Raw genomic sequence first — 72,089 nt, 5'->3', positions numbered from 1 at the left:
TTTTCCTGGTTTGCTCTGTGCTAGTGAGCTTGCTGTTAACCCTTTAGTTACAGGCTAACATTAAATTGGGATTTCTTTGGCTTTTCACTGTGTTCTGTTTGCTGCCCTTTCAGCACAGCGTCCACATTCACTACTTTGACTTTTAACACTGTAACTGTTGACTTTAACGCCATTAACTTACAACAATCAGCCATAACATTATGACCACCTCCTTGTTTCTACGCTCATTGTCCATTTTATCATCTCCACTTACTATATAGGTGCACTTTGTAGTTCTACAGTTACAGACTGTAGTCCATCTGTTTCTCTGCATACTTTGTTAGCCCCCTTTTACCCTGTTCTTCAGTGGTCAGGACCCCCATGGACCCTCACAGAGCAGGTACTATTTGGGTGGTGGATCATTCTCAGCACTGCAGTAACACTGACGTGGTGGTGGTGTGTTAGTGTGTGTTGTGCTGGTGCGAGTGGATCAGACACAGCAGTGTGCACCCGCTCTCTTCATTAGAGATGACCATCAGACGCATCACTGAATCAAAAAGAACTTTCAGTAAATCAGTCAGTTGTGACATCACAGACTGACGTGACGTCAACAGTCACTTCAAACCAACATTCCGGACAATTTACAGAAGTTTTCCAATTTTCAGGAGCGAGTATGAACCCCGGGAGAGAAACGTTTCCGTCTGCTCTCAGTCAGGACTGTCCAGGTAGGCCTGTACTTTCAGTTTAGAGACAAATTAAAGTTAATATTATGTGAATGTTATAATAACTCCTGAATATGTTGTGGTAATTCATAGCAGATACTCAGTAATTAGCAACAGGAGTTGAATAATTCATAATTCACATCAGGTACTCAATCGTTTACAGTGCGGCCTAAAAATGAACTGATTTTGCCCAACAAAATAAATCTTAGTGCCAGTTTTCAGCAGCTTTTTCTCATTTACTCTCACCGGATGAGTTAAGTCAGCTCGAATGGTTTGAGGAGACTGATGGCCTTAAAAGGTTTAAGTTAAATAACTCAAATTATATGGCCATAAATAATTCACTGAACTCAATATGAACAAAACATGCGTTTATTGTTGTAGACACTTGAGTAAGTTGAGTAAATTCTACTAACTCTGTTCGTTTTGTCGATAAAATGATTGAGTATTTTGGATTTATGTTATAATTGTACTAATTCAGTACAATTAAGTGATAGTAAAGCAAACTAGAAAAGGGAAAGTTCATAAACCAACTTTAAGTTGGTTTAAAAAAAGCCAGCCAATCGTGTTAAAACGTTAAAATAGTGGAAGACGGTGGTGGTTGCCACCGTATCCAAGGTGGATGGTAATGTGTTGCTAGGTTTTACCTTAAACTGCTGCCTTAAATCCACTCCTACCTTAAATTCACTACCACCTTAAAGTCACTGCAACCTTAAATCCATTGCCACCTTTAATTCAGTGGTTCCTTAAATGCAGTAGTTCCACCTTGCATTCACTGATACCTTAAGTTCACTGCCAACTTAAATGCAGTTCCACCTTAAACTGAGTGCCACCTTAAATGCAGTTCCACCTTCATTTCACTGCCACATAAAATTTACTGATACCTAAAATCCACCGCCGCCTTAAATTCACTGTTACCTCAAATGTAGTTCCACCTTAAATTCAGTGATACCCTAAGTTCACCGCCACCCTAAATTCAGTGCTACCTTAAATGCAATTCCACCTTAAATTCAGTGCCGCCTTAATTCAGCGCTACCCTAAATGCAGTCCCACTTTAAATTCAGTTCCACCTTAAACGCTGTGCCACCTTTAATTGAGTGCTACCTTAAATGCAGTGCCACCTTAAATTCACTGCTACCTTAAATTTACTGATACCTTAAATTTGCTGTTCCCTTAAATGCAAATACACCTTTAATTCAGTGCCACCCTAAATGTTGTTCCACCTTAAATTCACTGCCACCTTAAATTTACTGATACCTTAAATTGAATGCATAAATGTAAATTAAATTCACAATGAGCGCGGATCCAGAGTCAACATAAAAGCAGTTTTTAGAGAGCAGAGTCTGTTTTCCCAGCTTCTGGATGGGAAGACCAGAGAGAGAAAGAAGCTTTGGGAGAAGCAGCACTGCTGAAAATCCCCTTGAGTAGTAGAGTCTGTTTCTGGAGCTGCAGGTGTTTAATGGGAGTGGTCCCCTAGGGGTGGGCTCCAAAAGTGGATTTAACGTTTAGCTAACTTGTTTTGAGTTGAGTAACTCTGAGCTGAACTAAGATGCAAAAAAGGCAAATCTACTGTAAATTTGCCACGTCACTCATCGGAGAACAAGCCCTATACAAGCCTGATGATACAGAAGTATGAAAAACGTTCATTGAGACCAGAAAGTTTGTTGGGCCTCGCTGGGCTCAGGTCAAATAGCAGACCTCTAACAATGCTTATCAGGACACTCACAGATGGGATGGTTTGTTTTATGTTGAAAACATTGTTTCAATGCTCTTAAAAAAGATGGTTCTTCAAGGGTAGTAAAGACAGTGGTTCTTTAGAGAGCCATGAACACTAAATTTAGTCAACATCTCTCTCTATATATATATGTCTATATAATCTAGTCAATATATATCTTGGTACTTCTTTTCTTGAGTGCCTTGTGATCCCTTTGCTGCTGTAGCACTGTGAATTTCCCTGTTGTGGGACTGATATTAACTGATGGTTGTGCACTGATTAAAAGATTATCTAGCTTGTTTATAGACATTATTTACTTGTTTTAGGTCATTTTATCAAGTAAAATTTTCTCACTTTATCAGTCAATAATTTTGCTGGTTTCAAGCAAAATCTCAAATTAGTCTTACAACAATCTCAACAGGAGAAATCTTAGATTTATTGACTACATTTAAGATCATTTTACTTGTATATGTAGCACCAAGAAGAGTTTATTTTTGTTTACGATGTCAAGCTTGCAACAATAGAAAAATCGCTTTTGGTGCTATGTAGAACCGTATACAACACGTTCTCCATCAATCTAGAGAAACTTTACACTATGCAAAGAACCCTTTAAGCATGCTGTTCTATTTAGAACCATTGTTTTCACTAAAGACTCTTGAGGAACCATCTTTTTTTGAGAGTTTGGTTTGGTTTTCAGCATTTACTCATGACTATTGCCAAAGATGGATGATGTGGAGAGAGGATGTTTGTGGATGGCCTCACTAGGGGGGCTCCTGAGTGACGCAACCGTCCAAGCGTTGGCCCTGTCATCAGGAGATCGCAAGTTTGATCCCTGGTGATGTTACAGCCACCTGTATGGCCTTACTGAGGAAACATTTCTGTTTTTTGGGGAAACGTCTTCCCATCAGTGTAGTTACACAGCTTTAGGGAAGCAAAAGTTGTTTTTCTATGACAGAGGTCAAAGAACCTTTTGTGGCACCATTATTTTAAGAGTGAAAAGGTCCAGCACAGCACTGTGATGCTCATGGATTAATAGTTAGATCATAACATTTCCTTTTGACAAATTGTTTTCTTTCCTTTTTGCAGCGTGCGGTGCCGACAGTGGTCGGTCAGTCTCTGCCACCAGCTCTCTGTGCACTTGCATCAGAGACCACACACTTATTGACCACACAGTGAGGGTCAGCAATGATACTGGATCCATCACTGCATTGCCCTGGAATACGTACTCCACGTCAAGTGGCCAGGACGAGGCAAGCACTTCAAGATCTGTGCCACAGCTGTTAGATGAGCAGGATGGTGCAACTCAGTCCACGTCCACATCATCTGTTATTTCTTCCACCGAAGGCATCTCAACATCTCCTTCCTCTACCTCATCACTTACTTCATGTGGCTGGGAAAGTAAACCCGACAGCTTGCCAGGTTCCCCACTTCCTCGTGAAGATTTGAGGACCATTGGTGACTCATTAACTTATGCAGCTGAGAAATTAGTTCAGGTGGAATCTCACCCACTGCAAGATACCAATTCTGGATCAAATCAGGAGACTGTAACGCTGAATTCCAGCCTTGCCAACAAATCATCTTGGCCTACTTTGGGGCCTGATGTCACTGGCCTTGCTTTTTCAAATTTCCTGCCTCTCCAAGAGCAGAACAAGCCTTTTAAAATGACTTTTCCTAAAGATATCCTGGTTGTTGACGTGTCATTTGAGCAAGGACTGGAGTCTGAGCTAGATTTCCCATCAACGCATTCTTGCGGACCACAGCAGGGCAGTAGTATTAATGCTGTACGTGAGAGGTCAACTGCTTCTGTCAATCCAGCAAGCAGTCCTGCAGTCTTCCAGCCACCGATGTCCGGTGGCGATGTTGCCCTCCATGTGATTATGGAGCAAGATGACCTGTGTGAATCAAGGCACACTGTGTACTCTTCCATTTCAACCAGTAACTCACTGGCATCTGCCCTTGATGGCACTAGCATTAACTTCTCAAAGCCTGTCTTTCAAGCTCCCTTGCTTCTCGAGAAGAATTTCTTGTTGACTTTCGAGGACAAAGAAGGCAAGGATGTGCTAGGTAATCAGCCAGCATTTGAGAAAGAAACAAGACCAAATATGTCTTCTCTACAGGAGGGACAGCAGGCAGAGGGAATACATGGATCAGATGTGAACATACAACATGTACCCGCTGCTCCAAATAGCTGGTCGCCCCAGGAGCATCATGAGGCTTCTAATGAGGAGGCACTTAACTCTACGTGTCTCCCAGAGGCAATTAGGAATGTTGGCAGGATTGCAACAAATGGATTTCTACAAGAATCTCTTGCTTCTTATTGTGAGCCTGAGACTGCAATGGCCATGCCACTGAGCGTAAGCCTTCAAGACGAAGAGCATGCACAGTTTCCTCAAGGTGCTAGTCAGTTTAAAGGTCAATCTCCAGGCCTTTTCGATCCTGCAGGGTCCCCCATTGAGAAGAGTATCCTGTCTTCAATCTATATGACCAATAGACCCAGTGACCAAGGATGTGAAGAGCACTTTAGGGTCAACTTCTATTGCCAAAGGGTTAACCCAGACATAATTAGCTCATGCGATCCTTTGCCAGAAGCTTTATTACTCTGTGTCTCATGAAGCCCTCACAGACTATGAAGATGAAGAACCATGTTGTGCCAATTTGCAGGCTGCTCTACAATGTAGCCCAGTCCAGTCCAGATCCAGTCCTCTACTACCTCATGAACCTTCACCCAGATATGGCCAGGACAAGGAAATTACTGATGAACCAATGACCCTTGGTGCCTCAGTGGAAGTCTTTTGTGATACTGCCAAGGTTGAGATCTCAGGAGAAGATGAACTATACGTCTTCCTTGATTTCGCCAATAATAAACTGCTCGAGAACATTAGTGTGGATGAGGTTGTCAAGACAGCTGCTTGTTCATCAAGTCAGGATGAAGACAGTCCAGAGCCTTCAACAAGTGTCCTCCTACTGTCAGAGCAAGACGAAACAGGGGGTGAGCTAATATTACCACCAATTGTTCAACCAGACAGAGAGAGCTTCTCGGTTCTTGACAATGTTCCTAGCCATGACTGCGCAAACGCCTCAGCTATGTCAGTCAAAAGACAATTAGACACTTCAGAGGAAGAAAACGAGAGTGCAGATAACACTGTTAGTTGTCCAAAGAGACAGAAACTCTCATCCAGCCTCAAGAGACGACTACACAAGAGAACGAGGGATGAAAGTGACACCGAGGCTCCTCCGAGTTCTCATGATGCCGATAGGGATGTACCTTCTAGAAAGAGGAGGAGGAAATAAAATGATCAGGACTGCTATGATGACCTTTCAGTACTGATACCTCAGTTTTCTATTGTTTCTCTTCACACCTAAATGAGAATTCCCCAATATTTCTGTAGGACACAGCTGTTGAATAAACTTATTCAGACTAGTTCGATGTGAAATGATTGACTGAAGAGAATTTACGGACTCAGATTTCTTTACAGTAGTTGTTTTATGAACCAGGGGTCGCCATGACTACAACACAAATATGGCCATTTAATGTAATATCCAAAACCACCAGTGAAACAAAAAATCACTCATACGGTTTAAAATCATCAATGAAATTGTATTTACATTATATATATATATATATCTGCAGTGTTACTGCAGTGCTGAGAATGATCCACCCCCCAAATAGTACCTGCTCTGTGAGGGTCCATAGGGGTCCTGCCCACTGAAGAAAAGGGTAAAAGGGGGCTAACAAAGTATCAGAGAAACAGATGGACTACAGTCTGTAACTGTAGAACTACAAAGTGCACCTATATAGTAAGTGGAGCTGATAAAATGGACAATGAGCGTAGTATATATATATATATATATATATATATATATATATATATATGTTAGAACTAGCATTACATCAACATACAATATAGTGTTTGGGTTTTCTAATGGAGTGAATGATCAAACATCCCTCAAATAAGAAGAATTAAAAAAGACTTACATAGATGTTTCATAACTTCTGTATAATTCAGTAGTTGAGATGTAAACATACCAGAGTGATTCAGAGTGGTTTGGTGTGAAATGGTTCAGATGTCTTTCCAGTGGTGGTGATAGGAACCAGGGGTCGCCATGACTACAACACAGATATAGACATTTTATTTACTATCAAAACCACCAGTGAACCTACACGAGCCTTCTGAGTTTATATGGAATGTTGATGATGGTAAAGTAGTGGTGAATCTATATGTTCTCTTTTGGGACTATTTTACCTTATACTGCCCTTCATGTATCCCTCCACCATGAACGCCTCTGATAAACTACATTATACTCTCAGAAGTATCTAAAAACCATGTCTCTGGTAACAAATTCACAACCATTCCCTTTAAAAACGTTGTGAAGGACTCTTCAGAGGTGGACGGCTGGCTCTGGACTGACTAGCGGCTACTTCATTTAGCACATGATTTTGATGTGGTGGACTTTTAAAAAACGGCAGTCATGTAGCAGAATGTGTTGAATTGGTTTACACACAGCAATGTGTGACTCCAGGCGAACCCTTGTCATCCAGCTAAAACAAACAGCTGTGATTAAAAATGCTGCTTCGGGACTGTTTAGGCTTCGGGCGACACATCCAGTTCAATTATGGATTAAATAATAAAGAAAGCTCCTGGTTTCAGTAAAATCCCACAGAGGGCTCTCCAGGCTTAGTGCTCCTTTATGTTATGACATAGAAATGTCACATGTGTGGAAAGTATTTTCCTGGAATATAAAACTACTATTAAGTATATTAGAGAGAAAAAATTCACTCATACAGTTTAAAAATATATCAGTTAAAATGTATTTGCATTTGATGTATTTTATTAAGAGAACTAATATTGCATGAACATACAACATGGTGTTTGGGTTTTCTAATAGAGTTAGGCACAAAATTTTACTGCACTGAATTATCAAACATCCCTCACATAAGAAGAAATTGCATAGATGCTTCAAAATTTCTGCATAATTCAGTGTGTGAGATGCAAACAGAGAGATTCAGAGTGGTTTGGTGTGAAATGGTTCAGATGTCTTTACAGTGGTGGTGATAGGAACCAGGGGTCGCCATGACTACAACACAAATATAGACATTTTATTTATCATCCAAAACCACCAGTGAACCTACACGAGTCTTCTGAGTTTATATGGAATGTTGATGATGGAAAATAGTGGAAAACCTGAAATAGTATGTTTTCTTTTGGAACTATTTTGCCTCACAATGCGCTGCATGTGTCCCTCCACTATGGATGGCTCTTAAAAAAACTACATTAAAGGCCAAAATTTTCTCTCAAAAGTAGTGAAAAACAATGTTTCAGGCAGTGTGTTCATAATCACTTCAACCTACTCTTCTGAGTTTTCATATGGAAAAATGACGGTAAAATAGTGATAAATCTGAAGAAATACGTTTCCTTTGGAGACTGTTTTGCCTCTCTGATGTGAATAGATTGAATGGATTGAACGAAACTATTGTCAGACAGTGTTTCAGACATCAGGCAGTGAATTCACAGCCATTTCATGTAGTAACTTTCCGTGAGGAGCTTTTAGAGGTGGACGTTTGGTTCCTATCACCACCACTGTGAACAGTTCTTCAATTCTAGCCTTCACTAAATGAGCTCATCTTTACAAATCAATCTGTCTATCTATGCATTTGTTTTAACTGTTTTTTTTATGGCAGTGAACAGATCAATTTGCTGAAATAAGCTTCACTGAGCAGACAGAAAGCCCCCCGAAGCTCGAGACCCTTCCAGCCTCTCTCACCTGCGGAATAAACAAAGCAATAAAAATTGACGTTCTGGGCACTCTGGGGAGATCCGTCCGGCGTCTGTTCGTGATGAGCTCCCTCGGTGTGTTCTCCACCCCCACGAGGCTACAAGCATAATGCGCACCTTAAGCTCAGGCTATTTTAGTAGCTCACAGTTACAGAGAATCCACATATAAACAAGCTCTACGCTGTCGGACAAAAGGGTGAAGTACAGGCAGTAGTGGGTGGACCAGTCTGCTGGTTAAAAATCATATCCGTTACAGTGGTTCACCACAAGAAAGCGCAGATAACGCCACGTACAAACAGTGCAAGCCATGCTAACGTTATCCCGTTCAGCTGGCTGGCAGAGTCAGAGATGTTTCAGTCACATCTGAGTTAAAAACAAAATGTAGAACTCTCAGAAAAAACAGCTTTATGTAGAACCATGAGCAGTCAAAGAAACGCTTGCATGCTTAAACGGTTCTTTATATGGTGAAAGCGTTCTTCAGATTGGTGGAGAATGTCTTTTACATGGTTCTATATAGCACCTTTTTGAAAAAGGTTCTATATAGCACCAGAAAGGATTCTGCTATTGTTTACGATGTCAAGCTTGCAACAATAGTGCTGTAGAACCACATAGAACATGTTCCCCATCAGTCTGAAGAACCATTTCACCATGCAAAGAACCCTTTAAGCATACAATTCTATTTAAAACCATTGTCTTCACTAAAGACCCTTAAGGAACCATTTTTTTTTAAGAGTGTAGTTTTGTTTTTTTAGCTTGGTTTTGATGTGGAGAGAGAATATTTGTGGATAGGTCTTTAAGAATGGCCTTACTGAGGAAACATCTCTGTTTTGGGGAAACATATATATATATATATATATATATATATATATATATATATATATATATATATATATATATATATATATATATATATATATATGTATGCAGTGATAGGAACCAGGGGTCGCCATGACTATAACACAAGTATAGACATTTTATTTACTATCCAGAACCACCAGAGAAGCTACACGAGTCTTCTGAGCTTTGTCTGCATGGAACTGCTTTAGGGAACCAAAAGTAGTGGTTCTATGGCAGTGCACGAAGAACCCTTTGTAGCACCATTCTTTAAAACCTGCTGTTGTTTACGATGTCAAGCATGTAACAATAGAAAACCCCTTTGCGGTGCTTTATAGAACGAATGCCATAGATGTGCAGCTGTGAAGAAGTAAAGAAGCCTTTATAAGAAAAGAAAATAGACAAATCAGACAAAGATGCTGCTGTTGTTCTCAGAACAATGGACTGACCGTCCCGGGGTCCAGACTCGTGTGACTTCTAAGACTGAACTTTGGAGGTGTGTCTGCAGATTTCTTAGAGAAACTGAAAGTGAGTCTCCTGAAAAGAAGAAATATATTATATACACACAGTGTATATACATATGTGTGTGTGTGTATATATACATATATATATATATATATATATATATATATATATATATATATATATATATATATATACACACCGATCAGGCATAACACCTCACCACCTCCTTGTTTTTGCACTCATTGTCCATTTTATCAGCTCCACTTATTATAAAGGTGCACTTTGTAGTTCTACAGTTACAGACTGTAGTCCATCTGTTTCTCTGCATACTTTGTTAGCCCCCCTTTACCCTGTTCTTCAGTGGTCAGGACCCCATGGACCCTCACAGAGCAGGTACTATTTGGGGGGGTGGATCATTCTCAGCACTGCAGTAACACTGCAGATGTATATATATATATATATATCAAATGTAAATACAATTTCATTGATGATTTTAAACCGTATGAGTGATTTTTTGTTTCACTGGTGGTTTTGGATAGTAAATTAAATGGCCATATTTGTGTTGTAGTCATGGCGACCCCTGGTTCATAAAACAACTACTGTAAAGAAATCTGAGTTAGTAAATTCTCTGCAGTCAATCATTTCACATCGAACTAGTCTGAATAAGTTTATTCAACAGCTGTGTCCTACAGAAATATTGGGGAATTCTCATTTAGGTGTGAAGAGAAACAATAGAAAACTGAGGTATCATCATTGCAGTCCTGTTCATTTGGACGTGGTGGTGGTGTGTTAGTGTGTGTTGTGCTGGTACGAGTGGATCAGACACAGCAGTGCTGCTGGAGTTTTTAAACACTGTGTCCACTCACTGTCCACTCTATTAGACACTCCTACCTTGTCGGTCCACCTTGTAGATGTAAAGTCAGAGACGATAGCTCATCTGCTGCTGCACAGTTTGTGTTGGTCATCCTCTAGTCCTTCATCAGTGGTCACAGGACGCTGCCCACAGGACACCTTGTAGATGTAAAGTCATAAATATATATATATATATATTTAGAATTAGCTATATTTAGCAGTCCACCTTGTAGTTTTCTGTTGAATGTGTGTTTTTCCTGACACTTATTTCCAGTGCAGTGTCAGTACATGTGTATGTTTATATTTCATATTTAATGCTACTTCGGTCACTGCATGACTTCATATGTGTATCATTTCAGAGTTTTGATGTCTTCGTTGTTATTCTCTAAAGTGGAAACCAGCAAAAATACGGAAGCCCTTTGTGAATAGGTGTGTCCCAACCTCTAACTGGTCCTGTGTGTTGGTTATATCCACAGGCTAAATAATGAGCGTATGTGTGCTGGAGTGAAGAACAGTCTCTCCATTCTTCTCATGCTCTCCTCCCTGCGAGACGAGCGAGAAGGTTGCGTGTTTTGGCTGGAGTTTAAACTCAAACCATATGAAGTCTACAGGAATAACAGCTGTGCTGAAGGCCTGCGAGCTTATGATCCATCGCTGTGGTCTGCTCTGGGTCAAATCTAGCGTTCTGCCAATTAATCTTGAATAAACAGTCAATCCTGGGACACGCCCCAGAGTGACGTCCAACCGCTCGTGAATCTGAAGCAACCGCTCCATCAGACTAATCCTGTGCCATGTTTTACACACATAGCTCTGTTGATATGTGATGAAATTCATCAATTTAAATGACCATCACTCACGATATTACTCATAGCAGCACGGACTTCTGGAGCAAACAACTACAAACATGCCCTACAGTTTACTTTGTATTACAGTTTCACAGTTCAGCCAACACCACATGTGTAATATAAATGTGTGGGGGGTGAACAGAGTGAAGACACTGAAAATGGGTTATTTTATATGTTCTTCACAGAAAATGAGCAAAGACCGAGAATCTGAGGGTGAAATAATAATAAATCACATCATTTTTGTCTTTTGGTAAACATTGAAAACGGGTCCCACAGACCTGAACACCCCACAAGGGTTAAACAAGGATGAGGCCAGAGTTGTTTTCTTTTTGAAGGTAGATCACGATGACCTGTCTACTGGGAAAAGTAGATCTCAAACCACAGAAGTACGGGCACCCCTGATCTAGTTTTTCAAAACTGTGATTTTTTAAACTGAGTATATTCACAAACTGTACATTTAGAAATTGTGAATATTTAGTCAAAATAACAATTCCATGCTGGAAAAGGCAAAAATAACAAAAAAATCCATCCACAGCCACAAAGCATGTGCGAAATAAATCCCAGAACAGAGAAATTCCTGGGCGCACCGTCTCAGGAAAAGTGTAAAAAGCCTTTATTGAAACATGGCAGTATGTTTAAAAATGTGCCGACACGTTGCGGCCTATTCAGTCCTTCATCAGGACACAGAACGACTGTTCACGGAATTGTTATTTTTGAGTTCGAGTTCGGTATCTCAGAGTTAAATAACCCTCTGGATTAGTACAAAATCCACCCAGCAGTGAGTTCTTTGCTGCTGTGACTTTGTCCTTTATGTTGATGTGATTTGTACAGCTCTGTGGAGTCGTGTGTCCCACGCTTCGGAGTTTCAGTGTTTGTTTCCACTGCTTTGTTGTGATCTGTGAGGGTTTGTGTTCTGTTGGAGTTTAGAACAGCAGCTACTGACTCTTGATGTGTTTTACGTTCATTCTGTCCTCAGACTGCAGCCATCAGATAAGATAATTGTTAAGTGACAGCCATTTGTTTTATCGCCGTTCTTGATAAATATCACTGTCAGTCTTTCGCTGCTAACCTTTTCTCCAGCGTATCCCAACACATCAAACGATGTGTCAGACGCGGCGTCGTCTCCAGCGTGATCGGCCATCAGCGGGAGATTGCAGCCGCTGTTAAGCAGGCCTACGCGGCAAATATCACAGGCTCTCTGTGTGATCTTACAGCGAAAATCCAGTCTGCCCGTTTTCCTCCTCACGTCAAACACAATCAACCGGCCAAGACTTGTTTGGTTTCCAAAGTTTGCAGGCTACGATAATGCAAAGTGGACAAATAAAGGACAGAATAGCTGAAAAAAGTAGTAGTGGCCAACTTGAAGCCTGAGTTTTGTCCATACTTAACCACATAATCAAGTCTATTAGAGATTATTTAAAGGCAAATTCCACCAATTAAACAAAAGAGACTCAGATGTCGTCACAGTGGTGGTGATAGGAACCACTTTACTTACTATCCAAAACCACTAGTGAACCTACATGAGTCTTCTGAGCTTTATATGGAAGGTTGATGATGGGAAAATCTGAAAAAAATGAGTTTTCTCTGGGGACTATTTTGCCTTCGCCCTGCATGTATCCCTCCACCACAAATGGATTGTTTAATGTATGTTTTAAACCCAAACTATTGGAATACAATGTCTCAGACTCAATGTGGGCTCCCACAAGTCTGGTATTGCTCCTATAGATCAAGGTGTACCCCAAGGATCTGTCCTTGGGCCTCTCCTCGTTATCATTTGCATCTCCCCACTCGGTCAGATCATCCACAACCATGGTTTTAACTTTCACTGCTATGCTGATGACATTCAAATGTATGTCAGCACTACTTCCCTCTGCCTCTGCCCAGGCTTTCAGTTCTTGTGTCAGAGGTTTGAAAATTTGGTTGCAAAATAATTACCTGAAACTAAACGCTGATCAAACCGAGGTTCTGTTAGTCGGAGCTAAAACCTCACTTTCCCAGGTATTGAACTGTTCAGTCAACATTGATGGTGTCGATATGAAGCCAGCCCGATTTGCTAAGAACCTTGGCTGTCTTCTCTTTTGAGTCTCATATTAAGCTCGTCGCCAAAACTGCATTTTATCATCTGCGTAACGTTGCACGCTTACGCCCTATGCTGAGTGACACTGATGCTAAAATGTTGATCAATGCCTTCATCTTCTCTCGCATCGATTACTGTAACTCACTTCTCTATGGCCTTCCAGCTAAACTAATTAATCATCTTCAGTACATCCAAAACTCAGCAGTCAGGGTTCTCACCTCCACCAAACGCACAGATCATATCACTCCTGTTCTTCGACAGCTGCATTGGTTCCTATTAGTTCTAGCATTAAGTACAAAATCCTTCTTCTTACCTTCAAGGCTTTACGTGCTCTGGCTCCGACACACCTTTCTGCTCTCATTTCATTATACTGTCCCTCTCGTCGCTCTCCGATCTTCTAATTCTGGACTCCTCACAGTTCCCTCAACTAGACTTTCTACTATGGGTGGCAGATCTTTCAGTGCTGCTGCCCCCAAACTCTGGAATTCTCCACCTTCCACTCTTCATAACTGCTCTTCTTTGTGTTCCTTCAAATCTCTGCTAAAAACCTTCCTTTTTTCTTCTCTGTAGTCTTATATTATATATATATATATATATATATATTATATATATATATATATATATATATATAAAATCGCACAAATGGTGTAAGTGGACAGTGGTCCAGTGATTTTTGACAATTTCTGCGTAATTAAATGGTTAAGATGAACAAGGTAAACAAAGCCAGTCAGGTTTGGACTGAAATACTATGTTCTAGAGAAACGTATTATTATTATTATTATTATTATTATTAAGTTCAATTTATATAGCGCCTTTCACAAACCCAAGGATGCTTTACATAGTATCAAATATATATATATATATATATATATATTTGATACTATGTAAAGCGTCCTTGGGTCTCTAGAACGGAGTATTTCACTCCAAACCTGACTGGCTTTGTTTACCTTGTTCATCTTAACCATTTAATCACTGGACCACTGTCCACTTACACCATTTGTGCGATTTTATGTACCAAAAACATAAACCTGTAATGTTTTATTTCAAACTTTCTGGGTGAAAAAAGTTGCCTTGGGGGACTATTTTGCCTCACAACACCCTGCATACACCCCTCCACCATGACTGGTGTGAGGGGTTTGTATGGATCGGACAGGTGCAGAGTTGGCTGTTGTGTAAAAGATTTAATAAAGGAACAAACCAGAGGCGGAATCCAAAAACAGGCTAAGCTCATACACAGGCAAATGGATATATGCAGACGAGACACAGACAGGGCCGAAAAGGCAGACAGAGGGTCTGAACACGAACAAAAAACAAAGGGGTCAGGCAAAAAGACGTAAACGAGAAACCAAAACAAAGTCACAAACCAGGAGACTGATACAGACAGAAGGCTCGATAATGAACAACAGGCTTATACAAAACTTCACAGGGATCCAAACTAAAAGCCTGGGCTTTATACTCACTCTAAGGGGTCACATGACAAGGAATACAGGTGTCAACAATCAATGATCAGGACAGGCTGAACGTGGATAGGACGGTCGTGAAGAGTCCAGAGTCATGTGACCTCCCAGAGGATTCTGGGAGCTGCAGTCCGGGTGATTATCTAGGCATATCCAGGATTAGCTACATTAGCCTCATAGCTCCAGTGCTAAAACTAAAGGAGCAAACTTCAGACACCAAACATGTCTTGGTTGATTAACTACATTTGGGGTAATTCAATTTTTGGTCTCTCTCAGAAACTGATGGAGGTCAACCTGCTCTGTCTGGCCTCAGTGTGCTTCCTTCTGCCAAGCAGGCCTTCACCTCCAGCCTCCTCTCAGGAACTATAATCACGAAGGCTATGCTGGCTGCTGCTGAGTAAGCTCTTAGCTGTCGTTCTGTGCGTAAGCTGTGGTCAGGGAAGCTGCTGCCTGGAGCTCCACTGACCAGAGGGAAACCCCTGGAGCCCTCCTGGTTTGGCAGGGCTCCCAATGAAGCACTTAAAGCAATGGTCTGAAATGTAATGGAGGCCCATACAAAGTGTTTTCTACTTTAGTTTAGCACTTGAGGCTAATGTAGCTAACAAGTAGAGCTTATACTCCACCAATTCTGAATCTAATCTGAATTACACTCTTGCCTCCAACTGTGTGAAGTTATTAAGTTATTAAGATCAAAAACAGACTTAATTATGTAATTTCTGACACTGTATGACATAATATTATCTATAAACATGGACTCAAGTCTGTTAGCATAGCTAAACGCAGTAGTGGTCATCTTCAAGGCTGAATTTTGTCCATGTTTGTGGATAACAGTATGTCATAGTGTCAGAAATCACAATCAGGACTGTTTGTTTTAATTTTTAATAACATTTTATGCACTAAATTGTTAGAAGATGAGTCAAAATCTGTTATTTTACTGTGTAACACCACAGAGCTAAAATCAAGGCTGTTTAATGTTACTTGCAAACATGTCCAGCGTGGCCCAGAGGAGGATGGGTTCCTCTTCTAAAGAGCCTTTGAGAAGAACCAAGACTCACAAGTAGAACCTCCTTAAGAACATGAGGGAGAACTACTTAGAGGAAACAAGACTCAGTAGGATAACCTTGAGCATGGAGAGCAACCAGTGAGAGGAATCAAGTTTCTAAAAAAGAACCTCTCTAAGACCACGATGAAGAACCACACCCTTTTAGCGAGGTTCCCCTTCTGAGTCTTGGTACTCTCAGTGGTTCTTTCTCATGCTCTTTGGGAGGTTCTCCTTTTGAGTCTTGGTTCCTGTCAGTGGTTCTCCATTATGCTCTTAGAGAGGATATCCATTTTAGTCTTAGTTCCTCTGAGTGGTTCTTTCTTATGCTCTTAGGGAGGCTCTCTTTTTGAGTCTTGGTTCTCCTCAGTGGCTCTTCCTCATATTCTTAGGGAGGTTCTCCTTTTGAGCCTTGGCTCCTCTCAGTGGTTCCTCTTCATGATTTTTATGGGGTTCTCCTTCTAAGTATTGGTTCCTCTCAATGGTTCTTCCTCATGCACTCATGGAGGTTCTTCTTATGAGTCATGGTTCAACTCAGTGGTTGTTCCTCATGCTCTTAAGGAGGTAACCCTTTTGAGTCTTGGTTCCTCTCCATGGTTCCTCATCATGGTTTTAGAGAATTTCATTTTGAGTATTGGTTCTTTTAGTGGTTCTTCTTCGTGCTCTCCTTCTGAGTCTTGGTTTCTCTCAGTGGTTCTTCCTCATGCTCTTAAGGAGGTTCTTCTTTTTAGTGTTTGTTCTTCTTAGTGGTTCTTCTTCATGCTCCTGGGGAAGTTCTCCTTCTGAGTCTTGCTTCCTCTCAGGGGTTCTATATCATGCTTTTGGAGAATTTCATTTTGAGTACTGGTTTCTTTAGTGGTTCTTCCTCATGCTCTAATGAAGGTTCTTCTTTTGAGTCTTTGTTGCTCTCAGTGGTCCTTCATCATGCTTTTAGAGAGTTTCATTTGAGCCTTCGCTTCTCTTGGTGGTTCTTCCTCATGCTCCTAGAGATGTTCTCCTTTTGAATCCTGGGTCCTCTCAGTGGTTCTTCATCATGCTCTTATGGAGGTTCTCCTTTTGAGTCTTGGTTCCTTTCGGTGGTTCTTCCTCGTGCTTTTAGAGAATTTCATTTTGAGTCTTGGTTCTTCTAATGGTTCTTCTTAATGCTCTTCTTTTGAGTCTTGGTTCCTCTCGGTGGATCTTCATCATGCTTTTAGAGAATTTCATTTTGAGTCTTGGTTCTTCTAATGGTTCTTCTTAATGCTCTTCTTTTGAGTCTTGGTTCCTCTCAGTGTTTTTTCATGCTCTTAGGGAGATGTTATGAGGCCGAGGGCTTCACCCGTATTTTTGGAAAGCTGTTTTGGGACAATAACTGTTCTAGAAAGTGCTACACAGACACAACTGAACTGAACAGAATTCAAATGTTCAGAATGTCTCAGCACAGACAAATGCTGGTTCTCCTGCATATGGATGATTAGAGAAGGACTTGACCTCCAGTTTACGGTTCATTGGATCCACTCGGCAGACGGATGCTTTGCGTTGTATGAGCTCTCTGGACCTGCGAAGATGAAACTGAACGGACCACAGGTGGCTGGTTCTGTCAGTTTCGATCAGATGGAGGCGAGGTTACGCCAGCGGGCCGGAGAATGGAAGATTAGGGCCGAGGGAGGACAGCTGTGCTCGTAAGGTGAAAGGATTAGAAAACAATGATTTGGTCTGGACTACCTACTTGAAAGAAAAGCTTAAATTATCCCAAACTTCATTAGACTACAATGTAGAACTATTCAGATTCTATTTACTCTGAAAAAAGTGATGCATTGATTTAAATGTGTTTATCATGTTTACATGAAATGAAATATGTTGCATCAACACAATTGGCATCAACTGCAAGACAAATTGATATATTGATGTACAATATTTTATTCTATTTTGTGTTTTTTTTGGAAAAAATTGCCCAATATGTGTTTTTCTGGGCTGATACTGATACTGAGATTATTAGTAGACAAGAAGACAGATGACCAAAATATGGGCTGAAATTCATTTACTGTAAATTTGTTTATAAAGTGAAAATTTACAGGAACACCTATAATAATAAACTATAATAATACATTTAAAATAAACATATAAATAAACACGTAAACAGCCTTTAAAACACCACAAATGAAAAACATGCTTAAGCAACAGAGCATTAAAGGCTGTGATTTGGAAATGCAAACCACTGACGCTTTAGTCATTAAGGGACCGTCTACATAGTGCATAACATATTTCCCATCCCAGCACTCTTTGGGCGGAAGGCAGGAAACACCCTGGATTAAAGGGTTCTTTGCATCATTAAATGGTTCCTCAGATTGATGGAGAATGTGCTGTAGATGGTTCTATATAGAACCTTTTTGAAAAGGATTCTATATAGCACCAAAAAGGGGTTCTTCTATTGTTACGATGTTTAGCCTGTAACAATAGAAAAACCCTTTTTGGTGCTAAATAGAATCTTTTTCAAATATACCACATTCTCTATCAATCTGAAGAACCATTTCATGATGCCTTAATACGCAAAGGGTTCTCTGAGTGTTCATGGTTCCATATAGAACCATTTTCTTTACAAAAGGACCCTTGAAGAACCATCTTTTTGAAGGGTGTACTTGCAAAAACACATCCATATAGTCAATGTTTAAAGGGTCCCTTAATGACTAAAGCATAAGTGATCTGCATTTCCAAACCATTACTCTCCCCTTAAACTACATTGTACTACAACGACAATAAATCCATTATATTATATTATATTGTATTGTATTCTTTAACAACAGGCGTTTTTGAAGTATATTATTATATACTTCATATTACATTATTATATATTATATAGAGAAGGCTATTATTTCTGCTTATAAATACTCTTTTTATTGACCAAGCCAGAAAAGGCCACCGAAATACAGCTAGAATATGAGAAAGGTCACTTACAGCCTGGCAGCTTCACTCCATGGTAGACACTTAAGCCACCATAACTAAACCCACTCCCAAATGCAATAACACTGAATAAACACATACACACACTTTAACCCAACCTACAACAACAACAACAGCAATAACAGGTGGGTCAGAGCGTGCGGCACAGATTTGCATACCACACCTCTAAAGCCCCTTCTGATTTACATTATTGCAGCTGCCACATAGCCCCCCCTTAAGGGTCAGCCGTCCCGGTGACCCACACAGTCTGAACAAAGTCCTTGAGATGTGCGCCCCACATCGCAGTCTCTCCACAGCATGGGTTTCAGAATGTCCACTGTCCTGGTTACTGTAAGTATGTGGGGCGCCTGCTCCTTGGCCACAGGCACCCCCGGTTCTTTGCTCAGGCTGAGAACCTGAGCCGGAGGGGAAACTAAAGCCAGCCAGAAAGATCCAGGAATGTGGCATCATGCAGAAGAAGAACCAGAGAAGGCCATTATTTCTGCTCTTTTTATTGAACAAGTCAGAAAAGGCCACTGAAGTACAGCCAGAATAGCGTGGAAGGTCATTCTAAGCATGTAGCTTTACCCCATGGTAGACACTTAACTCACCCACTAAACCCCCTCCAAAACACAGTAACACAGAATAAACACATCCACACACCTTAACCCAACCAACAATAACAGCAGCAGCAGAGTTTGCGGCACAGCTTTGCTTGCCACGCCTCTAAAGCCCCCTCTACAACATGGAGCAAGTGGGGGCCGCCACAATATTTAGTTGTAGCTTGTTCTCCGTCGTCTCAGGAGTGAGGAAATGTAGGTTTAATCATTTTTTGACATTTATTTTATGAGAAATCGAGGAGAGAAAGTCAAATATCTGATGAATGTCCAATATAAAAACCCACTTTACTGCCATTTTTCAGATTGAGCCATAAAACTGTTACAATCTCAAGCTGAGCTCAGCTTTTTCAATACCTGCCAGATGAACCTGAGTATGGTTTTGGTCCAGCTGGCCTGAAAAGCATTTCACAGCCCGTCTTTGTTTGCTGAATTGAATTCTGTTCTAATTCCACTTTGTTTAGTTGTTTGCCGTCACAGTTGCCAACTGAAAATGTCGGGTTTGGAATCTGATGTAGTCCTGCTCTCAAACTCGTCTTCAAAATCTGACCAAAACGAACTGCAGGTCAAATATCATCCAATGGAAGTTATGGGTCATTCTACAGAAACGTCCGTTTTTGTGTCCCTAGCGTTTACAGATATATTACACTTAAAAAAAACATGTTAGGGTTACAATTTATTTATATTTTAAAATAATCAATCATATAGAATTCCAAGCACCACAGAAGTGCTGGTCCTCACAGTCATGTGTGAAGGGTGAGGCCATATGTTTCTCTTCAATTTTAGCTGCAATAATCTATACATGAGTATAAAATATACGATTTAAATTACATTAAGAAAACAAATGTCAAATAAATATTATAAAATATATAATGTAAGTTCCCCAGAAGTCGTGTCACTGGTGAGACTTATCCTTCTGTGTCGCAGGGGGAGCTGGAGCCTATCCCAGCAGTCATTGGGTGGAAGGCACGATACACCCTGGACAGGTCACCAGTCCATCACAGGACAGACAGACGTATACATTCACACACACACTCACACCTAGGGGCAACTTAGCATACGAACTCCACACAGAAAGGACCCTCATCGCCCGGCCGGGGAATCGAACCCAGGCCCTTCTTGCTGTGAGGCGACAGCGCTATCAGAGAAAATCTCTGATAACTGAAAGACACAGTGGACTCATGATTTCATATGAAGCTTTTAGCTGAAGTCACTGGTGTGACCGACTTTATTCTGAGGTAATTGTGAAAAAATAGAATACAAATGGATTAAATGACATATTTTAGTGGATTTTCCATGACTGACAACATGTGGTTTGATGTTCTGTAGCAGACATTTAGTAAAATGCATTGTCCATTAAAAATGTCTCTGGTGTTCCTTTATTATGTGTAACACCAATGATGATTGGTAACACCACTGACTCCTATGCAGAGATCGAAAAGTGGACGTTTCTGTAGAATGACCCTTATTTAATGTATTAATTTCCTTTTTTTTAAATATGCTAAAGTAGAAAGATACCAGTGGGTGCAGTCATTAGGAACCAGTGCTCAGGGGAAAGATTGAGTTATAGAATCACAAACAACAGCACCTCTGGAAAGCTTCTCAACCAATCAGATTGCGCCATCGGAACTAACTGTTGCATTAATAGCGCCACAAAATCAAGCACCTAAATTTACGATCACACAAGACAAGCTTTGAAGGGCATTCAGAAGGCCTCAAGCTAGCAAAAGCAAGCTAGCATCAGATCTAATGTTTATTGTCTTATTATTCAACATTTTTGCAGAGGGTTTTTTTGTCTCTTACCATAAAGGCCACTTCATTAAGTCTTCAGTTGACCGATAGGTCAGAATGACGGTTGAGCTAGTCCATATTAAACCTACAGCACAAATGCCTGACATCTGTCATCGGCCCTTGTTTTTTCCCTGTAACACCAGCCGTACAGAAATCTACCTTCATAAATCCAGCCATGTCCCCTTCTCATGGTGCACTTAATCTCCACACGCTGCCCTCCACATCTCAGCCATTGGTTATTCAAACAGATCAGGACGGCAAACAGCAATAACCAAACTGGCCCGGCTGCCTTTAGCGATGACGCTAAAGAATGGGTGTCAGCACAGAGCTAATATTAGCCGTGTTTCTCGCTCTCTCCCTCTCCATGCTAAAGCCCAGCGGAGGGCTTACGATGGGACTGATATCACACTCATTCCTCAGGGGGTCCGGGCTGGGTGATTATTCTCTCAGAAACACATTAGCGCTAGCGAGCACCAGCGCTGTTTGTTTGAGCAGAGAGGTGAAGTGCTGGAGTCAAACATGCTCAACTCTGCTGATGGACGCCGTTTGCTTAGCCATGCTGACTCAATCAGACTCAATCAGACGTGATTAGATAACCTTTTCCTTTTTTTTTAAATACTCCTGCTGTTTATGAAGGAAATCGCTGCCCCTGTGAAAGAATTCCTTTAGGATTCCTGTCAGAATCAATCAAATTCGGCCTCTTTTACTCTGATCGTCTTCCTGGTCTTGTTAGTAATGGTGTGTCTTGATGATTCTGGAAATTGGACTCCTCGCCAATGACTCTAAATAATATTAGTCAAAATAATAATAAGACCTATAAGCTTTATTTGTATTCATGGTTTTCTTCTATTCTCAACGGCAGTTGCCATGACGTCACAAGAGTTCCTCTAGAATGGGCTAAACGTCCGTGTAACCCTTTTCACCGAGAGTAATTACGATGCTATCGAACTGTCTGAAAAGCACAGGAACGTTATGTGCTGTCCGCTGGTGTCACAACAGCTCTCGAAAGCTTAAAACGATGTTGGAAAATAAATGCTACGAACACAAAGGCAAGCACAGGTCAGAACGTCAGTGTCCGAGGAAGACGAGGCCAAAAGAGCACGGCTAGCAGCACTGAATTAAAAAAAACAACAAAATATTCATGTTTGCTCCTTCCATTTTGTGATAAAACATAATAAATGCATAAGAGATACATTCTGATGAACAAAGCAAATGAAGAACGCACACCTGATGGTATTTTAGTCTAAATACTTTGCTACTGCAGTGCTAAACTAATAAACCATTACGGCTGCTGTGGCAGCATAACCAACTATAATGGTTCTCAGAGTAAATGCATCTTAGCCAGCTATGTATTCTAGTTTCATTTAAAGTCCGTAACCTACCTTCCACAAAACAGCAGCGAGGTGGCTACAAGATCTGCCTGGACCAGTGATGCAAGGCCATCCTGCTGGCTCTACTACACCGTTGTTTTGAACCATAACCCAAGCTGAGTAGTTGGGTTTCCCTGACCGACTGGCCTGGCTGCACCTCAGCTTTCAGAAAGGTGAACTGATCGCAATTGTAACCCAGAACCCTTCCAATTTTATTGCTGTGTAGATAAATATAAGCTTCTGTGCCTTTAGAATTTCTCAGCTCCTCATCGTCAACACCTTCAGAAAAAACAAGGTAGTTGATAATGTCAGTATACGTGACGTCTGGCCAGAGTTTCATGTCATCAACCCAGACTTGAATATATGGCGCTTTACAGAGAAACCGGGTCCCCCAGTGAGCAAGGCTTGGCAACAGTGGCAAGGAAAAACTCCCTCAACAGGAGGAAGAAACCTCGAGAGGAAACAGACTCAAAAGGGGAACCCATCCCCCTCTGGTCGACACCGGATAACAGCACAGACACAAAACAGTATAAGTGGACACAGTTTAACACCACTGTGCAGTGCGCCGGCCGCATCAGTCACGTCAGACCCTCTTAGGACGGGCAGCTGCTCAGCTCAGGGAAAAGGGGATAAGGGGGACATAGTTAGGAAAACAAATTATCTTAGCCTTGAAGATAATCCGTATGCTATCGTTTGTCAACAACAAACGCATACGGGAAGTCGTGCCCATTCTTGTTCCAAAGACACACAAAGTGTAATGGTAAATGTTGTTATCTAGGAAAACCGTGGATATCCTGCTGAAAAAGAACAGCTTAGATCAGCATGAATTCCATGGTTTAAGATGGTCTAGTGCTGGTTTGATTTACCTGGTTTACCTGGTCACCCATCAAAGTCATGCTGGTTGACCAGCATACCAGCAAACAGTGGAGAGTAAGACACGGAGGAGGCCATGAGTTACACCATGAAAAGGACTCTTTGTTGAACACTAGGGCAGAAAGGCATATAACACACAGCCAACCCCACGAGGGAGGTCAGCACCATCTACAAGCTTGACCCCCCCCTCCCACACACACACTTAAACAACACACACCCCAGAAAAAACACAAGCAACACATAACCCCAACTTAAAGTAACAACAACCATAAACAGTGCTCTTCAGGAGGGTGTGCGCCTACCATGAGCCGCCGCTCGTGGTCAGAGACAGTGTCACAATACAATACGCCTGTTTTGTTGGTGACCAGCCATGCTGGTTTTTCTAGCAAGGAGCACCTTTTATGCATATAATGCAGCTCATGCAGTGCTTCACAGACAAAAAGAGAATTTTAAAATGATGTAAAAATAAAATCATACAAAAGCAGAAGGAAAATAAAAGTGTAAGTCTTGATCTAAAGGTGCAGCCACAAGAACATATGTTACCCCGATACAGTGATACAGAACAATACAATATGATACATCGTTACATCCCTAATCAAAGTGTATTGACTTTTCCCCACGTCTAAAACATCTTTACCTAAATAATATCTGGAAAACAGAGGTCCTGTGTGCAGCAACTGACCAATGATGAGTGGGCTGATAAATTAAAATTGTAAATGTACACCTACATAGTAGAGCTATAAGGTAGGTGTTTCTAATAAAGTGTCCAGTGAGTGTAAGAACAAGGTGTTTAGAATCTGCACTTTCCACACAAATTGTCTGCTATGTTAGACACTGTAGCCCACCTAGCCAAGGTAGGTGTTTCTAATAAAGTGGCCAGTGGGTGGAAGCACAAGGTATGTGTTTCTAATAAAGTGGCCAGCCAGTGGAAGCACAAGGTAAGTGTTTCTAATAAAGTGGCCAGTGAGTGGAAGCACAAGGTACGTGTTTCTAATGAAGTGGCCAGTGAGTGGAAGCACAAGGTAGGTGTTTCTAATAAAGTGGCCAGTGAGTGGAAGCACAAGATAGGTGTTTCTAATAAAGTGGCCAGTGAGTGGAAGCACAAGGTAGGTGTTTCTAATAAAGTGGCCAGTGAGTGGAAGCACAAGGTAGGTGTTTCTAATAAAGTGGCCAGTGAGTGGAAGCACAAGATAGGTGTTTCTAATAAAGTGGCCAGTGAGTGGAAGCACAAGGTAGGTGTTTCTAATAAAGTGGCCAGTGAATGGATGTACAAGGTAGGTGTTTCTAATGAAGTGGCCAGTGAGTGGAAGAACAATGTAGGTGTTTCTAATAAAGTGGCCAGTGGGTGGAAGCACAAGGTACGTGTTTCTAATAAAGTGTCCAGCCAGTGGAAGCACAAGGAAGGTGTTTCTAATAAAGTGGCCAGTGAGTGGAAGCACAAGGTAGGTGTTTCTAATAAAGTGGCCAGCCAGTGGAAGCACAAGGTAAGTGTTTCTAATAAAGTGGCCAGTGAGTGGATGTACAAGGTAGGTGTTTCTAATGAAGTGGCCAGTGAGTGGAAGCACAAGGTGGGTGTATCTAATAAAGTGGCCAGTGGGTGGAAGCACAAGGTACGTGTTTCTAATAAAGTGTCCAGCCAGTGGAAGCACAAGGAAGGTGTTTCTAATAAAGTGGCCAGTGAGTGGAAGCACAAGGTAGGTGTTTCTAATAAAGTGGCCAGTGAGTGGAAGCACAAGGTAGGTGTTTCTAATAAAGTGGCCAGTGAGTGGAAGCACAAGGTGGGTGTTTCTAATAAAGTGGCCAGTGAGTGGAAGCACAAGGTGGGTGGGCAGTACTTGAATATCTATTTCTAATCCAACAAGTGTTCATGCCAGGACGTGTTTCTCTAATGCGTTCTGAGGATTTCCCTCTGGTGTTCACTGGAGCCTGAAGTGTCTGGAGTTGATGTAGTTTCTCTCCTGATCAGGAGGGTCACGGTGGTCAGGAGCACGGAAGAATGATTGACAGCTTGCGTAGATGGAGAGAGCTATGACGCAGGACGCCCAAATCCCCCACACCTGTTCTCACACTCCTCCGGCCACAGGATTGCGCAGCCCTGAATACAAATCACAGCATTGTTCTGCGCTCTTTTACAAACATGCACAGTTGAACCCCCTTGAACTCTAAACGTCTGTATGAGGGTCCGCACTCCATTTCCTTACACTCAGAACTACAGAACCTACACATTAGTTTCATAGTAGATACTGAATAATTAATAACTGATTCTAAATTAGTCACAGTAGATACTAAATTCATATTAGTATATTCATATTAGTTACATAACAATTATAACTATAACTATTGTACACAGTGTTCATTCTCTAAAGGTTCTTTAGTAAAGGCAATGACTTTTTAGAACCATGAGTTCAGTATAGAACCATTTGCATGATTAAATGGTTCTGTGAATCTTCAGATTGATTGAGAATGTGCTGTATATGGTTCTATATAGCAACAAAACGTTGCTTCGACTGTTGCGATGCCAAGCTTGTAATAATAGAAGAACCCTTTTCGGTGCTGTAGAACCATTTACAGAAAGGTTCTATATAAATATAGACCATTTACAACACATTGTCCGTCAGTTTGAAGGCGCAAAGAACCATTTAACCATGAAAATGGTTCCATATTGAACTCATGGCTCTTGTCTTTACTAAAGAACCCTCGAAGAACCATCATTTTTAAGTGTGTTGTAGTAGTACTGAAAATTATATGACTTCTTTTGTAAGAACACTTCACAAACAGTACATTTATAACATATATATATAGGGTATATCTCACTAAACTATGTTAATGTAATAAAAAACTTAAAAGGTTTGCTTTTGAACCTTTTTACTGGTTCATCATGAAATGGTCTATGTAAAGCGTAGCTGGTGTAAAAAATTAGTGTGAAAAAAAATGACAAAACTGGGAAAAATTAATTTTAGAAACAGAATAAAATAGATTTTCTTCTATGACCATAGAATGCTATAGTAGCTGTCATAGCATCTTAAAGGGAAACCCCACTGATTTTGCAAAGTTACTTAATCATTTAATGGTTTTTAATGTAAACAAAATCATTCAGAGTGGTTTGGTGTGAAATGCGCCTTTCTAGAGAAACTTACCGAGTCAGAACTGTCCACCATTATAGCACTGGGAACCAGACGTCCGCATGTCTACACTACAAATATCACCATTTTATCTGCTATCCAGAATGACCAGTGAGCTATGTGTCTTATATGGTTTTATATGTGGCACTGATGGTGGTAAAATAGTGCTAAATTCAAAAAATACATTTTATTTGGGGACTATTTTTTCCTTACAACGCCCTGCATGTACCCCTCCGCCCTGCATGCCTTTTGTGTTGTTTGGGGTGGCAGCGCAGCGTCGCACGGTCAGCAAAACTCAGAGCTGATGTGAGTAACTTACTAATCAGAGGAGCTGTGACAGATCACAGCTGCACCTCAGTAGATCATTGTTCAGAATGGTGGTGTTTTCAGTACCAGAAATCCTGAAGTTGTGGATAATTGAATGTGAAGCTACACACAAATACCAAAGTCGATCAATTTCACAGATGAAGACTAACTTACTAAAGACCAGTGAAACAATGCAAAGAGGATTTCTGCTGCTAAACTAAAGAAAACCGCTGATCCCTCTGTTGTATTTTCCATATAGCACTGTTAGCCGTTAGCTTACAGACTGTCTGAAGTGGGCCATGTAAATCTGCTTCACTATCCTGCCTTATAAACTGGTAAGCAGAGTAGGAAGTGGTTTGTTGTTGACACCATAAATTTCCATTCACCCTGGGTTGCTCTGCATCGGCGCCGGTGGGTTCAGTCTCTCTCTCCATTTCGGCTCCCTCTTTTTCAAGCCGCTGCAGCTCATCTGCGTGTTCTGCTTCAAATTGATATGGATCTACGACCTTTTGGACACAGACCTCCTCGAAATCCTCCGCAAACGCTGCCATCTTCCAAAATATATAAGAAAACTGTAAAAATACACTGTAAACATCAGCTGCTGCCGGTGTTGCATCTGATTTAGTGTCGCCTCAATTTCACGTTCCCCTTCATGAATGAATGTCCTCAGGAGTGCACTGAGCAGAAATCAGCACCGAGCAACACTGCAACTACGGAAAGCAAAAAGGTTTAAGAAGGGTGTAAATGTATGCTTTGGCTATGATCACACAGCAGGTGAAAGCGGCCCAAATCTGATTTTCTCACCAAATCTTTTTTTTGTTTGTTTGGCTGTTCACATTATCCTTTAAATGTGATCTGTATGGGACATCAGTCTGAACAGATCAGCTCCTAAACTGACCGCATGTTCAAAAGAACAACATGTCATGTGGCTCATCCAGAGGTAAACAATCACGACCGCCAACGAACGCCAGTCACTCCCGGAGGATCAGCTTCATCTTCACCAGCATCACAGGAGCCATCATGAAGCTTCACTGACTGACAGCTGGGCTCATCACCCTGAATGTGTCCGAGCTGTAAAAAGGGCGCGGTCACTTCTTTGGTTCGCGTCCTCGGATTCTTCAAACTTCGCTTTCAGACTTTTAACTGTTCTTTGACGCTGCAGCCTCGTTCTCCTGCGGCCGCGTTCGGACATTTCTTTCAAAATCTCTTCAAACACGGAGGGTTTTGATGAGTCTATTCTAGTTTTTGTACAGAAACATCAGCCTAAATGTTGATGAGTCTCAGCAGCGCGAAATTATGACGAATGATGAGTTGGATTGATCTAAAAGTCGCATGAATTCCGATCTGGCTGTTCAGACTGAGTCGCATTGCCGCAGATTGGATACTGGATTTCAGTACCACGTATGAAAGCGTCTCAAATTGATTTTTTGATGCCAGTTTAATTATTATTTTGAGGTATACGACTTTTTGACCGATTTCACTTTCCATTGTTTGAGATCTGTGTGAATGCGCGCCCGCAACCATGATCTATCAGGCGGTACGTAAACTTGAGGGGGAACTGAATCGGCTGCAGCACTGGCGTTAACCATGTTAAATGGTTGTAGCTACAGGTGAGTAACAGCTAAAGCATGTTAGCTTGTGTGCGTTGATCTCAGTAAAGAAACACAGAAGTGATCCTGCAGTAATAGTTTACACTAAAAATATGTTTAAGACCCAAACTATGACAAAACAGTCTCTTAGGTATCGAGCAAGACATTCATAAACACTTTATGTAATAACTTAATGAGATGTAGCTTTTAGAGCCATTAAATGCTTCTGACGTTTGGTTCTTAGTACTATAATGGTGAACAATTCTGACTAAATTCCTCTAGAAAGGCGCATTTCACACCAAACCACTCTGAATGATTTTGTTTACATCTAAACTACTGAATGATTAAGTAAATTTGCAAAATTGGTGGAGTTCCCCTTTGAAATTGTTAACTGAGCAATAAACCTGTAGTTTAAGTGGTTGTTAATACAGTAGATGAAAATAATAGGAGGATACACTGAATTTCACTCATGCCGTCTCAATAAGAGGACATGCAGGTCCGTGTCTAAACCGAGTGACTGAATCCTTCAGATGATTCATCAGTAAATCAGGAGGACGTTGGGATTTGTGAGGATAGTGGACAGACAGATAACACATTGTTTTTACTGAGATAATAAAAGCCCAGTCGATGATGTGACAACACAGTGAGTGAGTGATGTTCAGCTCCTGAACCAAACTCAGAAACAGAACTAGACACTATACGGCCAAAAGTATGTGGACGCCTGACCATCACACCTGTATGAACGTGCTGGACGTTCCATTCAAAATCCATAGGCGTTAATATGGAGTTGGTCCCCATTTGCAGCCATAACAGCCTCCACTCTTCTGGGAAGCTTCTACAAGATGTTGGAGAGAGTCTGTGGGAATTTGTGCCCATTTAGTTTAAAGAGCGTTTGTGAGATCAGACACTGATGTTGGACGAGAGGGTCTGGCTCACAATCTCTGTTCTAGTTCATCCCTAAGGTGTTTGATGGGGTTGAGGTCAGGGCTCTGTGCAGGCCACTGGAGTTCCTCCACACCAAACTCACCCAGCCAGGCCTTTATGGAGCTGCTTTGTGCACTGGGGCTCAGTCATGCTGGAACAGAAAAGTTCCCACAAAGCTGGAAGCGCATAACTGTCTAAAACGTATTTGTGTGCTGCAGCATTAACATCACCCTTTACTGGAACTAAGAGGCTCAAGCCCTGAAAAACAGCCCCAGCCCATTATACCCCCTCCACCAAACTTTACTGTTGGCACTGTGTCCAGTAGGTAACGTTCTCCTGGCATCCACCAAACCCAGATTCATCCATCAGACTGGCAGATAGAGAAGCTGATTTATCACTCCAGAGAACACGTTTCCACTGCTCCAGAGTCCAGTGGCGGCGCTTTACACCACTCCAGCCGACACTTGGCATTGCACATAGTGATCTTAGGCTTCTGTGCAGCTGCTCAGCCAAGGAAACCCATTTTTTGGAGCTCCTGACGTGCAGATCTATTGCTGATGTTGCTTCTAGAGGCAGCTTGGAACTCTTTAGTAGTGATTCAACAGAGGATAGACACTGTGCTTCAGCACTTGGCAGCCCTACTGTGAGTTTGCGTGGTCTACCACTTCATGGCTGAGCTGTTTTTGCTCCTAGATGCTTCCCTTTGACAATAATAGCACTTACAGTTGTCTGGGGCAGATCTAGCAGGACAGCAATCTCACAAACTGACTTGAGGCAGAGGTGGCATCCTATAACAGTGCCATGTTTAGAGTCACTGAGCTCATCAGTGCGACCCTCTACTGCCAGTGTTTGTCTATGGAGACTGCAAGGCTGTGTGCTTAATTGTATGCACCTGTTAGCAATGAGCAGTGGCTGAAACACCTGAACTCAAAACTTAGCAGTGTCCACATACTTTTGGCTACTTAATATAGATAGATATCATTTTGATCATCTTTAAGGTCTGTCATCTATTAGTTTTACTACTACACTGCTAATGTTTATAAGCCTACATTGTTCAATTTTGATCTGATAGTGAATAAAAAAGTTAACCCCTTAAAATCCAAAGCTTATTACATACTAACGCTTATTTTCAGTAACTACAGGGACTTTAATGCAAACTGCTTGAGCTACACACTTAAAAACATGACGGTTCTTCAAGGGTTCTTTTGCAAAGAATATGGTTCTATATAGAAGTATGAACACTCAGAGAACCATTTGCTTGATTAAATGGGTCTCCGCATGGTGAAATGGCTCTTCAGATTGATGGAGAATGTGTTGTATATGGTTCTAAAAAAGGCAGGTTCTTCTTTTATTACAAGCTTGATATTCTAACAATAGCAGAACCCTTTGTGGTGCTATATAGAACCCTTTTCAAAGACCATCTACAGCACATTCTCCATTAAGCAGAAGAGCCATTTCACCAGAGACCCATTTAATCATACAAACGGTTCTTTCAGTGTTCATAGTTCTATATAGAACCATTTTCTTTGCTAAAGAACCCTTGAAGACCTAGGCGTTTTAAGTCTGTATTCGCAGGTTATAGAAGTGTGTAATAAATATTAGGCCCACTGGTGGGCCCTGGTCATTTAAGGGGTTCATACATACATACATACATACATACATCATCTAAACCGCTTATCCTTCTGGATCACGGTGGGGTGCTGGAGCCTATCCCAGCTGTCATTGAGCGGAAGGCAGGATACACCCTGGACAGGTCGCCAGTCCATCGCAGGGCACACAGACAGTCACACACACTCACACCTAGGGGCAATTCAGCATGTCCAATCAGCCTGACTGCATGTTTTTGGACTGTGGGAGGAAACCAGAGTACCTGGAGTGGTACTCTGGGGTGGTCAGTCCATTGTTCAGCTTCTTTGTTTGATGTGTCCGTCTCCTTTTCTCAGTGAGGTTCCTTTGGATGTTTTCAGATCTGAAGCAGCTTGATTTTCTCCTCTCTCTCAGAGATGAAAGATTTCAGTGCTGTTTATCTGATGGGGGCAGTTTTGGGGTCGACCAGCTCTTCCAGGTGGTTATTAGGAGCCACATTTTCTCTGTAGCTTTGAATCAGTTTTGGAATCTCCTGTTTTTTTCACCTTCCCTTTGACTTATGCAAGTGGGTTATCTTACAATGGTCTCTTTCGTACAGAATTATGTGTAAATCCAATTTTCAGCGATAAGAAATGAATTTTCATTTCCTATTGAAATAAATTTGGTTAAGTCATGAATTTTTAGTAGTGAAAAGGCCAGTTTTATTACACACTTCTTTAACCCAAGAATAGCTCAGCCGGTTTACACTGAAGTCCCTGTAGTTACTGAATAATAGCCTTAGTATGTCATAAGCTGGAATTTTAAGGGGTTAAAATGTATGTTAAACTACAGTTTTGGCACGTTTGAATCAGATTTATGATTTATAAATGTATACATGATGAGTTTTCCTTGATCAGATGAAATTTCTGATTCTAAATTTGTGGATCGAAAGCCAAAAAAAAGGCCCAGTGAGGATTACAACAGAGCCAAAGCCTCGCTCCACAAAGGGTCAACACATCCGAGCAGGTGCAGAGCTGTTTTCTTTGCTTCTACCTCTGCTGCTGTGTGGTGAGATTGATGGGCTGTGGGTTTATCCTGATATTCCTCCACGCGGCGGTTATCTTCAGCTCACCGTTCACGCGTCAGGAGGATTTACGAGCCGGTGCTTTGAATAGATCTGACAGGCGTGTGCCAACAAGCCCTCAGCGCAGTATTTATTAAGGCAGTACTCATATTTGTTATGTGTTTTTATCGCTTTTTCGGGAAGTGTGTTTATGGATAAGCATAAAATCACGGCTCATGAGGCTCAGCGTGAGGCATGAGAGGAAAAAAAAAATCTTTCTCTCCGCAGGAGGATGCCATTAATTCAGCAGAAAGTGTTTTAGTTGTGTTCCAGTTCATCACCACCGAACAGAAGTGTTTCTTCTGTTAATTGGAGTTGTTGAAGTTCACGCCACTGTTTGAGTTTATCATTCTATTGTTGGGAATAAATCCCATAATGAACAAAGGTTGGTGTTATAAAGGCAATATAAGGATATATAAGTGTTTTCTAATGACCAGGTAGATTGATAGGGACTGTAATATGGAGTGAATGTGAATTTAGGCCTATTTACATATTTACAGCGAAGATGGTAAACATTGTGGCTCCCAAAGTGGTGTGATTTTTGTTGAAAGGACAAAAAGGCTCTTCTTTACATTTGGGTTGCGACCCCTGAACTCGTAGGATTTGGCCAAGAGGGGGCATGTAAAAATTAAATAAGAGCAGCTCAAGAATTGAACCCTGGGGCACACCACAGGTCACTGGCACTCTTTTTATGAACATTATTTTCTTTTTCAACAAAGTAGCAGGTATGAACTGAACCATTTTAGGTCCAATTCAGTTTGCAAGTCTATATAAGAATTTTATAGCGAATGGTATCAGTAGCGCTGAGATTGAGGAGTAGTAGAACAGGTATTTTTCCAGAGTCTGGATGTAGAGGAATGACATTAATAACCTTAATCAGAGACGTCTCAGTACTATGATTAGGCTGAAATCCTGAAAATTGACTGATCTGACTGAATTGACAGGATGAGTGAAATTTGTCTAGACAGCTATTTAAGAACCGAAAGCCAGTAAGATGCTTGTAGAATTTTCTCACTGATTTTTCCAATGAAAGGAGACTAGTCCTTAATCAGCAGTCAGTGTCTTACATGTTAGTTTCATAACATTACTGAATAATTGTAGATACTGAACATTTCAGAGCACTTGCTTAACAAGCTATAGCAGTTACTGAGTCATAAGTGTTAGTATTATTGGCTGAATGATAAGCCTGCAGTTGAAAAGTTAAAATGAGTAAATAACTTCCTGTATGAACAGTCATCCCTCCTTTCTCAGGGTGGGCAGTGGAGGTTTGTGTGTCCGCTGTGTGTTTGTGTGGTTCAGTCAGTGTGGAGCTGTTTTATCGGGCGTGACTAGCTCACAGCTTGAGGGGGCCGAACAGGACGCTGAGACATCACTGATATTACACTGAGAAAACTCTCATCTTATTACAGACGACCGTCAGCAGTGACCAAACCCTCTGACGTCTCCTTCACAGTTATAGGACAATTCAGAGCTTCTGGGTGATGAAGCTTTTAACCCGAACAAGCTTTTAACGCCTACCTTGTGCTTCCACTCACTGGCCATTTTATTGGAAACACCTACCTTGTGCTTCCACTCACTGGCCATTTTATTGGAAACACCTACCTTGTGCTTCCACTCACTGACCACTTTATTAGAAACACCTGTCTTATGCTTTCACTCACTGGCCACTTTATTAGAAACACCTACCTTGTGCTTCCACTCACTGGCCACTTTATTAGAAACACCTACCTTATGCTTTCACTCACTGGCCACTTTATTAGAAACACCTACCTTGTGCTTCCACTCCCTGACCACTTTATTAGAAACACCTATCTTATGCTTTCACTCACTCGCCACTTTATTAGAAACACCTACCTTGTGCTTCCACTCACTGGCCACTTTATTAGAAACACCTACCTTATGCTTTCACTCACTGGCCACTTTATTAGAAACACCTACCTTGTGCTTCCACTCACTGGCCACTTTATTAGAAACACCTACCTTATGCTTTCACTCACTGGCCACTTTATTAGAAAAATGTACCTTGTGCTTCCACTCACTGGCCACTTTATTAGAAACACATACCTTGTACATCCACTGGCTGGACACTTTATTAGAAACACCTATCTTGTGCGTCCACTCACTGGTCACTTTATTAGAAACACCTACCTTGTGCTTCCACTCACTGGCCACTTTATTAGAAACACGTACCTTGGCCCGGTGGGCTAAAGGTCTAACAGAGCAGACAGTTTGTGTGGAAAGTGCAGATTCTAAACTTTCAGCCCACATTTATAATATTTTATGATGATGTTATTATGATCTGATTTGATGAAAAGTTAATGTTGTGTATACAGTCTTGTTTTGCAGAAAGAAAATCCATCTTTTACAGTTTTTGACATCAAAACAAGCAGAAAAAGTCAGAAAAGCAGATTGGAATCTGTCGATACAGAGTGTACATGAAAAGTGAACATAATTGATTAAATAAATAATTTTAAATTTGCATTTGAAAGGTAATAACTCCAGCGCTGTAAGGGTTAACTGGCCCGGTGTGCGTCAGCTCCCTCAGGGCTTTATCTGGTCTCCTGACGTGGCAGACGTGAGTTAACGGGAGAAAAAAGTCCCCAACCCGTCGCCAGCGCACATCCTCGTTCGTCACGAACGTTTCACTGCGATTATGAGCAGAAACTGTTTTCCAGCTTTGATACATGTAGGTAATTAGCCGAGTCTTACTGACCGTATTAAAGTGATAGTTTGGTGATGAAGGTGATTTACACTTTTTCCTCCTTTTCCCCAAATATAATCAATTAGCTTAGACATGTTTGGAGCATAAATCACAATTACACTGGCCTCAAACTGTGTGGAGTTGTTAAGTATCTCTAGTAGACTAAATAATTCATAGTATATGCTGAATAATTCACAGTAGATTTATAGTAGATGCATAATAATACATAGTAGTTACTGAATCATTCATATAAGATAATGAATATTTCATAGTAGATGCAGGAATAATTCATAGTAGATACTGAATAATTTATAGTAGATGCTGAATAATTTATAGTAGATACTGAATAATTTATAGTAGATGCTGAATAATTTATAGTAGATACTGAATAATTCATAGTAGATATTGAATAATTTATAGTAGGTACTGAATAATTCATAGTAGATACTGACTAATTCATAGTAGATCCTGAATAATTCATAGTAGATACTGAATAATTCATAGTAGATACTGAATAATTCATAGTAGTTACTGAATAATTCAGAATAGTTACTGAATAATTCATAGTAGATACTCAATAATTCATAGTAGATACTCAATAATTCATAGTAGATACTGAATAATTCAGAATAGTTACTGAATAATTCATAGTAGATGCTGAATAATTCATAGTAGATATTGAATAATTTATAGTAGATACTGAATAATTCATAGTAGTTACTGAATAATTCATAGTAGATATTGAATAATTCATAGTAGATACTGACTAATTCATAGTAGATACTGAATAATTCATAGTAGATGCTGAATAATTCATAGTAGATACTGAATAATTCATAGTAGTTACTGAATAATTCATAGTAGATACTGAATAATTCATAGTAGTTACTGAATAATTCATAGTAGATGCTGAATAATTCATAGTAGATGCTGAATAATTCATAGTAGATACTGAATAATTCATAGTAGTTACTGAATAATTCATAGTAGATACTGAATAATTCATAGTAGTTACTGAATAATTCATAGTAGATGCTGAATAATTCATAGTAGTTACTGAATAATTCATAGTAGATACTGAATAATTCATAGTAGTTACTGAATAATTCATAGTAGATGCTGAATAATTCATAGTAGTTACTGAATAATTCATAGTAGATACTGAATAATTCATAGTAGTACTGAATAATTCATAGTAGATGCTGAATAATTCATAGTAGATGCTGAATAATCATAGTAGATACTGAATAATTCATAGTAGTTACTGAATAATTCATAGTAGATACTGAATAATTCATAGTAGTTACTGAATATTCATAGTAGATGCTGAATAATTCATAGTAGTTACTGAATAATTCATAGTAGATACTGAATAATTCATAGTAGTTACTGAATAATTCATAGTAGATGCTGAATAATTCATAGTAGTTACTGAATAATTCATAGTAGATACTGAATAATTCATAGTAGTTACTGAATAATTCATAGTAGATACTGAATAATTCATAGTAGTTACTGAATAATTCATAGTAGATATTGAATAATTCATAGTAGATACTGAATAATTCATAGTAGATACTGAATAATTCATAGTAGTTACTGAATAATTCATAGTAGATACTGAATAATTCATAGTAGTTACTGAATAATTCATAGTAGATATTGAATAATTCATAGTAGATACTGAATAATTCATAGTAGTTACTGAATAATTCATAGTAGATACTGAATAATTCATAGTAGTTACTTAATAATTCATAGTAGATTCTGAATAATTCATAGTAGATACTGAATAATTCATAGTAGTTACTGAATAATTCATAGTAGATGCTGAATAATTCAGGTTTCTTTGAGGAACTGAAAATGAGTCTCCTGAAAAGAATGGAAGCTGTAATAAAGGTAAAGAGTGACACACTGACCACTAACACAGCTGAGATTAGATGTAGTTGCTGAGGCTTCCTAATGGCCGTTTTGACTGGAGGTTAACTGAACGCCGGCCGCTCTCTGACTTCAGCGCGGTGCTGTATGTAAGACTGAGCTGTTGTGTTTGAAATGTAAATGCCCTGCTGGTCTGAATGAGTGTGGGAGTGAGTCTCATTTGCAAGTATGAAGTGCGAGTGAGCAAACTTGGTGTGTTTAAACGATGACTGGCCGTTCCCCATGCACTCCTCAGCGACCAGCCTCACTCTCCGCAGCTCCATTCATTATCTGCCCACTCCAGTGGACATGACGCAGTGACCACAACATTCACCCAGCTATGGAAATTCTCACCCAATGCTGACTACAGCATCGCTGATACTGCCCGGCTCACCGGTCATTTCACACTGACACTGCATATCCGTCCTCATTAAAGGCATTTCGGTCAATAAATAAACACACATACTTTTACGTACATGATGGTCAGACAGCTCAATATTCATACACATTTGCCCAAACGGGTTTTTTGATGCAGTATTAAGTTCTTAAAGTCCTTTAATGTTAAGACTGTACATCATAAAAATCATAAAAGATCAAAAATTAAATGAAGTCAAAATCACACAAAAACACAAAGTATGGCTCATAGCTGTTATTTTATTATTTAAAGTAGATACTTAATCATTTAAAGTGGTTACCGAATAATTTACTGGATGTACTGTGTAATTTACAGTAATTACTTAATAATTCATAGTATTTCATTAATAATTCATAATGGATGTTGAATAAATCACAGCAGTTTCTGAATAATTCATAGTGGTCACCAAATAATGTATAGTACATACTGAATAATAGTTACTAAATAATTCATAATAAATGCTGAATAATTTATAGCAGATACTGAATAATTCATAGTAGTTACGGAATAATTAATAGTAGATATTGAATAATTTATAGTAGATAATTAATAATTCATAGTAGATACTGAATAATTTGTAATAGATCCTGAATAATTCATAGTAGTTACAGAATAATTAATAGTAGATATTGAATAATTTATAGTAGATAATTAATAATTCATAGTAGATGCTGAATAATTCATAGTAGATGCTGAATAATTCATAGTAGATATTGAATAATTCATAGTAGATAATTAATAATTCATAGTAGATGCTGAATAATTCATAGTAGATGCTGAATAATTCATAGTATACACTAAATAATTCATAGTAGATACTGAATCATTCATAGTAGATATTGAATAATTTATAGTAGTTACTGAATAATTCATAGTAGATACTGAATAATTTATAGTAGATACTGAATAATTTGTAATAGATACTGAATAATTCATAGTAGATATTGAATAATTTATAGTAGATACTGAATAATTTGTAATAGATACTGAATAATTCTTAGTAGATGTTAAATAATTTATAGTAGATATTGAATAATTCATAGTAGATCCTGACTGATTCACAGCAGACAGTGACTGATAACGCTCGTTAATGAATCCTGCCCGTGTTTAAGGGGTTAATGTACACAGTGATCGTGTGTGCTGTGTTTGCTCCGCTGCAGTGTCTGTAATTGTTTTCTGAGTACATTGGGCTCTGATTAGTTTGGCCTCGTTCACAGTCCATTTACATCATTGCTCCATTAGTGCTGTGGAGTTGTCTGGTGTTCAGAATCAAACTGATGCTGATTGCAGCTGGAACTGCCTCTGCGCTGTTTGTCTGCAGCGCCCTCTGCTGCTCCGTACTCGCTCCTGCAGCTCAGCGAGGCTGCTGAGACTCAGTTTAGCCCATTTTAACGTTTCAGCGCAACCAAAGTCCCGCTGTCATTCACATTAACACACTGCAGCCTTCAGAATAACCAGGTCTGAGTCAGTGCAGCGTCTGAAATGAGCTAGTGAGGAATAAAGATGCTGATGTTTGTGATAAATCGATTTATATCAAATTAAAACACGCGCGTGAAGGCTGGACGTGTTTGCGCGGAGAAAGTCGTCAAGGAGCGTCAGGAGTGGGCTGATAGTGATAATAATGATTTGGTGACGAACTGGAGGGTCTGGAACCCCCTCCCATTCTCTCCCTCTCTCTCCCTCTCTCTTTCCCTCTCTCTCTGTTCTCTGTTATTTCTCTCTCTCTCAGTCTCTCTCCTCTCTCTCTCTCTCTCTCTCTCTCTCTCTCTCTCTCTCTCTCTCTCTGTTCTGTTATCTGTCTCTCTATTTCCTTTATCTCCTCGCTGTCTCTCTCTCTCTCTCTCTCTCTCTCTTTCCCTCTCTCTCTGTTCTCTGTTATTTCTCTCTCTCTCAGTCTCTCTCCCTCTCTCTGTCTCTCTCTCTCTCTCTCACTCTCTCTCTCTCTCTCTCTCTCTCTCTGTTCTGTTATCTCTCTCTCTCTCTCTCTCTCTCTCTCTCTCTCTCTCTCTCTCTGTTCTGTTATCTCTCTCTCTCTCTCTCTCTCTCTCTCTCTCTCTGTTATCTCTCTCTCTCTCTCTCTCTCTCTCTCTCTCTCTCTGATCGTATATAAGCGGATGGGGTTGCAGGCTGAAGTCAGTCGACTCTGCATTTAGAAGAAAAAGCAGCTGCAAAAACTCCAAACTCCTCAGCCTACAGGCTTTATCTCTGCACGCGACTCACAGTAAGTCTCCTTTACGAGTTTTCATCTCTTCTTTCATTTGTTCTTTTCTCTGTTTCTGAGTTCGGTGACTAAAACTCTCTTTTACCAAGATTTGGCAACCCAAATGCTTCTCGTTTTGCTTGCATTTTGTGTTTTGTTGTTGTTGTAGTTGTAGTTTTTGTTGTTTCTTTGTTTTCTGTGTGAATGAACTGGCTGAACTTTCTTCTTACATCTATCATCTGGTTAGTTCAGAGTTTGGTCATTTTACCTTGAGACCTTCATTCTTTTCTAAGTTATTTGACACAAAAGTCATTTTTGCCAACTTTTGGCAACCCGGTGTGGTTTCAGGATCAGCTTCCCTCTTTTTTGTGTGAAGGACTCTTTCTTCTTCTCCATATCTCCACTGTTTATTTGGTGAAGATCAGCTTAAAAATCTTGATCCGGTTCTAAATTCTTTAACTACAAGCCACAAAATTTGCCAGCTTAGATTGGAAACTGCCAGCTGCGGTTCTTCAAAGGTTCTTTAGTGCAGGCAGCAATTATATACAGAACCTTGATATTTTAAAGAACCACTTGATTGTTTAAATCTTAAAAGTTTTTGTACAAAAAATTATGGTTCTTTAAGGGTTCTTTAGTGAAGACACTCAAAGAACCATTTGCATCATTAAAGTTCTTTGCGTTGTTAAACTGTTCTTCAGATTGATGGAGAATGTGTTGTAGATGGTTCTATATAACCTATATGAAAATAGTTCTATACGGCACCAAAAAGGGTTCTTCTATTGCTACGATGTCAAGCTTGTAGCCATAGAAGAACCCTTGTTTTGGTGCTGTATAGAACCATTTTCTTTACTAAAGATCCCTTGAAGAATGTACCCTTTAAATGTGTATATAAAGTAACATAACATTAAAAAAATATTAATTCAGTCACAGTTATTAATTTGAATGATCAATTTATGATATCAGCCACTATATGATATTGATTATTGGTTCTCGTATCAGTATTTGTTTGTGTGTTTGTTCTGCGTATCATATCCTGCCCAAACTCAACATCTTCACATTTTTATGGAAACAAACTGGCGGAACGTTGTGCATAAATAAGTGAACCCTGCAAGAAATCTAACACACTCGATCCAGATAAACTGAGAACCTCTGAAGCCACGCAGAGCTGGATCAGGTGTGGTAGATGTCGGTCAGTGCTGAGACTCTGCAGGGTGGATCTCCAGCTTCAGGGTGGTTCTCAGGTCTGTTAGTCCGTTCAGCACCACGGACAGCAGCTCCACCAGTCAGCCCTGCAGAGCAAACTCGTCCAGACCATAGTAATGAAAGGGGTTCTTCGGTTCCAGCCCACTCTGTCTACATATTTCAGTGTTCTTCCTGTTCTAGCTCGCCTGATTCAACTCATCAGCTCATTACCAAGCACTTACTCAAAGGGGAATTCCAAGAAAATTTTCAAAATTTCTGTATAATTCAGTGTTTAAGATGTAATCAGAGAGATTCAGAGTGGTTTGGTGTGAAATGGTTCAGATGTCTTTACAGTGGTGGTGATAGGAACCAGGGGTCGCCATGACTACAACACAGATATAGACATTTTATTTACTATCAAAACCACCAGTGAACCTACACGAGTCTTCTGAGTTTATATGGAATGTTGATGATGGAAAATAGTGGAAAATTGGACAAAAAAGCCATTTTCTTTGGAAACTATTTTTCCTTACGCCAAATTCCCTTAAATGAGGGTAAAATTGGTGAGTTCTAGCAGGAAAACACTAAAATGAGCACCACAAAGGGCTCTAATAGCGTATCAGTGCCTATTAAAAACATATATTTCGAATAGTAACTTTATAAATGAACAAAAAATGAAATGTCACATTGTACGTTTTGTTCATTTTGATTGGTCCATTCATCATGAATTGATCACATAATGTAAAGGACAGCTGGTGTTTTCAGTGGTTCACTCTTGAAGAAAGATTCCCAAAAGAGTTCTTTGAGTTATATTACAGAAGAACCACATATTTCTATAGTATACTATAGTTATATTGTAGAAGAACCACATTTGAAGAACCTCTTCAAGGTTTAGAAAACCTTCACATAATGTAAAGGTCAATTTAAGGGCTCTTCCTAGAACCTTTGCTTTAAAATAGTTCACACACCTTAATTGCGATACTCGTTTTTTAAAGAACCATCCTCCGAAAGAGCCTCCAGGGAACCAAAAGTGGTTCTTCTACACTCTTAAAAAGCATGGCTCTCTAAAAAGCTTTAACTCTTAGAAAGCAAGGTTCTCTAGTAAAGACCATGGTTCTATATAGAACCATGAACACTCAAATTTGTGCATGGTGAAATTGTTCTTCAGACTGATGAAAATGGGTTCTATTTAGCACCAAAAAGGGTTATGCTATATATTTTACGATGTCAAGCTTGTAGAACAATAGAAGAACGCTTTTTGGTGCTCTATAGAACCATTTTCATCAATCTGAGGAACCGTTTATCCAAGCAACGAACTTTTGAAGCATGCAAATTGTTCTTTCAGCATTCTTGGTTCTAAGTAGAGCCATTATATTACTAAAGAACCCTTGAAGGATCTTTTGTAAGAGTGTATGGCATCACACAGAGAGCAGGTGAAGGAGTTTCATTATGACGTTCATCTCTAAACCAGTGAGTTTATCAGAGAACAGAGAGACGTTCTCGCCTTTAACGCCACATGATTTTACTCCGAGTCATTTTGGAGCGTTTTTGTTTTCGTTCGTCACAAAATCATCACACAGTATAAAGCACAGATCATGTTTTTCGAATGGTGTTTGGAGCTTTTGGTCTGAAAATACACTTATTTTATATCTGACCGACTACAGGATGACCAGTTACTCTGCAGACTGGGGTGTTCAGACTTATTCACAGAGGTCCTGCAGGTCTTCATTCCAAACACACAGGATCAGACCGGACTCCACTCGTTTAATCAGTAGCTCTCAGTCTTAAACAGTTGACCAGATGTGGTCCTGCTTTGCTGGAATGAAACCCTGCAGCCACACCGGCCCTTTGTGGACAAGATCGGACACTCCTGATATAGACGATGACCGCAGAGATGAACGGACGCACGTTTCTTGCTCCTCTACTGGCTGCACACTTTCTGCTTTCTGCTTACTGAGTTTCAGTATTTAGCTGGACCGTTTTCCTCTTATTCAGTCGTCCTTTATCCAGATTGAAGATCTCTAACAGATTTTTTTTTTCAGAATTTCTTATTTTTTTTTAATTCTTTGCCTCATTTTACCTGAACAGACCACACTGGGCTGCTTCAGACCTCAATAAACAAATTTTCATTTTATTTTTTAAATGAGATTCAACTTTATTGCGCAGAGTAAGGGTACAAAGCCAATCAAATGCAGTTAGCATCCAACCAGAAACGCAAAATACAGTATTATTTACAGATGAGTGCAGGAAAAAGTACCATAGAAAGATGCTGTATGTTACAGTATGTACACTTGTGGACAGCTGAGAGTTACAGTACACAAACATTAAATTTCAGTGCTGTCGGAACAAAACCTGGTATCTCCATTTTTGTCATTTTTCAGTTTTTGACATAATTTGAAAATACCTGTTGTCCTTTACATTCTGTGTAAATTTCATGATGAATGGACCAAAAGAAATGACCCAAAATGAATTTAAAAAAAGTCTGGTTCCATTGACTTACATTAAAAGTAGAGTATGTTTTTTCCTTCTCCTGTAAAGTTACCATTTTGGAGATACGAGGTTTTCTTCCAACAGTGATATGTAACTTATATTGAATATTCTAATATGTTATATATTCTATCATATTGAAATGCATATACACAGAGGGAAAGTGGACAGAGAGTGCAAATGTAAGGTTGTATGTACAATCAAAACATCTGCCGTAGTGCCTTTGGATGGTTCTTTGAACAAGCATTATTGTGAATGAGATGTGTGATTTGGAAGAACCTCTTTAAAGAACCTCAGCACAATGTAAAGATTCTACGTATGTGAAAAGCTTTCCTAGAACTTGAACTAGAACTAGAAACGTGCATTTAATTACTTTACGATTGTCATTAAGAAATGTGTGAAAATGGTCTAAACCATTTGCTGGAGCTGGAAATGCTGATCCAAATATCTTAAAATCTAATTTTGTTAAATTATTTTACAAGTTTAACCCTTTAAATCTGTCTCTAATTCTGCACTCTCATCATTACAGGACCTCCACATTGGCTTCATAGTAGTTACTCAATAATTCATAGTGGAGTCATTTAGAGCGGATGTAGAATAATTTACTGAAGGTACTGAATAATTCATAGTAGACCGAACACTCGAATGAACACTCAAAGAACCCTTTGCATGATTAAAGGGTTCTCTGCATGGTGAAAGAATGTAGATATGGAATAATTTACAGAGGATATTGAACTATTAATAGTAGATACTGAATAATGAGAAGGATGTGCTGAATAATTCATAGTAGATACTGAATAATTCATAGTACATACAGAATCATTCATAATACATAATGAATAATTCATAGTAGATACTGAATCATTTATAGTATTTACTGAATAATTCATAGTAGATACAGAATAATTCATAGTGGATACTGAATAATTCATAGTGGATACTGAATAATTCATGGTGGATACTGAATAATTCATAGTGGATACTGAATAATTCATGGTGGATACTGAATAATTCATGGTGGATACTGAATCATTCATAGTAGCTACTGAATAATTCATAGTGGATACTGAATCATTCATAGTACATAATGAATCATTCATAGTAGATACTGAATCATTTATAGTATTTCCGGAATAATTCTTAGTATTTACTGAATAATTCATAGTACATACTGAATCATTCATAGTACATAATGAATCATTTATAGTAGTGAATCATTTATAGTATTTACTGAATAAATCATAGTGGATACTGAATAAATCATAGTAGATACTGAGTTAATCACAATGGTCACAGATATTAAAGTTGGGAGATGAGCTCTTGTGATTAATTCTGACCAAAATGTATCTGGTTTGTGATTCTCCTGAACAGATGACTGTCATGTTGAAGTCGTGGACGGTCGTGGCCGCCCTGCTGCTCTGCGTCCTCCTATATCTCGGCACCTTCGTGGACGCGTATCCTCCGAAACCAGAGAACCCTGGAGATGACGCACCTCCTGAAGAACTGGCCAAATACTACACGGCCCTGAGACACTACATCAACCTCATCACGAGACAAAGGTGAGCAACCACACCCACCCACCCCCCCCCAACACACAGTGAGTCACGCTCACACCACAATGGGACATTTTCATACTGTCTCATACGGTGAGGAAAGGCCGGCTGCAGATCATCGACGCCCGCGGCTCTCTCATGCATCACTGATGGTCATTTCCTGCTCGTCCTGCAGCCGTTTATACTCCCTCTCTCGCTCTGTGGCAGTGATATCACTCAGGACTGTAGCTGGAGCCCAAAATATCATTACAGGTCACTCTCACAGCACTGATGGCTCTCCTTCTCGCTATGAAAGCCCAGCAGATGCGCCCTGAGTGGTCCGGAATCCAATCCGAAACAAATTTTCTCCACCGGAGATCCATTTACGTGGCCCCCCAGGAGGGCTGACTTTATGTACACGTTTATGATTTCCGAATAGGTTCTTGACATTTAAAACAGAGACCAAGGCGCCTCTGTGTGCAGTAGGATTAGATTTATGAGTTCCGTTTACATGAGTTCTAGCTTCAAATGTGCAAATAATGGCACTCTGGCTTCTAATAACCGGCTTTAATATCAGAGCAAGCAGAAGAACGAGGAGATGGTTCCTCTACACAGGACGCCGGATGCACAGCCTGTCCATTCTGAATAAGATCTACAGTAAATTCTTCAAAAAAGGGTTCAGCTTTGTTAAAAGCTTGACAATTTTCTGTGTTATATAGAACAGTTTTCAAAAAGGTTCTGTATGGAACCTTATACAACACATTCTGTTTCAATCTAAAGATTCATTTCACCATCCAAGGAACTATTGAAGTACACAAATGGTTCTTTAAGTGTTTATGGTTTTATATAGAACCACTGTTTTTACTAAAGAACCGTTTTTTTTGAGAGTGTAGAAGAACCACTTTCGGTTCCCTGGAGGGCCTTTGAGTAGATGGTTCTTTAGAGAACCAGTATCCTAAATAAGATGTATGAACTATTTGAAAGGTTCTAGGAAGACCTTTTCATTACGTTACGAAAAGGGTTCTTTGACTGTTCATGGTTCTATATAGAACCATTGTCTTTACTAAAGAACCCTTGAAGAGCCATCTTTTTCAAGAGTGTATAAGAACCATTTTTGGTTCCCTGGAGGCCCTTTCGGTGAATGGTTCTTTAAAGAACAAGTATCCTCAATAACATGTACAAACTATTTTAAAGCAAAGGTTCTAGGAAGACCTTTTCAGTACGTTACGAAAGGGTTCTTTGACTGTTCACAGTTCTATATAGAACTGCTGTCTTTACTAAAGAACCCTCGAGGAACCATCTTTTTCAAGAGTGTAGAAGAGCCACTTTTGGTTCCCTGGAGGCACTTTCAGAGGATGGTTCTTTAGAGAACCAGTATTGTAATTAGATGTGCAGACTATTTTAAAGCAAGAAGAACCCTTAAATGGACCTTTACATTATATGAAGGTTTTTTTAAACTTTGAAAAGGTTCTTCAAATGTGGTTCTTTCGGAACCAAAAATGGTTCTTCTATGGTATAACTCAAAGAACCTTTTTTCTGTAGTCTTTCTTTGAGAGTGAACTATTGAGAACATCCCTACAGTGCGTCACACTGGAAGCCTCGAAGGCCGAAAATGTTCTTAGCCGTGAAGTGGTACCATTTTCCTGCAGCCAAAGACGTCAGTCCAGTCCAGACAGCCTCATAGCTGCAGTGCAGCGTCACCCAAGCGGCCGGTCCGGGCAGCAACATAGCTGTGATGTAACATCACTTAGGCAGCCGGCCCGGTAGGCCTCCTCGCCTCAGGGTAGCGCTGCTCACACAGCCAAACCCTTCCGATCCTGACAGCCCCACAGCTGCAGCCTAGCGCCATCCAAGCAGCCCACAACCAGCCACACAGCTGTGATGTAGTGTCGATCCGTTCCCCAGTCCAGAGAGCCTCGTAGCTGCAATATAGCGTCACTCAAGCAGCAGCTCCAGGCCACATCATAGCTGTGTGTGGACTCTGTATCCCTCAAAGGGGAACCGATTTTGCGAAACTACTTAATCATTCAGTGGTTTAGATGTAAACAAAATCATTCAGAGAGTCAAAATTGTTCACCATTACAGCACTAAGAACTGGACGTCCAGAGAATTTAATGGCTCCAAAAGCTACATCCTGTTAGGTTATTGCACAAAATGGTTGTGAATGCATTGCTTGATACCTGAGACACAGGTTTGATAGTGTTGTTATAAAGTTTTGGCCTAAAACATATTAGAACACGAGGATTTCTGGGACTTGTAAAGTATTTTCTCAATTTATTTTTGTATCCTGGTGCTTCTCAGTTCACCACCACTCTGAACAGGTAACCAGCGAGGTGCAACCGTGATCTATTGCTATGACTGCGTACGACACAATGCTGCCAACCCAAACAACACAAAAGGCTGATTAGTAAGTTACTCACATCAGCTCAGTTTTGCTGACCGTGCGACGCTGCGCTGCCACCCCAAACAACACAAAAGGCATGCAGGGCGGAGGGGTACATGCAGGGTGTTGTAAGGAAAAAATAGTCCCCAAATAGAATGTATTTTTTGAATTTAGCACTATTTTACCATCATCAGTGCGACATATAAAACCATATAAGACACATAGCTCACTGGTCATTCTGTAGAGCAGATAAACTGGTGATATTTGTAATATAGACATACAGACGTCTGGTTACTATAATAGTGGACAGTTCTGACTCGATAAGTTTCTCTAGAAAGGCACATTTCACACCAAACCACTCTGAATGATTATGTTAACATCTAAACCATTAAATGATTAAGTAACTTTGCAAAATCGGTGGAGTTCCCCTTTAATGGCTGGCTCTGGCTCTGTTGGGTCAGGACCCCTGAGTCAGGATTCGAGAGCTGTGCTCCAGCTTCTTATTAGGCTGAGTGGGGTTTCTGTGAAGCTTGTCAAACCTAGCAACGGTTGCTATGAAAGAGCACATTAGCATACATAGGCTGCCTACAGTGGAAGACTGAATTGGAAGAATTCTTGCTGAGTCTCAGACCGTCCGGCAGAGTGACCCACATAAGACGCTTATATAACCTCTGCAGAATTTACCGTGACCGAAAACGATTTTTCAGAAAGGCCATAATCATAAATCCGTCCACTCCGGTGCCCCTCATTCTGAAGCGTATGGACGGGCGGTCAGTCGTGACTCCATCAGATAACGGCGTGTCTGTTCATATTGTAATGCTCAGCGGGACGCAGGTGGGACTCGGCAGCGGCGCCGCTTCAGGAGCCCCTGCCATATCAGCTTTTCCTCAGGTGGCCTGATGTGGCCCGCAGGCGAGAGCGCAGGAGGAATTTGAGCATAAAATTGCTTTATCAGTGAGAGCGCTGACCCCGCAGCTCGGAGCGAGAGAGCATTTTGAGGTCCGATTTAGAACAGAGCAGAAACTTTATGGTCAGATTCACTGCATTTACATGTACTTCAGTTATAGCTGGTGTCTTTTCCATTAGAATAGAAGCAAATGGGTCAACAGCGTGATGTGCAGCTTTTTGGATCCAATTTCCTATTAAATAATTTAACAAATATGTGATAAATATCACATTATTCTACAATATTGCTGCTGCTGGAACAAACCTTGTATCCTCAATTTGGTCATTTTTCTTTTTTTTTACATAATTTCATAATAATCTTTACACTATGTTTAAATTTCATGATGAATGGACAGAAACTGACCAAAATGCCCTAAAAATACTGTAACGTTGACTTACATTGAACCTTTAGAATGTTTTTGTCTTCTCCTGTAAAGATGTTGGAGACGAGGTTTTGTTTGATATGTAAATACATTTTAAATGCATGAATTTCCTCAAATGTCACGTGGCGCAACTGACAGCAAAGGACTTTTATTCTGAAGTGCAGTTGAGAAAGAGTTTCCAGTGTGTTGCATCAAAATAATGCGTAATAAAGCTTTTTGAAGAGCAAAGGTTTGTCAGAGGGTCCAAGTACAAAGACTAGTTTGTGTACGTTTTCAGTGGTAAATACATTTAAAATATAATATTTTTAATAATTTAATGTGTGGCGGCACCATTTGACATTTTCTGGGTGGCAAAAATTACCTTTTGAATTAAAATGTATTCCTTAAATTATTATTTACACCATATTGATTAAACAAATATCAACATGTTGAATATATATATTAAGAACCCTTTTACAGTGCAAAACGACTAGTTTGTATATATGTATGTGTATATATGTATATATATATATATATATGAACCATGAACACTCAACCCTTTGCATCATTAAAGGGTTCTTCATATTGATGGAAAATGTACTGTAGATGGTTCCATATAGAACCTTTTCTGAAAAGGGTTCTATACAGCACCAAAAAGGATTCTTCTATTGTCACAATGTCAAGCTTGTAATAATAGAAGAACTCTTGGTAACACTTTACTGTAGGGTGCTGTTCATAAGGCAATATGACACCTACATAAGCTTGTCATGACGACTGACATAACCCTACATAAATGTTTATAAATGCTTATTCCAATAAGCACCATTCGTTATAAAGGTTATATTTGCCCGTGTTGATCACAGTTAGCTAACGTAGCCTTTAAGACAGATGCTGCCTATGGGAATAAGCATTTATAAGCATTTATGTAGAGTTATGTCAGTTGTCAAGACGAGCTTATGTAGATGTCATGTAGCCTTATGAACAGCAGCCTACAGTAAAGTGTTACCGAACTCGTTTTGGTATTATAAAAAGCCCTACAAAAAGGTTCTATATAGCACCGTAAAAGAGTGAGGAACCACTTAAACATTGAGTGTTCATGGTTCTATGAAGTTCCACAAATGGGTTCTTTGAGTGATTTCACAAAATAACCACCCTAAAAATATTTGAGGAAGATATTTGTGAGTGTGAAGAACCTTTTACAAGCTAAAAGAACCTTCACATAATATAAAGGTTCTTTACCAATTTAAGAATCTTTACATCATGTGCAGGTTCTCAAACGTTTTACAATAATACCTGTCTAAAGAACTCTCCTTTGAAAGGTTCTTTAGGGAACCAAAAGTGGTTTTTCTATGGCATCATGCAAGGTACCTTTTTCTGGCACCTTTTATTTAGTGTGTAGTACCAAACAAAGGGTTCTGTGATAGCAAAACCCTTTTTGGTGCTATGCAGAATCATTTCTTTCAAAGCTTCTTTGAAGAACCATAGCAGGCTTTCCATCGTGGAGAAGAGCTGTTCAACCATGCAGAGAAACATTTATGCATTCAAATGGTTCATAGTTCTAGATACAATGATTGGTTTTAATAAAGAACACTTTTATTTACCTTTTATTGAAATAGAACGTTTACATTATGTGGAGGTTCTTAAAACTTTAAAAAGGTTCTTCACACTTCTACAAAAAAGGGTTCTTTAAAAAAACATCCACCGAAAGGTTCTTTAGAGATCCAAAAGAGGTGCAATCGATTCAAGTGGGAAAGTCTTTTGGGTTCCATGTGGCACCTGAGTTTTGAGAGTGTTAGTCTCAATGTTTCCTCACTCGCGTTCCACCAGCCCAGCCCAGACCAATTAAAGCCCTCCTCGGCTCTCAGCGCTGTTGCTGTCAGATTAGTTGCAGGTTCTTCACGTCACTGCGGTTCCTCAGGCTGACCCGTATCAGGGGCTCTGGACTGTAACGCTGCTCCACCTTCATCTGTGGAGATGAAGCTCCATTATAGCTTCATGTTCTGTGTGATTTGAGATCACGAGTGAAAAAATGACCGTGTTCCTGCCAGCCGGACCGGTCAGACGGAGAGACGGGGGCTGACCGCACACTCACTCACTCTCTCCCTCTCTTTTCTCTTTTTCCTGCTTTCTTTCTTTCTTTCTTCTTTCTTTCTTTCTTTCTTTCTCTTCTCCTCACTGTTTCTCTTTTCTTTCCTACTTTCTTTCTCTTTCTCTCTTTTCTCTCGCCACTGTTTCTCTTTTCTTTCTTTCTTTCTTTCTTTCTTTCTTTCTTTCTTTCTCTTCTCTCTCTACTGTTTCTCTTTTCTTTCCTGCTTTCTTTCTCTTTCTTTCTCTCTTTTCTTTCTTTCTTTCTTTCTTTCTTTCTTTCTTTCTTTTCTTTCTCTCTCCACTGTTTCTTTCTTTTTTTTCTTTCTTTCTTTCTTTCTTTCTTTCTTTCTTTCTTTCTTTCTTTTCTCTCTCCACTGTTTCTTTCTTTCTTTCTTTCTTTCTTTCTTTCTTTCTTTCTTTCTTTCTTTCTCTCTCTTCTCTCCACTGTTTCTCTTTTCTTTCATTCTTTTTCTTTCTTTCTTTCTTTCTTTCTTTCTTTCTTTCTTTCTTTCTTTCTTTTCTCTCTCCACTGTTTCTTTCTTTTTCTTTCTTTCTGTCTTTCTTTCTCTCTCTTCTCTCCACTGTTTCTCTTTTCTTTCATTCTTTTTCTTTCTTTCTTTCTTTCTTCCTTTTGTTCTCTCTCTTCTCTCTCCACTGTTTCTTTCTTTCTTTCTTTCTTTCTTTCTTTCTTTCTTTCTTCTCCACTGTTTCTCTCTTTTCTGTCTTTCTTTCTTTCTTTTGTTCAATCTCTTCTTTCTCCACTGTTTCTCTCTTTTCTGTCTTTCTTTCTTTCTTTCTTTGTTTCTTTCTTTCTTTCTTTTGTTCTCTCTCTTCTTTCTCCACTATGTCTATCTTTTCTTTCTTTCTTTCTTTCTTTCTTTCTTTTTCTTTCTTTTTCCTTTCCTTTCTCTTGCTATTTCTCCCTCTTTTTCTCTGTTTTCTCCCTCTTTTTCTCTGTTTTCTCTCTCTCTCTCTCTCTCTCTCTCTCTCTCTCTCTCTCTCTCTCTCTCTCTCTCTCAGGTATGGTAAGAGATCTACTCCAGAGGGAGTGATGGCTGACCTGCTGTTTGGAGAAAGTAACGAGCACAACCAGCGGTCGAGGTGAGTCCACTAACAGCAGATGATCCTCAGCAGAGCATTTCCCTTATAAACTCGTCACGAGACTCTAAAAGAACTGAAAGAACGAGAAAAAGAACGAGAAAAAGAACGAGACTGAACTGCGTCCAAACGTAGCTTTGATACAAAATACAAAACGTCCCAAAGTAACAGTGTTAAATAAACAGCATCTCGAGATCAGTGATTAAACCCCTGTGACGATGCTAATGTCTGTTAACAGTGTCTGTTAGCGTACCTGTGGGGTTCTAGTAGTGCGTTAACACTAAGCTAACGGTGATGCACATGAACATTTGTGGCCGTTTTAGATTAAACTCAGACATTAGAGGTTTGTGTCAGACATTAATATTTATATCTGAGTCTGTATGTATCAGATATATCTGACTAAGAGCTGCTTTACCCTCCTAACAACTAACCAGAACCTGCTTAGACCACAACTCAAACACAGTATCTAGAACCTAAGGACTAGAGGCCTCTCTCTCTCTGTCTTTTTGTCTTTTTCTCTGTTTCTTCGTTCCTTCCACTCTTTCTGTGTCTCTCACTCTCTCATTCTCTTATTCTCTCTTCTCTGTCTTTCCTTTTTCCCCCGCTCTCTCTCTGTTCTCTCTGTCTCTCTCTCTCTCTGTCTTTTTCTTGTTTTCTCTCTCTTCTTTCTGTCTTTCCTTCTTTCTTTCTCCCTCTGTCACTCTCTTGTTCTCCTTTTCTCTCTTCTCTGTCTTACCTTCTTTCTCCCTCTCTCTCTCTGTTCTCTCTCTCTTCTCCCTCCGTCTCTGTCTCTCTCTTTTTCTTTTTTCTTCCACTTCTTCTTTCTTTCTCCCTCTCTTTACTTTCTCTCTCACTCTCACTTGCTATTTCTCCTTCTTTTTCTGTCCTCTCCCTCTCTCTCTTTCTTTCGTTATTTCTTCCACTCTACCTCCCCTATCTCTCTCTCCCTTTCTCTCACTCTCTCTTTCTCTCTCTAGAAGGCCTATACTGACCTTTTCTTTCACAAAATCTGTTGATTCCTCTGTCGCCTCCTAATTATGTTGGTAGTTAATCTAATGTGCAAGGCCTTCAGTTCAGCTCCTGAAGTCCTGACCAATGAGAGAGCGCGCTCAGCCGTAGCTACCATAGACACCACAGAGATAAACTTTCCAAAGCATTTCAATATTTTAAGCCTGTTGTTTCCGACTAAAACTTAATATTGAAATAAGAATATTTCTACAGCTGTTACAGAGATTAAAAACAAGCATAATGATTGTGTTAAATAAAAATGAACCCATTCCTGGAGAGACCCTCGGGGCCCCCCACTGCTGATTAGTTATAAAAGCACTCTGGAAATGCAAATGTGCAAAACTCTACAGTCTTCAGACCCAAATTACATGCAGGTTTTTTCAGATACAAGTTACAAAACAGTCATTTCGGGTATCTCCTACTAAAGCATGTATGAGAGCCTCTGTCCCTGCTGGGCAGGAGATGAAGCTCTTTCCAGGAAAGCGAACCCAAAGCGCGGAGCCGCTTCTCGCGGGGCGGCCGTGTGAATAGCCGAGAGGGGTTTGCGTGGATGTGAACGGTTGAGAGGAGAGTGACTGATGAATTTTTCACACCTGTAAGCAGAGCAGGGACAGATGGGATCGCTCCTCTGCTCCCTGCGCCCGTCAGGACGGCAGTGGGTTTGAGGACGTGACGCACGCTGAATAACTGAGAGGCCCTGACATTTAACACTCGATTTAATTAGCCCTCAGATCCGCAGGAAGCGGCGCGGAGGAGAAAAGGCTGAAACACTGCGGAGGAGAATGTTAAAGGAAAGCTTCTCTGAATGGCCTTTTACCGGCCATCTGACTTACTCAGATCCACTCGGCTCATGAGAGGGGATACGTTAAAGGAGAACTCCACCAATTTTTTAAAGTTTCTATATAATTACAAGGTTGAGATGTAAACAGAGTCATTCAGAGTGGTTTTTGGTGAAATGCTCCACTTTGGAGAAACTTACCGAGTCAGATTTGTTCACAGTGGTGGTGATAGGAACCAGACGTCCAAAGAGTTTAAAGGGTTATTTTACTCCCCAGTTCATAAAGTCCATAAGTGGAAACTAAACTGCAAAAACAGCTCGTGTTGAATTTCTGTGACGTCATAAATAAACAGTGCATCAATTTAGCCTAGAGCAGTTTAGCCCCGCCCACTTGTATTTAAGTTATAAGGAGCGTTTCAGCCCTGAGCAAGGCAGCCAATCAGAACAGAGCTCATCTGCATATATCAGTCTTAAAGGCACAGCAACAAAAACAGCCCGTTTCATTCTAAGGGAAATAGAGAGGTCATGTAGAATGAATATGAGTGTGTTTGGAACATAAAATCAAATCAAACTCAAAATAAATGTCATAAACACTCAACAGACTGTTAGTAACAATTCATTTATTATTAATCCATTAACAACATATTAATAATATAGCAGCCGTGAAAACATTCAGTAGATTGTCAGAAGACTTTTAACTAACTGTGTAAAAAAATGTTTAGAATCTGCTGAATTCAGATTAACTTCAGGGTTGAGGTTAGGGTTAGGGTTAGGATTAGGGCCAAGGTGAGGATTAGGATTAGGTTTTGGTTTGATGTTAAGATTAGGGTTAGGATTAGGGCCAAGGTGAGGATTAGGATTAGATTTAGGGTTAACGTTAACGTTGAGGTTAGGATCAGGGCCAAGGTGAGGTTTAGGATTAGATTTAGGGTTAACGTTAACGTTGAGGTTAGGATTAGGGCCAGAGTGAGGGTTCGGATTAGGTTTTGAGTTGAGGTTAATGTTAGGGTTAGGGTTAGGAGTAGGGCCAGAGTGAGGTTTAGGATTAGATTTAGGGTTAACGTTAAGGTTGAGGTTAGGATTAGGGCCAGAGTGAGGGTTCGGATTAGGTTTTGGGTTGAGGTTAATGTTAGGGTTAGGGTTAGGAGTAGGGCCAGGGTTGTACAGGGTATACCTATACAACATTTCATCACTTTAAAGCGCTCATATAATGTAATAAAATTATTCTCCCTTTTTTAGTTTCAAGTTTAATGTACACTGAAAAAAATGTTGTTTCCACTTAAAAAAGTTGCCCTAAAGTTTTGAGTTAACTGAATTCCTAATAGTAAGTTAACAGAATAAGTATCTGTGTTTTATAACATATCAAATTATTATTTGACGTTCAAATAACTCAAAATTTGAAGACATTTAAGGCAGTTTTTGGCAGTCTCAAAACACTGTTCACCCCCTGAGGTCCATAAGGTCCATATAAGGAAACTAAACTGCTCAAAACAGCCCACTCATTCTGTCTGTTCCCCAAGCTGGGTATGCTTAAAGGGCCTTCATCTCCATGGAAATCTGGAGCTCCAGAATTAAAGGGGGGCCAGCATGCTTGCAGTTAAGCCCCGCCCACTCGCACTGAAGTTATAAAGAGTGTTTCAGCTCAGACTGCTTTTTGAATGATATCTGAGGAAACTGTAGGAATGTAAGTGTTAAGCAGTCGTTCTCTTTCTCTTCCAGATACGAAGACTCTTACGCATGGTGATGGTCAGTAGCGTCCACTCTGCTCTCCTGTGCCTCCACAGAAAACCCGCAGAAAGCATACGTTTCAACCGAATACACTCGTTCCATCCGTCTCTCCAGCTGCTCCTCATCGACGCGGAGCAGCTCCACCGTCCCTCATTCAAACTGTACATAATTTATTACTGAACACAGAATATTCATGAGAATATGTGCGTGTACACTTCACTGTGTCTTACAGAGGACATATTCTTTACTGTTTGTAAATATGACTGTGATTAAAGATGTTACTTGATGACGTGCCATCTGAACTGCTCTGCCTCCAAAATACATCCTACATTCTCTCGTGTTTAGTGTGAAATGATTTCAGTACAGCAATGAAAGATAAAAAACCATGAATGTGTTAATGTAAAATTGTCATGACTGGGCTGTATTTCTGAAGATCTAACCCAGGGGTCGGCTATATGTGGCTGCCCTGTTGTGGCTCCACAGCAGAATTAGATCTGTAGGTAAAAATAAAATAATCCTCCTTTACAGTAAAATAAAGCTCTGCTGATCGTTCAACACAGTTTAACAATAAATGAACTGCTAATTAACCCTGTAACCCTGAAGATCAGCGCAGACTGCTGGTCACCATAGCAACACAGACAACAGTCTCGCCTAACTAGTATCTAACGAAAAGGCAAAGAGGAAGATTAAAGACGAACATCGATAATTTGGAGATGAATGGACTTATATGTGTTTATAATCACTCCAGCTGGTTTCCTGATACGTTTAATCTGCAACGAGAAACTGACAAACACTAAAAAGTTGTGAGGCTGAAGTCGCTTTCATTCACCAGCATCTTGTTCGAATTTTCTCATTCCACCTTAAATGACGCAGCAGTTATATTCTGGCGCCTCAGGCACCATTTAAGGTGGAACGGGGAAAATTCAAACAAGAAGCTGGAGAGTAAGAAGCGACTTCAGTCTACAAAAAGTCGAACACTGAGAGACATTTTACAAGAAACTGTTCTACTTTTGTGGAAAAGTTTCCTGCTGGAGATGCGAGAAAAGCAGCTATAGCTGAGTTAAAGCTTAAAGCAGAGCAGAGTAAGTCTGCTTTTTGTTTATATTATATTTTTAGCCTGTACTAGGACATTATTACGTACAGAAACACATTTACAGCCAAGATGGTAAAATGGACATAAAATGTTGTGGCTCCCAAAAGGGGTTTGATTTTTGTTGAAGGGACAAAATGGCTCTTCTTTAGCTTTTGGATTGTGACGCCTGATCTAAGCCAAACCAGCCTGTGTAGAACACAGCGATGTACACAAGTCCAAGTCTCTCAAGCAGTGAATTTTAGTTTAGTCTGGTTATCAGCTGCAGACAGTGCATTGTATAAAATTAATCCCAAACTTACCACCTGTCAGATTCTACATGGCTTCAAATAATGAACTTTTATAGAAGAACATTCAGTCTGTTTTAAGGAAGAGAGGAAACACAATTTGAAACGGTTCACTAGCAAGTAGTGTATGTAGCATTCTAGCTAGCTAGCACAACATCTTATCCAGTTTGAACTACAGTAAGTAAACTTCAGCTAAATTAGCTGTTGAGCTAGCTAGCATACTTGCTATCCAAACTACAGACTAACCAACCCATTCAAGCTGTTTTGACTGTTTCCCTTAACCAGCATATCACTGTTTCCGAAAAAAACCACCACGTTTCACACTTTTTTACAGAATTTGAAAACACTTGCTGCCCTTTACAACATGCTAAAGTTTCATGATGAATGGATCAATAGAAAAGCTCCAACAACTTCCGTTCAAAGCTAAGTATGTTTTTTTCCTTCTCCTTTGGGGATACGAGGCAGTGATATGTTATGTTTTTGATGTTGGTATGCTGGTCAACCAGCATGTCTATGCTGAGTGACCAGCTAAACCGGCATAGACCAGTTTAGACCAGTATAAACCAGCCTAGGCCAGAATGGAATTCATGCTGGTTTCTCAGCAGGGTGTGTTCAGCACTTCACTCTGCCCTTCACACTGAAGGTTTTCTTTAATGAAAGGCTGCATTAGAGCAGCGTAGCAGGGATGACTGTGTGTGACTGTAGCTAAAGGGGCAGGTAAAGTCGCACAGGAAGGCTTGGAAAGAAAAGATTTTATTTATTTACCGTATTAAGGCTGACAGATCCAATTTGAGTTGAATTGTGAGCCCAAGTCACGACTCGAGTCCGTACACTCTTAAAAAAGTCTTATTTTTCAATAAAAGACAATGGCTTTATTTAGCACCAAAAAGGGTTCCTCTATTGTTTCAAACTTGACATCATAACAATAGCAGAACCATTTTTGGTGCTATATATATCAAATATGAAACCTCAGGCTCAAAAATTGTATCAGACCTGTGTATTGCTTGTATGGTAAAGTGCGTATCGTTCCACTGCTGCATTATACAGCAGCTTAATGCACAACACAGTATGACACTGCACAGAAATGAGGTTTCAGTACATGTCATACACACACATGCACAGTCAGAATGATGCTGGTGCGGTACTGATGCTGTACTGATGCTGCACTGATGCTGTACTGATGCTGCACTGATGCTGTACAGATGTGGTACTTATGTTGTACTGTACTAATGCTCTATAGATGCAATATAGATGCAGTATTGATGCTGTACCGATGCTGTACTAATTCTGTACTGATGCTGTACTGATGCAGTACTGATGCTGTACAGATGTGGTACTGATGCTGTACTAATGCTGTACTGATGCTGTACTGATGTGGTACTGATGCTGTACTGATGCTGTACTGATGTGGTACTGATGCTGTACTGATGCTGTACTGACGTGGTACTGATGCTGTACTGATCTGGTACTGATGCTGTACTGGTGCTGTACAGATGTGGTACAGATGCTGTACTGATGTGGTACTGATGCGGTATTGATGCAGTACTGATGCTGTACTGTACTGATGCTGTACTGATGCAGTACTGATGTGGTACTGATGCTGTACTGATGTGGTACTGATGCGGTACTGGTGCTGTACAGATGCTGTACTGATGGTGTATTAATGCAGTGCTGATGCTGTACTGTACTGATGCAGTACTGATGCTGTACTGATATGGTACTGATGCAGTACTGATGCAGTACTGATGCTATACTGATGCGGTACTGATATTGTACTGATGTAGTACTGAATGCAGTACTGATGCTGTACTGATATGGTACTGATGCAGTACTGATGCTATACTGATGCGGTACTGATATGGTACTGATGTAGTACTGAATGCAGCACTGATTCTGAACTGATGCAGTACTGATGCGGTACTGATACAGTACTGACGCTGTTCTGATGGTGTACTGATGCAGTACTGCAGCACTGGCAGTTCGTGACCAGTAGGTGTCTCTCTTCATCAGGTGTAAATGCTCCTCATGACTAATTTCTAATCAGCGCTGCATCCTGAGGGTCCTGCATATTGAACAAAACCCCACCTGCTTCATTAAAGCCTACTCAGACACTCAGCACAATATTCACTCGTTTACAATTCATTTATTCACCCATTTCTGATCAAGGCTCTTTATTTCCTTGATCTTATTTTGACTCTACCTGCTGTTCTTTTATACTTTTCATCAATTAGGCAGTAACTTTTAATTAACCCTTTAAAATCACAGGCTTATTACATACTAAGGCTTATTATTCAGCCACTACAGGGGCTTCAGTGCAAACTGGCTGAGCTATTCTTAGGTGTTAGGAGTATGTAATAAAACTGGACATGTAAACAGTTAAAACACTCTAATGTGAATGTTTAAAGCTCAGCCTAAAGATCTACTGTTTATTATATTCTTTCTTAGAGCCGTATGTAAAAGTTTGAAGCCCATCGTTCAGTTCCACGTTTTGTTGATTTGATTTTGTAAGTGGGAAAAATTTAATTATTATTATGTTTTTGGATCCTTTAAAGGGAAGAAGCCCAAACTTGGTAACTTTGTATATATATATATATATATATATGTATATATATATATATATGTTTTCACTCTTTTTGACTTCTTTGACATTAAATCAACAACACGTGGAATTTGACCAGGGGTGCCAAAACCTTTGCATTTGGCTCTATCAATACAATAATCACTTACACAATAATACAGTACAATAAAAACTTAAAAACCGGGTTTAAAGAGTACAGACTATTCACCAAAAGGCACAGCGGGGTCCAGAAATCTGAGATTCAATCTTAATCTTAAAGATTTAATCTTTAAAATTAACAACTGAAATTTTTATAAATTTGATAAATGTAAAACAAAGAAAAACTGTAAGAGGTGAAATAAAAAGACTCTCCACTACTTCTGGGTCACTATTCAAATTTAAGCAAATCAGTGATGCTGACCGCGTAAAGGCCGTTGTACAAAAAGGTCAGATTTGTTTTTCAATTTTCATCCTTCCGGTGAAGCTCCTGTTCAGGCGACTCTGAGGTGGATTTAATTTACTGATCAGAGGATTTTACACCAACCTCTGGAGTCCAGCTCGAGTGCCCACTGTCATTGAAGCAAAAGGGGGACGTGCTGTACTGACAAATACAGACATTCATGTAAATATTTCAGAGATTCTACACTTCACTCAAACTGTTGTGCTGATAGTAGAGTTTATGATTTAGAAGTTGTATTATATTAGAAAAGAATGCAACATAGAGGCGTTTTGACGAGTGCTCTCAGACTTTTTGACACCACTGCAATGTAATTGAGAATCTCAGTGTTTAAAGTTCAACCTTTTGTATTATTTAGTATTATTCACTTGCTTTAAGTGACTTTATTAAGTGAAATTATCTCACTACGTTATTTAAGAAATGTACTTGAAACCAGCAAAATTATCTGCCAGTATAGTGAAATATACATACATACATACAGACATCATCTAAACCGCTTATCCTTCTGGGTCACGGTGGGGTGCTGGAGCCTATCCCAGCTGTCATTGGCCGGAAGGCAGGATACACCCTGGACAGGTCGCCGGTCCATCGCAGGGCAGACAGACATACACATTCACACCTAGGGGCAATTTAGCACATCCAATCAGCCTGACTGCATGTCTTTGGACTGTGGGAGGAAACCCACACAGACACGGGGAGAACAGACAAACTCCACACAGAAATGACCCTGGTCGCCCGGCCGGGAATCGAAGCCAGGCCCTTCTTGCTGTGAGGCGACAGCGCTACCCACTGCGCCACCGTGCCGCCCTATAGTGAAATAATTTTACTAAATAAAATCACCAAAAACAAGTAATTACTGTCTAGAAATCAGCTAAATATTCTTTTAATCAGTGCACGACCATCTAAAAATGGGCAATATTAGATGTATTGACTTGATTTAAGATCATTTCACTTGACAAGACCCTATTTTTGCAGAGTGGAAGTTAACAGAACTAGATTTAGTAACCTTGGAGCTTTTCTACTGAATCATTCCTCATGAAATTTTAGTATGCTGTAAGGCCAGGTGACATAAATGCTGTAAACAAGTATAAAATGACAAAAACAGAGAAAGAAAATTTTGTTAACAGCAGCGATATTAGTATGAATATTTGAAGGCGCCAAAGAGAGCATTTATACGGCATTTAGATTGTTCTCTGATGTCTATATGAGGTATGTGACCAGCTGTGGTTTTAAATGGTCAATTACAATTTGATTTGGGCCTAGAATGAAACAAGCTGTTTTCCCCTTTTTTGGGAGCTCATGAACAATCTGGTGAGCTCTGCTCTGATTGGCCGGTTTACAGCAAGGTGCCTAGATGGCTCACATAGAAGCAACATGTTGAAATAGCCCCAATAATATCTGGCTGCAGAGCCGCAGATCCACAGTTTCTCACCAGCAGGTTCAAGCCAGTGGTGTTCAGCACATGTGTTGACCCTTGTTTAGTTTTTTCTAAGCGAGTTTTAGGCTAACGTTAATTAACGTTTCAGTCGATTTATGTGGGTTTCCAATACATTTGTGATAAATTTGCATTGGGCTACTGTTAGATTTTAAGCTTTAGGCTAAAACAAACTTTGGTTTGAACACATATAGAGATTCACAGGGTAAATACTACACAAACTACAGCTTATGTGGCTCTGGGTTATCTAACGGGTTATACAGACATACAGCTCAGTTAATTCACCCCTAATACGGGGCTTTATGTGTACATTTACATTACATGTGCAGGAATAACACTTAAACTGAGCATAATATTAAACTTTACGCTAAAACAAACTTTAGTTTTTGAACGTATCACTGCTGTAAAAAAAACATAGAAACCATGGAGTGTTTCTCTTTGTTTCTGACGGTTTTGTATTCGCATATTGGCAGCGGTATCTGTTCCTGCATGCTAATAATGCATGACGACACATGCGACCAGCACGAACAGTCGCTGTTTACATCAGAGACATTATAGACGAGACCTGCCGCTGGCTGAAATATGAATGGGAACGCTCTTAACACTCAACTTTCCTATCAGGACTTTGTTTGCACGGTACCCTGCGCATGCGCTCCACTGGCCTGAAACCGCAGGAGTGAAACTGCGGGTGTAAATCTGCAGCTCTGCAGCTCTGCAGTCAGGCCCTTCTCTGAAATAGACACAGTCACGAAAATAAAATGAGCCCCTTTGTAAAATAAGCTGGTCCTCATACTGTTTAGTCAGCTATGCTGGTTACTGAGCCTGCTAGTAGCTAACGTTACCCACACTAGCTACTCGCTTCCGATCTCCATAACAACACAGAGTAAATTAAAGCTGTTGTCTCACTGTGAAGCTCTCAGTTTAAGATGATCTGCTTCAACCGTCAAAGAGTGGATATAATCACAGAGCATGGCTGCTTACAGGCCGCTGTTGGGGTTGTGATGCTAATAGAGGTGGAGCTGCCCCTCCGTCTGGGATCCTGTTAGAGATGCGGGAGCTGGAGTTTACCCACTATTCGCCAGCTTGTTTGTGAATTTTCTGTTCCACCTTAAATGGTGCCTCAGTTACATTCTGGCTGTAGCTGTAGCATTTAAGGTGGAATGAAACATTGGATAAAGAAGCTGGCGAATAGGAAGCCAACTTTAGCCTCATTTAAAGATGGACATCATCCATGCTCATTGACCTCGGTTGGGCCTTCAGAAAGAAAGTTGTAGGTTCCTTGGAAAGGCTATATTTCTGTACCGACATTTCTGCACATAGTCCACCATTTTAATCGCTGTTGCTTTGTTGTCGTATGTAAATTTTGGTGGCGTGAATATTAATGAGTCAAGACTGTTACATAAGCGTTTAGGATTTTGGAATTGGCCTGTTTTACTGTCCTCCTTTGCAAACGCAGGAGGAGGAGACAGCAGTGTTTGAGGCTCATGGTGTGTCAGTAGAACTATACCAATGTAAATACAGTTTTCCCTTCTATGGCACCTTTAATGTTTCTTTATCCTTAATGTTTATTACATATTTGGTGGTATGTGTGGTGTTTAATTTCTGTTAAATAATCATTCATACAAGCAACTTGCACAATTATACATACACTATTATATATACAGCTAAGACTCACACCTTTCTCAGTGTTTCTACACACATACATTATCATATGTAATTTATGCAAAATTTAGTGTAGATTAATATCACAGCTTAAAGCTGTCAAACCCTGCAGTCTGTTTGAATGGAGGTGGTGGGTCCCACTCAGCAGTCAAGGCGGCGTTACTCTTTTAAACCCACGCAAACAAACGCTGTGTTTTGACAGTGTTTTGTTTTCCACCCGTTTTCCGGCTTCTGCGCTGAGAATGGCTAATAGACCATGCATATCTATCTATCTATCCATCTATCTATCTATCTATCTATCTATCTATCTATCTATCTATCTATCTAAATAATAGATAAATAACACTCATTGTCCATTTTATCAGCTCCACTGACCATATAGTTTCACTCTGTAGTTCTACAGTTACAGACTGTAGTCCATCTGTTTCTCTGCATACTTTGTTACCCTGGTCTTCAGTGGTCAGGACCCCCACAGGACCCTCACAGAGCAGGTACTATCTGGGTGGTGGGTCATTCTCAGCACTGCAGTAACACTGATGTGGTGGTGGAGTGTTACTGTGTGTTGTGCTGGTCTGAGTGGATCAGACACAGCAGTGCTGCTGGAGTTTTTAAACACCTGAGTGTCACTGCTGGACTGAGAATAGTCCACCAACCAAAAATATCCAGCCAACAGCGTCCTGTGGGCAGCGTCCTGTAACCACTGATGAAGGACTAGAGGATGACCAACACAAACTGCGCTGCAGCAGATGAGCTATCGTCTCTGACTTTACATCTACAAGGTGGACTGACAAGGTAGGAGTGTCTAATAGAGTGGACAGTGAGTGGACACAGTGTTTAAAAACTCCAGCAGCACTGCTGCTCTGATCCACTCGCACCAGCACAACACACACTAACACACCACCACCACGTCAGTGTTACTGCAGTGCTGAGAATGATCCACCACCCAAATAGTACCTGCTCTGTGAGGGTCCATGGGGGTCCTGTGATTAATGTGACATTCATATAAAACAGACAACATAAGTAATATAAATAAAACTGATGTAATATTTGTAATTAAAGTTTGAAGTTACTAATTTATCTCAAGTTTATTAATTTAACACGAGACAGTGGCGGACTGCTGATTGACTGGCTGACTGCCTGTACTAGCCAATCAGAGCGGAGGGGGCGGGGCTTGTCTCTAAACGGGTGGGAAAAGCACCGTTCGTTTATTGTGTCTCAGATTAACAAGGCTGCGCGCGGCGGAACGATCACAGCGCGAGACAGAGAGAGGTCAGTTTGTTGTTTCTGTGTTTGATTTTGGGGCTTTTGTAAAAACGTTTCTTTCCGCTCTCGCGCTGCGTTGTGTTCACTGCTGTGATGTTGAACTCGTGCCTGATTAAATAAGAGCCGCGCGTCTGTGGCGGCGGTCGCGCTGATGCTGAGACGCGCGCGCTTGTTTGTGCGCGTGAGTGTTCTGTTGTGTGGAAAACGGGGCGCAGCATCCACAATGCATTGCACAAACACACGCGCGCGGCCATGTTGTTGTCGTTAGCATGTGCGTGACATGTAGCATGCTCTCATGTCGCACGCGCTCGTCTGCAGCTTATGTACTGTCTGTCCATGCTGTGTGTGAGGGAGGGAGAGAGAGAGAGAGAGAGAGAGAGAGAGAGAGAGAGAGAGAGAGAGGAGAGAGAGAGAGAAAGGTGAGAGAGGGAGGAGAGAGAGAGAGAGAAAGGTGAGAGAGGGAGGAGAGAAAGAGAAGGAGAGGAAGGGAGAGGTGGGAAATATGAGAAAGGGAAAGAGGGAAAGGGGAAAAAAGAGAAGGAGAAGGAAAAAGAGGAAAAGATGAGAGGGAACGAAAAGGGAGAGACTGAGAAAGAGGGGAGAGAGAGAAGGAGAGGAAGAGAGAGGTGGGGAAAGATGAGAGAGGGTGAGAAGAGGGAAGGAAAGAGAAAGGGGAAAAAGAAGGTAAGAAAGAAGGAGAGGGAAAAGAGGAAAAGATGAGAGGGAAAGAATATATAGAGAGACTGAGAAAGGGAGGAGAGAGAGAAAGAGAAGGAGAGGAAGAGGGGAAGGGAAAGAGAGATGAGAGAGAAAGAGAAGGAGAGGGAGAGGGGAAAAGATGAGAGAGAAAGAATAGAAAAGGGAAGGAGAGGAAGAGAGGTGGGGAAAGATGAGAGAGAGAGGGAGGAGAGAAGGAAAGAAGGAGAGGAAGAGAGGGAACGGGAAAGATGGGAGTGGGAAAGGGAAAGAGGGAGAAGGAGAGAGGGATGAGAGAGTGAAAAGGAAAGAGAGAGTAAGAGAGAAGGAGAGGGAGAGAGAGAGAGAGAGACACTGAGTCTGAGTGATGTAACAGTTTGCTGCTGTTACAGACTGAACACACAGCACTGATCCTGCAGTCACCATACTGTTCATATCAGTATGAATATTCATAAGTATTCAGATCGGCCTCACTATTTAATTCAGTTGTGGGGGGACAAAGGCTGCCAAAGGAGCCCACGCGCTTTCACAGAGCGGGAGGGCTTTGTGTACGAGAGCACGGGGGGACAGATGGGGCGTGAGGGCCGCAGCCCAGCGGGGCAGATGGACAGCAGGGATATGACGAGTCGAGGTGCCGCCAAGACCAGAATTATCTGAACTCTGAAATGTATTTATTCCAGAAGAATTCCACAGAAACTGATCTGGGTACAACAGAGTTCATGGCAGGCCCGACGCTCAGGTAGACTGCTAGGCCCGCCCAAAGACTGGTTCTCAAGGTTCCAAAGAGGATAACGGCCCACTGCCGGCCCACTGACGGCAGAGCTGGCAGCCCACTGGCTTTTAGCTCAGCGTTTTCCGGCTGGCCCGCTGGTGCAATCTCAAAAAAGATGGTTCTTCAGATAGATGGAGGATGTGTTGTGTATGGTTCTGTATGGAACCTTTTTGAAAAGGGTTATATACAGCACCAAAAAAGGGTTCTTCTACTGTTACAAGCTTGACATTGTAAACAATAGAAGAACCCTTTCTGGTGCTACATAGAAGCCTTTTCAGACACAACACATTCTCCATCAATCTGAAGAACAATTTCACTATGCAGAGAACCGTTTAAGCATGTGTGTACACTTAAAAAGGATGGCTCTTTAAGGGTTCTTTAATAAAGAGAATGGCTCTATTTAGAGTTCTATAAAGAACCATTTGCAGGTGTAATTTTTTTTTGCGTGTTTTTTCAGTGGCTCTTCAGATTGACGGAGAATGTGATGTGTGGTTCTTTGTTTTTGAAAATGGCTCTATATAGCATAGGGTTCTTCTATTGTTTACAATGTTATACTTGTAACAATAGTAGAACCCTTTTTGGTGCCACATAGACCCCTTTTGAAGAACCATTTCACTATGCAGAGAAACATTTAAGCATGCAAATGTGCACAATTAAAAAAGATGGCTCTTCAAGGGTTCTTTAGTAAAGGGAATGGTTCTGTTTAGAGTTCTATAAAGAACAATTTGCAGGCCTGGTTCTTCAATGGCTCTTGATGGAGAATTTAATGTGTGTGGTTCTTTGTGTTTGAAAATAGCTCTATATAGCATATTGACTACGATGTCAAGCTTGTAACAACAGCAGAACCCTTTTTTGGGGCTATATAGAACCATTTTAAAAAGGTTCTGTATAGAACCATATACAACATCAATCTGAGGAGCCGTTGAAGAACCATGCAAAAAACATTTAAGCATGCAGATGGTTCTTTGAGTGTACACTCTTAACAAAGTTGTCTCTTTAAGGGTTCTTTAGTAAAGGGAATGGTTCTATTTAGCGTTCTATAAAGAACCATTTGTATGCTTAAATGTGCTTTGTTCTTCATTGGCTCTTTAGATGGATGGAGAATGTGATGAGTCTGGTTATTTGTGCACAATTTCTATTTATTTAACATTTTAAAAATATTATTAATATTATATTTAATGTTTTATTTTATTTTCCGATGTGTTAAATTCCGTAAATAAACAGTAATTGTGCATTGAAATGTGCAGATGTTTGTGAAGTTTTTATTAACTTGTTTTCACTTAGAAAATCAACCAAACATAATTCTGACAATTCTGAGATTTTTCTGCGGCCCCCTTTAGTGCCCCCCCCCTCATCACGGCTCCCAGTTTGAGAACCGCTGGTGCAGGGAAACCCCCCTCAGAGTGTCTCCCTCGGGACCTCACTCAGCTGCTGAACGAGCAGCGGACTTAGCCAAAAGGAGCTGGACTGAGTCCATTTGGCAGCGAGCTTTAAATCCTGGAGAGCCGCTTCACTGCTGACCTGAAGCCAGACCTTTAGATCGGTGGTTCTCGGTCCACTGACCTGCACTCACCAGATCCAGCTAATGACCTGACCTACCAGCCCCTCCTGAACTTACAGGGTCGTACAAAAGTCAGAGACCACCCTTCGTTTATTTAACTTACAGTCAAGTACAAGTTATACATACATACATACATACATCATCTAAACCGCTTATCCTTCTGGGTCGCGGTGGGGTGCTGGAGCCTATCCCAGCTGTCATTGGGCGGAAGGCAGGATACACCCTGGACAGGTTGCCAGTCCATCGCAGGGCTCAAGTACAAATTATTAAGCAGAAAACCAATATTAAAGCAATGAGCCACTCCAGGCTGTGCGTTACTGAGATTTTATCACAGGGAAGGATGTTCTTAGGCACGACACGAAGCTTTTATAAAACACCTGCCAACATACAATATGATAAAGTACAGAGTAATTTTTAATAATAATTGACATAAACAAGTATTCCGCCAAGAAATGTAGCTCCTTTAGAGCAGAGTTGCACAACTCCGGTTCTGGTCCAGCACACGTTGGTGATTTACCTGCTAAACCACACCTGATTACGCTTTTCTGTGAATTGGCAGGTTTAATGGGTGTGTGTGAGTAGGGAAACCTCAAAACTGTGCGGGACACTGGCCCTCCAGGACCGGAGTTGGGTACCCTGCTTTACAGTATGGTATCGTTGCCAAGCAACCATGAACCACTGAATGAGGAGAGAGTTTGGTCACCCATCGCTGTTTACTGTGGTCATTTAATGATTTTTTAACTTTTAGCACTGTTTAATGCAAAAACTTTCGCTTTATAAGTACTTTTTGTTCACCAAATTACCACCATGAGTCTTGTTTAGCACCAATCCAGCGGCGCCCTCTTCTCACATAGGGGCTGAATCTCAAACGGCTCCCTGCTCCCTACATAGTGCACTACATAGGAGTTTAAATACTGGATCCTGCAGCTCAACAGAGCAAAACACAGCTAAGAAACAGTCATTCGGGACTCATCCACACTCGATACATGATGCACTGTTTGGCTGTAGAGGCTTGATTTCCTAAACTTTCATAGCTAGAACACTATTTAGGGAGTACAGAGCCGTTTGGGATTCAGCCTGGATTTGACGCGACTTCTGACTGAAACACAGACATTTGAAGCGCGTGAGACATTCAAGAGACATTTTTAGACTTTTATACTGCAGTTTTACAGTTAATCAGACTGTAAGTGCTTTAATTCAAGCCTGTGATATTAATGATGGAGCTGTTTAGGCTGTTGGCTCTTTTAGCCTGTTAGCTAGCTCACCAGCCTGGTTCTAGTTAAGAACATAAGTTGTCAGCCTCTCAGTTTAAACACAAAAAACGGGTTCTTACTTCATCAGTGCACTCGGTGGTCCGTCTCCTTTTCTCGGTGAGGTTCTTCTTGACAGTTACACATCCTTTCAGACCCACAGCGCTGAGTCGTCTTCTCACAGTGGAAGGATGGACAGAAACACCTGTGGATGTTTTCAGATCTGAAGCAGCTTGATTTTCTCCTCTCTCTCAAAGATGAGAGCTTTAAGTGCTGTTTATCTGATGGGGGCAGTTTTGGGGTCGACCAGGTCTTCCAGGTGGTTGTTAGGAGTCACATTTTCTCTGTAGCTTTTTATCACTTATTTTCCTTTAACTTTCTCTTTTCTTATACAAGTGGATTATCTTATATCTAATCTCCTCAGAAACATCTCCTGAAAAACTACCTTGTACTGAATGGGCTGAAAACACCCATTTTGTTCTACTTCCGTTGGTTATTTTCTGCTGGATTTAGAGCAGCTGTCCCCATTAGAGCCGGTCAATACAGGTTCCCTCCTGGATGATTTATAAATCTATTTGGGAGCCTCTCCCCAACACTTCACAGCCAGAATATCAGCTAAAGCAGTGCAGGTGCTGTGGAGGCCTTCAGCAGTGTAGCTGTTCTGTTCTGTTCTGATTCGCTGCCCTCATTCAAAAAGCAGTCCGAACTGAAACACTCCTTATAACTTCAGCTTGAATAGGTGGGGCTAAACAGCTGTAGCCTGAATGGGAGGGGCTACACTGCTGTAGGCTGAATGGGTGGGCCTTTTTAATCCTGTGCTGCTGCTTTGAGAATATGTGCTCAAATGTTCCTGCCTGAAGCCTCCACTGATCAGACCCTCTCAATGTGTTTAGTGGGATAACAGTCACTGACTAACTCTTCTGAATATGGATGAGCACTGGAATGGAGCAGAAGAAGCTGAGGGTCGGTTCAGGATTGGATATAAATATCCTCCTTTAGCTTCATAGAACACCCAGCAGCTCTGTCAGATCACAGGCACGAGAGACGTGTGAGGTTCTGTGTGTTCTCTGATTGTTCTTTTGCTATAAAAAGAGAACGTGTAAACTCAGGCCCACCTAACAGTAAAAGAATTGTGCTGCTCTGTTCCTCAGACTGATTATTAGATTATTAGCAGGAAAAGCTGAACTTTGCTGCATCGGTACTCCCTGGCCACTTTATTGGAAACACCTACCTTGTACTTCCACTCACTGGCCACTTTATTAGAAACACCTACTTTGTGCTTTCACTCATTGGCCACTTTATTGGAAACACCTACCTTGTGCTTCCACTCACTGGCCACTTTATTGGAAACACCTACCTTGTGCTTCCACTCACTGGCCACTTTATTAGAAACACCCACCTTGTGCTTCCAGTCAGTGGCCACTTTATTAGAAACACCTACCTTGTGCTTTCACTCATTGGCCACTTTACTGGAAACACCTACCTTGTGCTTCCATTCACTGGCCACTTTATTAGAAACACCTACCTTGTGTTTCCACCCACTGGCCACTTTATTGGAAACACCCACCTTGTGCTTCCACTTACTGGCCACTTTATTTGAAACACCTACTTTTTGCTTCCACTCACTGGCCACTTTATTAGAAACACCAACCTTGTAATTCCACTTACTGGCCACTTTATTAGAAACACCTACTTTTTGCTTCCACTCACTGGCCACTTTATTAGAAACACCAACCTTGTAATTCCACTTACTGGCCACTTTATTAGAAACACCTACTTTTTGCTTCCACTCACTGGCCACTTTATTAGAAACACCTACCTTGTGCTTCCACTCACTGGCCACTTTATTAGAAACACCTACCTTGTGCTTCCACTCACTGGCCACTTTATTAGAAACACCTACCTTGTGCTTCCACTCACTGGCCACGTTATTAGAAACACCTATCATTTGCTCTTCTCGTTTAATGAAGGGATATCTGAATGCAGTTGTGGCATTTATTTGATATGTCATAAACATGACATAGCAAAACCAAAAATGTTTAGATTCTTATTTTGTATGTCACTCAATTTTTTTTGTGAACACTTGAATAGGAATATACTTAATACATTAGACATGTTTTATTAAGTACTTTTATGAAGTATTTTGTATTTTCACCAGTCGTTACATTTAAAAGGAATAAAGATCATTGCACTTGTTGCATAACTATGGTGAGTTACTACTAAATTAAAATAGTGTAATTTGGAACAGATTTATTCGTTTATTTTGTGGCCAAGAGAGGGAATTTTTTTCTGTCTTTCTTGTTTTTACAACGTAAAGAAAAGCAGTGTCTCCTTTTGTCTCACCTCTTCTATTCACTAATGCTCTCTCTCTCTTTCTCTCTCTCTCTGTGCACCTGCTCCCCTCTTATTGTCTTGTCCGATTTGGGGTGTGGAGGCAGGGGAGGGGGTGTGGGGCAGGGGAGGGGGTGTGGCTGATGTGGGGTGGGGGGAGGGGGGATGTCTTGTTCTGCACGGACACATGCATTCATTCTGCAGTCTGCAAACTGCACTGCTCATTTATATTGTACTTATTGCCATGGCAACAAGGATCACTAACAGCAGATGCGCCCCCAACCTCATCATCCGAGCCTTTTATATGTTTACTGCTGTTCTCCTGTCGTCTCACTCGGATACTCCACTGCTCAAAAGTTTGGATCACTCGTCATATTAATAATCTTATATGCAATTAAATAATGTTAAAGTTACATGCTTTGCTTAATAATGAGTGAAAGCGTCCTCTACAGAGAACACACTCCATTTTCATACACACCTACTGTTTATTTGCCTAAGTTAACATATTAGGGAAAAAAATAAGAACACAAAGTGCGGCCTGTGCAAAAGGTCTGCCAAATTGTATGTATATATAATATATATATAGGCTGGTAAATATGTGTAATGCTAAAAAAAACACCTGGTGGTTAATTGGCAACAGGATCTGTAATATGATTGGGTATTAAAAAGCATCTCAGAGAGTCTTTCAGAAGTAAAGATGGGGGGGGGTTCACCACTCGGTGAAAGACTGTGTGGGCAAATATTGCAACAATACAAGAAAAACATTTCTCAGCACAAAATAGCAAAGAACTTTTGCTTTTCATCATCTACGGTACATAATATCATTAAAAGATTCAGAGAATCTGGAGAAATCTCTGTATGTAAGGGACAAGGCCAAAAACCAGTATATGCTGGCCGTGATCTTTGGGCCCTCAGGCGACACTACATTAAAAACAGACGATTCTTTAGTGGAAATCACTACATGGGCTCAGAAACGAATTAAAACTCTTAAACGCAAAGAAGAAACCATACATAAACAGGATCCAGAAATGCTGCCACCTTCTCTGGGCTCATTTAAAATGGACTGAGGGGAAATAGAAATGTGTCCTGGAAATCATGGACACTGTCCTCCGGGCTAAAGACCACTCAGCTTGTTATCAGTGCACAGTTCAAAAGCCAGTATTCATGATGTTCTGGGGGGCATTAGTGCACATGGCATGGGTGACTGGCACATCTATGAAGGCACCATTAATGCTGAACGATATATACATGTTTTGTCAACATATGCTGCCATCCAGACGACGTCTTTTTCAGGGAAGGCCTTGATTATTTCAGCAAGTCAATGTCAAACCACATTCTGCATGTATTACAGCAGCATTGCTCCGTATTAAAAGAGTCTCGGTGCTAAACTGGCCTGCCTGCAGTCCAGACCGGTCACCACTGACAACATTTGGCGCATTATGAAATGAAAAATATGACAAATGAGCCCCAAACAAGAACCGGAAAACGTTTCAAAGCTACAGCAGTGTCTCCTCAGTTCCCAAACGCTTACAGAGTGTTGTTAACAGAAGAGGTGATGAAACACAGTGGTAAACAGGCGCCCAGTCCCAACTTTTTTGGGAATGTGTTGTTGGCATCAAATTCAAAATGGGCAAATGTTTTTCGAAAAAACACGTTTCAACATTTGATTTGTTGTCTTTGTAGTATTTTCCTTCAAAAATATGGTTTTCCTGATTTGCATATCATTGCATTCTATTTTCATTTACATTCTACAGAGCGTCCCAACTTGGAAATGGGGTTGTAAAAGATTAATGATAGGCTGAGTTATTAGTCTCGAGATCTGGTCACCACTTGCAATACGAGTCATTCTGGTTATTCATTTATTAATCATCATTTCATTCTCTCTGCTCTACAGCTTTCTCAGTCGTTTCAGAATCACCTACAGCTCTGCTCTTCATTTTGGACACAGG

General features: G+C 40.5%; 2 protein-coding genes across 2 annotated transcripts in view; both read left to right on the top strand.

The window, feature by feature from the left end:
* The first annotated feature begins 39,107 nt into the window (after positions 1 to 39,107).
* On the top strand, positions 39,108 to 55,073 carry pyya (peptide YYa). Its single transcript, XM_036589662.1, has 4 exons — positions 39,108 to 39,209; positions 44,229 to 44,416; positions 51,188 to 51,268; positions 54,771 to 55,073. The coding sequence occupies exons 2-4, from the start codon at positions 44,229 to 44,231 to the stop codon at positions 54,793 to 54,795; spliced, it is 294 nt and encodes a 97-aa protein (XP_036445555.1). The 5' UTR covers positions 39,108 to 39,209; the 3' UTR covers positions 54,796 to 55,073.
* An 8,409-nt stretch (positions 55,074 to 63,482) lies between these two features.
* The window catches only part of mpp2a (membrane protein, palmitoylated 2a (MAGUK p55 subfamily member 2)), a 27,229-nt gene continuing 18,622 nt past the window's right edge, over positions 63,483 to 72,089 (top strand). Inside the window, exon 1 of the mRNA XM_036590527.1 lies at positions 63,483 to 63,536. The gene's annotated coding sequence lies outside the window, so the exon portion shown is untranslated. The remainder of the gene's footprint in view (positions 63,537 to 72,089) is intronic.

The sequence above is a fragment of the Colossoma macropomum genome, unplaced genomic scaffold, assembly GCF_904425465.1.
Source record: "Colossoma macropomum unplaced genomic scaffold, Colossoma_macropomum, whole genome shotgun sequence".
In the NCBI taxonomy this organism is placed as follows: domain Eukaryota; kingdom Metazoa; phylum Chordata; class Actinopteri; order Characiformes; family Serrasalmidae; genus Colossoma; species Colossoma macropomum.
The sequence above is the reverse complement of the archived record's forward strand: the minus strand, read 5'-3'. Positions and strand labels throughout refer to the sequence as shown.

What these genes read in the sequence shown, in the direction of transcription:
- pyya (XM_036589662.1), top strand. Translation starts at nt 44,229, where the DNA reads ATGACTGTCATGTTGAAGTCGTGGACGGTCGTGGCCGCCCTGCTGCTC. An exon ending in AACCTCATCACGAGACAAAG is followed by an intron (nt 44,417 to 51,187) that starts GTGAGCAACCAC and finishes TCTCTCTCTCAG; the next exon opens with GTATGGTAAGAGATCTACTC. An exon ending in GAGCACAACCAGCGGTCGAG is followed by an intron (nt 51,269 to 54,770) that starts GTGAGTCCACTA and finishes TTTCTCTTCCAG; the next exon opens with ATACGAAGACTCTTACGCAT.